This window comes from Saccopteryx leptura, chromosome 3 (genome assembly GCF_036850995.1).
Source record: "Saccopteryx leptura isolate mSacLep1 chromosome 3, mSacLep1_pri_phased_curated, whole genome shotgun sequence".
Classification (NCBI taxonomy): Eukaryota; Metazoa; Chordata; class Mammalia; order Chiroptera; family Emballonuridae; genus Saccopteryx; species Saccopteryx leptura.
Window position 1 is genome coordinate 171,261,913 of NC_089505.1, and position 72,089 is coordinate 171,334,001.

The 72,089-nt window shown below is 37.9% G+C and overlaps 1 protein-coding gene across 1 annotated transcript; it reads left to right on the forward strand.

Moving 5' to 3' along the window:
* The first annotated feature begins 1,685 nt into the window (after positions 1 to 1,685).
* LOC136400346 (guanylate-binding protein 6-like) lies at positions 1,686 to 53,447 on the forward strand. The gene is given in 14 exon segments (XM_066376856.1): positions 1,686 to 1,773; positions 14,644 to 14,740; positions 14,743 to 14,838; positions 28,227 to 28,308; positions 28,310 to 28,352; positions 29,355 to 29,464; positions 29,652 to 29,848; positions 48,149 to 48,211; positions 48,214 to 48,393; positions 49,086 to 49,366; positions 50,108 to 50,320; positions 51,601 to 51,703; positions 52,037 to 52,230; positions 53,226 to 53,447. Coding segments are annotated over 13 exon segments (1,875 nt in total). The 5' UTR covers positions 1,686 to 1,773; positions 14,644 to 14,649.
* Positions 53,448 to 72,089: the final 18,642 nt, after the last annotated feature.

A 72,089-nucleotide genomic window follows, 5' to 3' on the forward strand; every position in this document is an offset into this window, starting at 1 on the left:
TGATTCTTCCTGCTTCTCCCTGCCCATCTCTTCACTAAAATAAATAAGTAAGTAAATAAAAATCTTGCTTTTATTGACACAAGCACTTTATCTGTAACATTTTAACACCCATCTCTTCTGCCTTTATTTTTATTTACCACCTTCAAGGTATAGATCATCCAAAAGTGAGAACTTTGCTTCATTCATCTTTAAATGTACAACAGCAATGGGCCTCACAATTGTATTACCTGTACCAGTGAAATGTACCACCACATGTAGCAAGAAAACAATAGCATTCCCCAAATTAAAAATACCAGATAAAGATAATTTATAAAAATCAGCTAACAATATTACTCAATAAGAATATATTTTAACTCTGAAAATAAGAAGTCTGGTATATAAGTTCATATTGAAAGATAAACATTCTTAGCCCTGGCCTGATAGCTCGGTTGGTTGGAGTTTTGTCCAGGAGCACAGAGGTTGCTGGTTTGATTTGCTGGCTAGGGCTCATACAGAAGCAGTTCCATGTTCTTGCCTCTCATTCTTTAAGAAAGAGAGAGAGAGAGAGAGAAATAAACATTTCAAAGGAAATATGATTGATTAGTAATATAACATTACAAATTTAAAGAAATTAAATTTTTCAATTTTTAATGTATTTTCTGCTATTGTATTCAATGTAACAGCTTTCTTGTAACTAGTTTTTCATTTAAATAATCTGTTTTTGATCATGCCATTAAAGCAAATCTTTGACATATACCTGTTGTTAGTTTTTACTATGTTGTCACAGGGCCAGTTTCAACCAAACAGATTGGATAAAAGTAGAATTAACACTTTAATCCCTTCGAAACCAATTCAGAATAAAAAATAGGCCATGAAACTAACCCAAAATTATTCCAATAACTCAATTCTTACCTATATCCATTCTGAAGGCAACAGATGGAACAAACGACTAACGATTATACAATTTTTGGTCTGTAGTTTAATACAGCGGAATACTTTAAAATTATAAATTTATTTTTTCTGAATTGATTCTTTCACTAAAATTCAAATATGAAGGGAAAACCTTAATGAAAGAGAAAGCCAGAAAACAGCATAAATATTTATGACATTGTCAGCTTTTTAAGGTGTGTTGATAGGCCTGGCCTGTGGCTGACCTGTGGTGGCGCAGTGGATAAAGCCTGGGACCAGGAACCCTGAAACACTGAGGTCCCCGGTTGGAAACCGGGGCTTGTCTGGTCGAGGCACTTATGAGAGTTGATGATTATATCTGGGCTGTAAAATTCATTAATGAAAAATGACTTATGGTGATAATAAGAGTCCTTAAAATGAAAGAAATGACACAGTGGAAATGAAAAATTAAACAAAAAAACACCCAACTTGTCACCAAAAATACCCCAGAGAGGCTGTGGACCTTAGGGGCTGCCACTCAGCCTGCTGCCCTGTGTTCATTGCGGGGGCGGGAGACACTAACCAAGTGGTGGTGGTGGGGGGGGGGGGAGCTGGGATACTGGGTGTGGAGAAACCAAGAATCGCCCACCTCAGATGGCCCCCACACTCGGACCTCTCGGTTAAGAAACATGAAAACCTTTAATAGTTAAAATCCCTAGACGCGCGTGTCCTTTCAATTTCGGCTCTGCACGCCGACCCATACCTCCCTGGCTGTGATATCTGGCTGGATGTTCGGCTTCTAAACAGACCAGTCGGGACCGGAAGGAGCCAGACGCACTAGGAGCGCGCCAGGGAAAAGCGAGGCCAGATGAGAACTTGTCCCCAGTCTGTGTGACCCTGCACCAAGTAAGTTCACTCTTAGACGTGGTCTTCCACGCGCGTGTTCGTAAAACAACGGCGCGTGTCCAACCGGCGGGGCAGCTAGGCACCGGCAGGGGCGCGGCGGAGCGCTTTGCTCTGGGCAGCTCAGCCTTTCTTGCGTTTGTATCCGAGGCAGCTGCGAGGCGACGGCGCAAGCAAAGTGTCCTGGAGGGATGCTTCTTCTTCTCGGGCACTCAGCGTGGCTGCACAAAGAGCCCTGCATTGGAGAAGGAGTGCCTACTCCCTCATCTATGGAAAGAGGCAGAAGTCCTCTCAGGGACTGATGGACTGAACTCTAACCCTAACTTAGAGGTACAGGGTGGAGTGGCTTCCTCCCTCTCCTCACTCCCTGCTTCAGACTGGCCCCTGCTAGACACTGGAGAGAGACTAAAAGGGGTCCTCAACACACACTATAATATTTAAATTATTTTTGTATTAACCATATTTAGTATTTGAAAACTTCAAGAAGCTCTGTTTATATAAAATAATTCATTCTCAGTCTCTTAAATCAACTCTTAAGAATCACTATAAAGGTCTACGCCTGTTTTGTATCCTGCACTGTTTCCAGATGTGTGTGTGGTACCTACCAAAAAAAACAATGACATGAATTACTTTTATTTTCAGTTTCTGATTTTTGCTCCATTTCTTTCCACCTTCTATAACACAGCAACAGAGAAGTGGGGGGAGGAAAGGGAGCAAGGAGGAGTGAGAAACCACTGGGAACTTCTTGAACACACAGACTCCAGGAGCTGTGGGGCAGAAGTGCTCATTCATCAACTTTCTTTCACAGACAACTTGATCTTGAGCTTAAACCTCTCAATTTCTGTTTCAAAACGGCCTCTGAGGACCCAGTTGGAAGGGCGCAGGCAGCCTGATAGTCTGGGCTGCAGGGTTCAGCTGCTGGCTCTGGTTCTGGGAACATCATATATATGTTTGTATCAAGAGTAGACTGCTCAGAAGCACTGGCTGCCTTTATGTTTTGGAAGGAAAAATACTAAAGGAGAGTCAAAAACAAATGGTCTGCATAAGGATTTCAGCCTTGACTCAACCCCCAGTTGCATTTTTTTTTTTAATAAATTTAATGCAGTGACATTGATAAATCAGGGTACATATGTTGAGAGAAAATATCTCTAGATTATTTTGACATTTGATTGTGCTGTATACCCCTCCCCCAAAGGGGAGGTCTTCTGTCACCTTCTATCTGATTTTCTTTGTGCCCCTCCCCTAACCCCTCTCTCCTTCTTCACCCCATCCCCTCTCCCCCCACCCCCCCCCGCCCCGCCCCTGTTAACATCACATTCTTGTCCATGTCTCTGAGTCTCATTTTTATGTCCCTTCTATGTATGGATTCATCTTAGTTTTTTTTCTGATTTACTTATTTCACTCCGTATAATGTTGTCAAGGTCCATCCATGTTATTGTAAATGATCCGATGTCATCATTTCTTATGGCTGAGTAGTATTCCATAGTATATATGTACCAAAGCTTTTTAATCCACTCGTCCTCTGACGGACACTTGGGCTGTTTCCAGATCTTCGCTATTGTGAACAATGCTGCCACAAACATGCGGGTGCATTTCTCTTTTTCGAGCCGTTCTATGGTGTCCTTGGGGTATATTCCTAAAAGTGGGATAGCTGGGTCAAAAAGCAGTTCGATTTTCAGTTTTTTGAGGAATCTCCATACTGTTTTCCACAGTGGCTGCACCAGTCTGCATTCCCACCAGCAGTGCAGGAGGGTTCCCTTTTCTCCACATCCTCACCAGCACTTATTCTGTGTTGTTTTGTTGATAAGCGCCATTCTGACTGGTGTGAGGTGATATCTCATTGTGGTTTTAATTTGCATTTCTCTAATGATTAGTGATGTTGAGCATTTTTTCATATGCCTATTGGCCATCTGTATGTCCTCTTTGGAGAAGTGTCTATTCATCTCTTTTGCCCATTTTTGGATTGGGTTGTTTGTCTTCCTGGTGTTGAGTTTTACAAGTTCTTTATAAATTTTGGTTATTAACCCCTTATCAGACGTATTGTCAAATATGTTCTCCCATTGTGTAGTTTGTCTTTTTATTCTGTTCGTGTTGTCTTTAGCTGTGCAAAAGCTTTTTAGTTTGATATAGTCCCATTTGTTTATCCTGTCTTTTATTTCACTTCCCCGTGGAGATAAATCAGCAAATATATTGCTCCGAGAGATGTCCGAGAGCTTACTGCCTATGTTTTCTTCTAAGATGCTTATGGTTTCACGGCCTACATTTAAGTCTTTTATCCATTTTGAGTTTATTTTTGTGAGTGGTGTAAGCTGGTGATCTAGTTTCATTTTTTTGCAGGTAGCTGTCCAATTTTCCCAACACCATTTGTTAAAGAGACTGTCTTTACTCCATTGTATTTCCTTACCTCCTTTGTCAAATATCAGTTGTCCCTAAAAGTGTGGGTTTATTTCTGGCTTCTCTGTTCTGTTCCATTGATCTATATGCCTGTTCTTATGCCAGTACCAGGCTGTTTTGAGTACAACGGCCTTGTAGTATACCTTGATATCAGGAAGTGTGATACCTCCCACTTTATTCTTCTTTTTTAAGATTGCTGAGGCTATTCGTGTCCTATTTTGGTTCCATATAAATTTTTGGAATATGTGTTCTATATCTTTGAAGTATGTCATTGGTATTTTAATTGGTATTGCATTGAATTTATAGATTGCTTTGGGTAATATAGACATTTTAATGATGTTTATTCTTCCTAACCATGAGCACGGTATATGCTTCCACTTGTTTGTATCTTCCTTGATTTCTTTTATCAATGTTTTGTAATTTTCCGAGTACAAATCTTTAGTCTCCTTGGTTAAGTTTACTCCTAGGTACTTTATTTTTTTGGTTACAATGGTAAAGGGGATTGATTCTTTGATTTCTCTTTCTGACTGTTCATTGTTGGTGTATAAAAATGCTTCTGATTTCTGAGTATTGATTTTATATCCTGCCACTTTGCTGAATTTATTTATCAGGTCCAGTAGTTTTTTGACTGAGACTTTAGGGTTTTCTATATACAATATCATATCATCTGCAAATAATGATAGTTTTACTTCTTCTTTTCCAACTTGAATGCCTTTTATTTCTTCTTCTTGTCTGATTGCTGTGGCTAGGACTTCCAGGACTATGTTAAATAAGAGTGGTGAAAGGGTGCACCCCTGCCTTGTTCCTGATCTTAAGGGTATTGCTTTTAATTTTTGCCCATTGAGTATGATGTTGGCTGTGGGTTTCTCATAGATGGCTTTTATCATGTTGAGGTATGTTCCCTGTATTCCCACTTTGCTGAGAGTTTTGATCATGAATGGGTGCTGGATTTTATCAAATGCTTTTTCTGCATCTATTGAAATTATCATATGGTTTTTCTCCTTCTTTTTGTTTATGTGATGAATCACATTGATTGATTTACGAATATTGTACCAGCCTTGCCTCCCCAGAATAAATCCCACTTGATCATGGTGTATGATTTTTTCCAAATATTGTTGGATCCGGTTTGCTAATATTTTGTTGAGGATTTTAGCGTCTATATTCATCAGAGATATTGGCCTATAATTTTCTTTCTTTGTGTTGTCTTTGCCTGGTTTTGGAATCAGAATTATGCTCGCCTCATAAAAGGAGCTTGGAAGTCTTCCTTCCTCTTGAATTTTCTGAAATAGTTTGAGAAGGATAGGAGATAGTTCTTCTTTGAACATTTGGTAGAATTTCTGGACTTTTCTTTGTTGGGAGTTTTTTGATAACTGTTTTTATCTCATTTGTTGTAATCGGTCTGTTTAGGTTTTCTGATTCTTCCAGATTAATTTTTGGAAGATTGTATGTTTCAAGGAATTTGTCCATTTCATCTAGGTTGTCTAGTTTTTTGGCATACAGTTCTTCATAGTATTTTCTTACTATATTTTGTATTTCTGTTGTGTCAGTTGTTATTTCTCCTCTCTCATTTCTAATTTTATTTATTTGAGTCCTCTCTCTCTTTTTCTTGGTGAGTCTACTTAAAGGTTCATCAATCTTGTTTACCTTTTCAAAGAACCAGCTCATAGCTTCATTGATCCTCTGTATTGTTTCTTTAGCCTCTATGTCATTTATTTCTGCTGTGACCTTTATTATTTCCTTCCTTCTACTACATTTGGGCTTTACTTGCTGTTCTTTTTCTAATTCTTTTAGATGCAGGGTTAAGTTGTTTATTTGAGCTTTTTCTAGCTTCTGAAAGTGTGCCTGTAGTGCTATGAACTTCCCTCTCAGCACTGCGTTCGCTGTGTCCCATAAATTTTGAGTTGTTGTATGCTCATTGTCATTTGTTTATAGGAATTTTTTAATTTTGTCTGTGATCTCATTCTTAATCCATTCATTATTTAACACCCTGCTATTTAGTTTCCATGTGTTTGAGAATTTTTGAGCTTTTCTGCTGTGATTCATTTCTAGTTTCATGCCGTTGTGATCAGAGAAAGTGCTTGATATGATTTCAGTCTTCTTAAATTTGTTGAGAGCACTTTTGTGCCCTAACATGTGGTCTATTCTAGAGAATGTACCATGAGCACTTGAAAAGAATGTATATTCTGCTGCTTTAGGGTGAAAGGTTCTGAAGATATCTATTAAATCGATTTGATCTAGTGTTTCCAATAAGTCTGCTGTTTCTTTGTTAATTTTCTTTCTTGAGGATCTATCTAGTGATGTTAGTGGGGTATTGAAATCCCCTACTATTATAGTATTGCTGTTGATCTCACCCTTTAAATCCATCAAAGTCTGTTTTATATATTTGGGTGCTCCTATATTAGGTGCATAGATATTTATAATAGTTATATCTTCCTGTTGGATTACTCCCTTTATCATTATGTAGTGGCCTTCTTTATCTCTTACTATATCCTTTGTTTTAAAGTCCAATTTGTCTGATATCAGTATTGCTACCCCAGCTTTTTTTTTCATTTCCGTTTGCATGAAACGTTTTTTTCCATCCTTTTACCTTCAATCTATGTGTGTCTTTTGTTCTAAGGTGTGTCTCTTGTAGACAACATATGTATGGGTCCTGTTTTCTTATCCACACAGCTACCCTATTTCTTTTGATTGGATCATTTAATCCATTTACATTTAAGGTTATTATTGATATGTAGTTGTTTATTGCCATTTTCTTCTTTAAAGGTGTATTCCTTTTTTTGCTATATTCTTTTCCCACTTTGATCTGTTTACAACAGGCCCCTTAACATTTCCTGCAGCATTGGTTTGGTTGTAATGAATTCCTTGAGTTGTTTTTGTCTGGGAAGCTTTTTATTTCTCTTTTGATTTTAAACAATAGCCTTGCTAGATAAAGTAGTCTTGGTTGTAGGTTCTTGTTCTGCATTACTTTGAATATTTCTTGCCATTCCCTTCTGGCCTCAAGTGTTTCTGTTGGGAAGTCGGATGTCATCCTTATGGGGGCCCCTTTGTAGGTGATAACTTTTTTTTCTCTTGCAGCTTTTAATATTTTCTCTTTATCACTTATCTTTGGTATTTTAATTATGATGTGTCTTGGTGTAGGTTTCTTTGGGTTTCTCTTTAATGGAGTTCTCTGTGCTTCTTGGACTTGTGAGAGTTTCTCTTGCATTAATTTAGGGAACTTTTCAGCTATGATATGATTGAACAACATCTCTATTCCTTGTTCCTTTTCTTCTTCTTCAGGAACTCCTATGATGCGGATGTTATTTCTCTTCATGTTGTCACAGAGCTCTCTAAGAGTTTCCTCTGACTTTTTGAGTCTCTTTTCTCTTTTCTTCTCTGCTTTCATGCCTTCATTCCAGTTGTCCTCTAACTCGCTGATTTGATCCTCTGCTCTATCTATCCTGTTTTTAATTCCTTCCATTGTGGTCTTTATTTCTGATATTGTATTTGTCATCTCCGACTGATTCATTTTTATACTTGCTATTTCTTTATTTAGGTGTTCATAGTGACCATCTATTGTTGTTCTAAGATCTCTAAACATCCTTACAATCATTATTTTGAACTCTGCATCTGGAAGTTTGATTATTTCCATATCATTCAGTTCATCTCCTGAAGGTGTCACTTGTGGTTTCATTTGGATTGCACTTTTTTGGCTTCTCATTGTGTTTGGGTGTTTTATTTGTAGAGTTGGTTGAGTCTAGGCTTGGTGTTTTCTGCCTCCAGTTTTCAGTAGTGTTATTTCTAGGTCTTCTTGTTTGGTATCAGCTGTTATCTGTAATCCACTTTCGGATTTGGGCAGCTTTGAAGTCTTGATTTTTTTGTTTTCTTAACAGGTGATAGTCTTGTTTACTGATCTCAGCAGGGGGCTTCCTTGAAACTGTATCCAGTAATGTGATGGGACTCTGAAGGCCTCTTTAGCCAGCTAATCTCACTGGGGGCAGGGTGTTTTCTCAGCTTCAGTAGGGGGAGGTGTATCTCAGATCTCCATGGAAACCTGAGTTACTGCCCCTCCTCCTCACTTCTTGTTTTCAGCTGTTTCTTGTTGCACTGATTGGAGCTGGATAGATGTCTGGAGATCTCTGATCCACAAGCAATTCAGGTCTGTTTTGTGAAAGGTTCAGTCCCTCCCCCAGCACGGATGAATCAGCTTTTTTAGTTCGTTTCCTGCATTCCTTAGCCCCTCACAGTCTGTCCCTCTCCCTGTCCTTTCCACTTGGGAGATAAGCTGGTCTTTTCAACACACCTCGCTCCCTGGTCGCCAGGTAAGTGGCTGTGTGCAGTAGTTTCTGCTTTTTTCCCTATGTGAGATCCTCTCTGGGCTCTCAGCCTCATCCCCCCCCCTCCGTTCCTGTAAGCAGAGGAGATTCAGGCTCTCCCTACCAGGATTGTTGTGGCTTCTTCTTTGCTCCTTGGTTTTTGAGAGCTGTTCTTGCAGTTCAGAGTTGGTTTTTCATGCTGATTTTTCTTAAATTGATTTGTATTCCAGTTTGGTGGTGAGAGCTGGGCGTCTGTGCGGCCGCCTACTCCGCTGCCATCTTCCTTCCCTATTTTTCTTTTTTACAAAATTTATTTTTTTTAAAAACCTGAGTTAAAACAATATACTGTTTTAGAGATTTACCCTAAATCCAAAGACACAAAAGGTCTGAAAGTAAAGTGGTGGAAAACGATATTTAAAAAAATAGTAACAGAAAGAGAGCCTCAGTGGCTATATGAATATCAGGCTTGTCTTTAAAATTAAAAAAAATTATCAGACTTTTCTTTAAAATTAAAAAAAAAATGATCCTGGCTTGTGGCTTCGTGGATAGATCATTGTTTTGGAGCATGTACAAGAAGTAATCAGTGAATACATAACTAAATGGAACAATGATTTGATGCTTCTCTCTCTCTCCCCTTTCTCCCTCTCTTCCTCACTCTCCCAAGTTAATGGAAAAATTAAAGTAAAAAAGTTATAAAAGGCATAGAATGACATTATATATTAATTAGAAGTTTAATATACCAAAGTATAATAATTATAAGCATTTAAGCACTTAATAACAGACCTTCAAAACATATAAAGTAAAAATTGAAATTGAAATGAAAATGAACATTTCTACAATAATAGTTGGAGACTTCAATATCCCACTCTAGTATTGGATAGAAAAATCAAGCAGAGAATTAATTAAGAAATAGAGGAGTTGAACAATGCAGTAAACTAACTAGATCTGACAGAACCCTCTACAAACACCAGCAGAATACACATTCTTCTCCAGTGCATGAAATACTTTCCAAAATAGAACATGTTAACCATAAAGCAGGTTTTAATAAATATAAAAATATAGATATCATGCAAAGTACCTTTCCTGACCAAAATGGATGTAATTATATACAAATCAATTACAGAAGTAAAACTAGAGATTTAACAAATTTGTGGAAGTTAAACAACACATTCTTAATCTATAGATCAAAGAAGAAATCACAAGAGAAATTGAAAAATACTTGAGACAAATGATAATGATAACAAAACACAACAAAACTTATGGGATGCATGAAAGCAGCGCTAAGTGGGAAATTCAAAGGGTATAAATGTTTACATTAATAAAAAAGAAAAAGCCTTGGCTGGATTGCTCAGTTGTTTAGAGTATTGTCCCAATTTGTCAAGGTTGGGGTTTCACTTCCTTGTCAGGGCACATACAAGAATCAATCACTGAATGTATAAATAAGTGAACAACAAATTGACATTTCTTTCTCCCTCTTTCTTTGTGTCTCTTTCCTTCCTCTCTCTCTAAAATTAATAAATTTTTAAAAATTAAAAAAAACAAATATTTCAAATAAGAAATATAACTTTTCTCTAATTTAAAGAACTATAAAAAGAGAAAGCTAAACATAAAAGTAACTGAAGAAAGTAAATAAAAATTCAAGTAGAGATAAAATAGAAAATAGAAAAACAGTAGAAAAAAATCAATGAAACAAAAAGTTGGTTATTCAAAATTATTAACCAATTGGAAAACCTTTAGCTAGATTAGTTAAGAAAAAAATATTGAAATCAGAATGGAAGGTCACTCACATAGATACTTTTCTCAGGATAGTTTTAGAAAAGGATTAATTTTGTAGAAAAAAGGAATAATAAGAGGATTCTATGAACAATTGCACATTAACAAATTAAATAACTTAGATGAAATAAACAAATTTCTAGAAAGACAAAATCTACCAAGACTAAATCACAAAGAAAATCATTATTGACCCACAATTGGTAAGGATATTTAATTAGTAGTTAAAAATTTCTTACAGTAAAAATAACCTGATGGCTTTAAGGTGAATTCTACCAAACATTTGATTAATTAACTTCAATTCTTAAACTTTTTAAAACAGCTTAAGAGGAAGAGATTTTTCATGGCTCATTCTATGAGACTAGTATTATGCTGATCCCCAAAACACACAAAAACACTACAAGGAAAACTGCAGCCCAACATCCCTGATGAATATCGATTCAAAAATCCTCAGCAAAACAATAGCAAACTGCATTTAGCAACACATTAAGAGAATCATACTCCATAACCCATGACCAAGTGAGGTTTATTCTTGGAATACAGGGATGTTACAACATACAAAAATGATCAATGTAGTACACTAAATTAATAGAATGAAAGGGGAAAAGCACACAATTATCTTTACTTATGCAGAGAACAGATTTAACAAAACTCAACACTTTTCAAGGTAAAAATACTCAATGAACTAGGAATAAAAGGAAACTATCTCAACCCAATAGAATTTATATATGAGAAACCCAAAACACACATTTAATGGTGAAAGATAGAAAGCTTTTTCTCTAGATTCAGGAACAAGACAAGTATGCCTGTTTTCACCACTTTTAGTATAACATAGTACTGAAAATTCTAGCCAGAGCAATTTGGAAAAAGAAAAAAAGCCACTTAAATTGGAAAGGAAGAGGTAAAATGATCACTATTCACAGATAACATGATTTATGTGTACAAATCTTTAGTCATCAATTATGTGTTATGTAGTATTGATGTAAAGACAAGCATATAGACCAATGGAGTAGAACATCGAATCCAGAAATAAACTCTTGCGTGTTTACCTTCAAATGATTTTCAACAAGTGTACCAAGACCAATCAGTGGAGAGAAGGACAGTCTTTTTTTTTTTTTTTTTTTTTGTATTTTTTGTATTTTTCCAAAGTTAGAAGCAGGGAGGCAGTTAGACAGACTCTCACATGCACCCGACCGGGATCCACCCAGTATGCCCACCAGGGGGCGATGCTCTGCCCATCTTGGGTGTTGTTTTGTTGTGGCCAGAGCCATTCTAGCGCCTGAGGCAGAGGCCATGGAGCCATCCTCAGCTCCTGGGCCAACTTTGCTACAATGGAGCCTTGGCTGCAGGAGGGGAAGAGAAAGAGAGAGAGAGCAAAGAGAATGGGAAGGGTGGAGAAGATGAGCACTTCTCTTGTGTGCCCTACTAGAAATCGAACCAGGGACTTACACAAGCTGGGCTGACATTAGAAGGAAAGTCTTTTTAACAAACAGTGCTAGGAAAACTGTATATCCACATGCAAAAGATTGAAGTTGGACCTTACCTAATGCCATATACCATATACCAAAATTAATTCAAAACTTTTCCAAAGCCTAAATATAAGACCTAAAATTATGAAACTCCCAGAAGAAATCATAGGGTAAAAGTTTCACAGTATTAGATTTAGCAAGAATTTCTTGGATATGACACCAAAGCATAAGATACAAAAGATAGTATAGACAAACTAGACTTTATGAAATTAAATAAAAATTGTGTCAAGGGCACTATCACCAGAGTAAAAATGCAACTCAGATAGTGGGAGAAAGTATTTGAAAGTTATATATCTGAATAGGGATTAATATTCAGTAATACAGAGAACTCTCTATAAATCAACAACAATTCAATTATTGCATATTAAACTTTTATTTTGAAAAATAGTTCTGAAATACAGAGAAAGTTTAAGATTACAAAGAAATATCATATACCTTTCACTTAGATTTACCCTGGTGATATTTTGTGATATTTGCATTTTCTCTTTTTATTTTGTAATTTTATATATTTATATTTAAAGTCTTTATTTTATTGGTCTGCATTTTTAGTATGAAATACCAATCACTGATTGCCCTAAAATATAGGCTGATTTTGAAGAGTCTTCTACTATCAGTCTATAAATGTTAACTACAAAATTCACAGTTCTTAAAATATACTAAGATGATGATAAGGATGATGATTTCTAAGATACTGTAATATCCATGATCTGAGAAAGGTCTAGTGGCTATGAATGGTCACTAAACACATATCTGAACCACCCTGGAATATCTTTGGAGAGAAAAATATTGTTCCCTTTAACGCTGTTCTGAAGAGGATCCTCTCAATACATTTTCTCTTTTTAAATAAATTTATTTATTCTTTTCTTTATTTATACTCTTATTCTGATTTTTTTTGGGGGGGAGGTATATGTAGCAGAGGCCCTGACCCTTCACTACTTCATACCTCAGCGTATATCTCCTGAGACCCGGACACGCTCCTCCAATCTTTCCCTCTTGGAAGGGAACCTGCCTTCTCTGGATCTCCCTCCTTCCCTCATGGACACCTCTTCCTTCAGCTCAGGTTCCACCACTTTAGTAAGTCTGTGCTCAGGAGGGGTGTCCTTGACCTCCCTGCTGAAATCTGCAGTGAACGATCTGGCTCTTTATCATTGCCGATCTCTCACCTCTCTGGATGCTCATCCTGTCGACCTGGCCTCTGAAACCCCAACTCTCCTAGGATGATCATGCCTTAGACTTCCTCAGATTTTTTTTTTTTTTACTATTTTTAAGGCTGAATTGCCATCTCAACACATGATTCAATTACTGTCTATACACAGCTTTCTCTCAAACACATGTCACTCACATAGACCCTTTGCTTCAGAATAATTTCATCTTAACAGACATTGACTGAGTCCATTCTGTGTGCCCAGCATGGAGAGTAAGCGGAGAGCAAGCTTAGACTTTAGTGGAGATTATTAAAGGTGGAGAGGGAGCTGTGATCGGTGTTGTATTAACTGTCTGCATCTAGTTTGAGATAGTTGCCAGCAAACAATGGTAGCTGTTCTCCACATCTATTTTTTCCATCTTTTATACTATTAGAACACTTGCTTATTTGTTGTGTATATATTTTTTCCAGACTACTCATGATTATTTCAGCTTCTCCTGTGGATATGGTAATGTGATAACTAAAGTTTATTATTTTTTGTTTTAAGTAAAAGGGATAAACTCTTATTTAAGTGAAAGCCTATGCTAGTTTCCCTTCTCCTGTCTGCTCTTACTATAAGTATGATGGCATGCCTTCTTAGACCATGGGTTGCCTCACACTTGGCTGAGCATATGATATAAGGAAGGTTTCTGGACACCAATCCTTTATGAAATAAATTTACCCTGCCAGTTTTGGACTACTAATCCTGGAATGTATGTAAGAGAGTAGTATAATTAAATTCTTTGTGAACCCATTTTTGTTTGTTTCTCATAGTTAAACTTAATACTACCTGATACAGTTACTGTAGTATAATTTTGTGGGCAGAGGCCATAGTTTATAAATAATTTTATCCCAGGGAACAAGCACAGGTTCAGGTGCATAATAGGTGCTCATTCAGTGTATTTAAATAAAGACAAGGAGTGAAAACATGAGGTCATACTATTCAAAACATACTAGGTGACCTGGAGCTCTTGATGAAAAACGGATCATGCAAGGTAAGAGCCTGGTCCAGAAACTGCTGGGTGGTATGTGGAATGAGGGCCTAACTCTGCAGAAATACAAGGAAACCCATCTCAGCACACTAATAAATTAGAGAACGTATTGTTGGTATAGGATAGTTGATAGAAGCTCCTATACATTACTAATCTAGGAGTATGTGGAATAATCAGTGTTGCTGAGGAATATTATTCTGCCAGATAAATGATTGCAAAGCATGGTGTGGTGACACAGATTTCCCTGGTTTCAACTCTAAGATCTACCACTTATTCACATATAAATTTGAGCATATCCCTCAGTCGTTCTGGGGCTCATCAACTCCATATGCAAAGTGGGTATAATAAGCCTGAACTTGAAAGGTTCTTATAAATACCAGTGAGGTTAGCTTTGTAAAGCATGTGTTACAGAGCTCAGCACAATGAAGACTCTCACTGGATGAAAAACATTGCTTGGATTTTATTTTTATTATAAAAGTAAAACTTTGGAGGCTGGAAATATCTGCTGTTTGATCTCTATCATCACAGGAGATTATGGTGGAGGAAACCCTTTCCCCTGTGGTCTGCTAATGCTAACTTACATTCTGTGCCATAGGGAAGAACAGAAGTCCCACAGGCCCTCTGCTGATGTACACATACTTTGATTAACCTTGAGGAAAAGAATGAGTTTGTTATCTTATTGCTACAGACAGATTCTTTTGGGGTTACAGGTTGCCATGGCATCTGGACCCATCATGTTGGTTCCCATGTGTTTAGTGAAAAACAAGAATGAGAAGATGTTGGTGAACAAGAAAGCATTAAAGATTTTTTAAAGATTTCTCAACAAGTGGTGGTTGTGGCCATCGTTGGGCTGTACCGAACAGGAAAATCCTATTTGATGAACTGTCTTGCAAGAGAAAAGAAGGGTGAGTGAAGTCCTGTGATAGAGGCGATTTGTTAACTCCAGCTGAATCTCAACTTCTCACCACTTGTCTATGGTCACATGAAAGGAGATTCTAAATTTCTTATTAAACACATTAGTAAATCTAATTCTCACCAATAAACTTGAAACTTGATTTTTGTTCTTGCTTCTAATTCTCATTTCTATTGTTTTCACTTTTCATAAAAGGAAAATCTCCCATACTAGTGTTCTCAGAGCCATCTTTTCTAACCCACCAGGTATTACACTTTTGAAATCATGTCTCCCTCATGAAATGTTGCTTTCTGTACTGTAATATTCTTATTAACTAACCAACATACTTGAATATCTATCATGTTAAATATTCTCCCTGGACCCCATATCTCATTATGACTATCACCCCATTTATTTTATTCTTCTTCAAGCTAAAATATTTTGTTTTAATTTCCTTTTTTCACTTCTTCTCTTTGCAACTCTTTCTGACTGCTCTCTGGTTCTAACCCTAACAGTCCACTGAATGCTCTTTTATATTTACCATTAACTTCCATTTTGTATGATTTAATAGCTGTATCTTTGGACCCATGTTACTTCCCTGTTTGACATCGTATTTTATAGTTGAGTTCTTTCTTCTCCTTGAAATTCTTTTCTTCCTTGGCTTCAAAAGGACCACACTCTCTGAGGGGGTTCCTTCCACCTCTGCATTCAGTTCTCTTCAGCGTTTTTACCAGCAACTTTTCATCCAATCATCTTGGTACTTGGATCTTTTCTCTCTTTTCTTCATACCTTCCCAATGTGGTCTCCTTCAATCTTTGGAATTAAATGTCACGTTTATTCCCATACCTCTGTACTGTAATTGATATTCCTTGCCTTAATATGTCTTTTGACATTCAGAGTCATTAATCAAATAACCTCTTAATTTTTTCTTTTTGAAAGTTGTCGACATTAAAATCATCATGTTCACAATAAAAGTCTAGATCAATCTTTACTTTGAGAAAAAAAATCCAATGAACTAAATAAACTAAACAAACAGAAACATACTCATAAATGTAGAACAGACTGACAGCTGTCAGAAATGAGATGTGTTGCAGGGCTGGGTGAGAAAGGTGAAGGGATTAAGAAAATAAACAATTCATAAACATAGACAATAGTATGGTGGTTAACAGAGGGAAAGGGGGTGGGGCCGGTAGAAGAAGGTATAGGAGGATAAATTGGTAATAAAAGGAAACTTGACTTGGGATGTTGAATACACAATACAATATATAGATGATGTATTATAGAACTATACACCTGAAATCTATATAATTTTATTAACCAGTGTCACCCCAATAAATTCAATAAAAATGAAAAACAAGATACAATACTGAAAAAAATGGAAACAAATTAAAACAAAGCAAAATAACAACATACTTACTACTTTTTCAGTCATTTTTTTCCTAGTTGGGTACCAATCTTCCAGTCTCAAACTGCAAACCTTATATTCCTCACTTTTATCACGCACATCCAACTCATACATATGTCCTCTTGTTAGTCTTACTAAACATATCTCCAATTGTTGTAAAGTACCCAATCCACAATTCCATGGGTTTTCATAGAGACACCAAGTCCAGATGAATTTTGAAGAGTTTTATTAAAGGAGGAAATTTATTAAATATGCCGGCTGCATATAGCTTACATGAGGCAGCAGTCCCAAATTGTGTGTGATTAGTATTCTAAGGACTGGTTATATACCCTTAATTATACATAGGAGGGGGAAAAAGCCTGACATCACAGCATAAGCTTATAACCTTTGTTTTCACCTATACAGGTTTGGGAAAAGGATGAAGGGGGGATGGGACACAATTCATTAGCAAGTTTATAACATTTGTCTGTAGGATTCATAAAAAATGTTTCGACACATTAAAACTTACAAGGTAACACAATAGTAAAAATGTCACTCTACATATTAAAAGATATTCCTATATTTTCTAGTGTTCACCTACCATTTCTTTGTTCAGAGATATTTACATTAACTACACGCTTTCAGGAGGGGAGAGGTAGTTTCCATGGGGACAAATGCCTGTAAATGGCCCATCAATATCGCACCTGGCTAGCTATTCACTCACTTTCTCACAGGTGTGGGGGAAGGTCAGAGAATCCAAATCTCCTTCCCCTCTGCATTTACAATACAATGCTATCTGCCATCCTGGTTTTGATGCTAATCACACAAGTACAAAGATCATTTTCAAAATTTCTCTACACGCTTAGCCCAAATTAATAAAATGTTCTTTAAGCTTCCTAAAATATTAATATTAATTCTGTAGCTTTTGGTACCTTACAACAAAATCAATCTCTTTTTCTTCTTTCTTTACAATTTTATTTTATTATTTTTATTTATGAGGCTAAGTCAGTGTCATCTTTGCCTGAAATACTTTTTTTCTTAAATATCTTCCTTACTTCCATTTCTACCCTAATAAATTCTCTTTAAAACAAACAAGCAAAGTTTAATCTAGTTGTTTTTAATACTTTCTTTAACCTGGCATTATTCTTACACAAAATCCATACTCCTCATTGGCCCGCTATAACTTAGTTTTCCCTATTTCTACAAACACATCTTTAATATTTTTTTCTACCACTGGTTATGCTATAGCCATACTAGTCACCTTTTTGCCCTTGCAAATTGAAAGCCCTTCTGTATGAAAGGCTTTTTGTATGTCATTGCACTTGTGTTTCACTCTGCCTGCAATGCTTGCTGTTCCTCCACCCAGATAGATCCTTTCAGTCAAGGCTTTGCACAAAAGTTAATTCTGAAAGAAGTCTTCCCTGATCATCCAGTCTCAAGCTTCCACTCCACTTAAATTTACCACAATATCAACATAGTTTATATATTTATATATTTACTTGTTTATTTTTCTCCTATATTAAAATTAAAATCAGTAGAGTAAAAACCCTTACCTGGAGTCTTTGCTGACAAATTTGAAGCAATAAGGATAGTGTGTAGAACATAGTAAGCACACAATAAATGCTTCTTTCATGGAATAAGAAAAAAATAAATTAGAATGTGCCATGAACCAGCATGGTTAGTAATTTCAGGTCCTGAGTGGGAATGGCACGGAATTAAGAAAATATACTTAAAGAATAAAAGGATGGACTCAGGAGCTTCTGCAATGCTGATGGCAAGAACAGAGCGCCCTCCAAACCTGCTTCATGCTTTATTTATAGGGCAAAGTGGGCCATTAGCAAATCAAAGAGATTGCTGATCACATTTCCAAGGCAACCCAAGAATTTTACCAAGTGCAGAAAACCCCAACCATACATAACATCTTAACTTCATAAAACAAAGGATAAAAGAAACTTGTTTCCAGTCTTTCCAGGGGACATGGAGGGGGGGTTAAGATGAGTATAAACAATCCAGCACCACAGCTTAATAGCCTTTAGTAACTTCATAGAACAAGTGAGGTGGGGCATTGTGCAGACTGTCAGTTTACTGGGAGTTCCCCACACCTTTGTCCCCCAAAAATCTAAACTGCAAAGACCATGTTAGCTTTCGGTCCCCAACAAGAATATTTATCTTCTAGCTCAATGTTATTTTTATGTGGATTTGGCTAACCTTCATGAAAATTCTGATTGAAACATAGTACCTTGGTGTTGCAGAATATCTTTTAGGTAAATATATCCAAATTATACAAAGCCCATGAGTATAGTTTGATGTAAAGAGAATCTGACACAGAATATAAAATAAGTCATGAGAAAAATAAAAGACAACATACTGAATTTCATAGGCAGGAAATGAGAATATAGGGCAACATCAACTACACACATCAACACTTTTTCTATTTTGATTCTCTGCAGGGCTCTGAGAAGTTCTGTTTTCTCCCAACATAGAAAAAAATCAGAATGAATGTGATGTAATAATATTTCTCTTAGAGAATGATTTTATTGTTGTTGGGATCCCTTAAATTAGTTGTGATTCACAACTTCTTTAAAATAAGTAAGAGGTGAGTGTTGCACTTGCCAGGTAAAACAAACACTGGAGACGTTTGGAGAGTTTTAGACAAAGTTTTATGGCCAAGAGAAAAGAAAAAAAGCAAACCTGCGCAGGGGTGAGCTCAGGTGGCAGTCACCAGAGTCACACAGAGCGCCTACAGTCTAGGGGTTTTTATAGCGTAGCAAGCAAGCGGTTCATACAGAAGCGAATTTTGCGTTTAGCAATTGGCTCCCCCAAATTAAATTTTAGTCACGTGCCTTAGTAACCAGTCATACAGTTGAAAGCCCCCAGCTGGAAATGTCCCTATCTATCCTCTAGGATGTGGTTACACTAATCATCTTAGGAGTTTTTACGACTTCCTTATCTCAAGGACTCATCAGTTCCTAGTCATCCTGGGAGTCTAACGACTTCCTTATCTCAAGGACTCATCTGTTCCGGGGATGAGTTGTACTTACTGGACTAGTTCCTTTGAAGTTATTTCCAAAGCCCATTAATGTATTTTATGGCCTTTATTCGAATGTCACATTTCCTCCTCTTCTTTGTACTAGTTAAATCATTAACTATAATGGAGATTCTTCGACTACACTAAGGCGTTGGTAGGGCTGAGATAAAACCATTATTTTGACTGTTTCTATTCTTTCTTTAATAAAAGCAAATAACTTGTTAAGGATTATGGGTCCAATAGTGAGGGCCAACAACAGTATTAACAATGGTCCCGCTAGTGTAGTTATCAATGTAGTTAGCCAAGGTGACAGTTTGAATATAGAGGTGAACCAATCTAAATTGTCATTATTTTGCTGAATGTGCTCTGCTAACTGTTTTATCTTATCTATTTTATCCTGGATTTCATTGCTGTTATCAGTTAAATTAAAACAACACATTCCTTTTACTTTTTCACAACCCTGGTGGTGAAATAATAGTAGATAATCAATAGCTGCACGATTATCTAAAATAGCTTGACGTAATTGCTGCTGTTCATTATTTAAAAGAGCTAATGCTTGAGACGTTTCGTTGATACTTTTAGCTAAGTTGCAAGCTAAATGCTGGATTTGTCTATGATTATAAGCACCCCATACTAGATTCCCTACAACACTTAAAATTATGGCATATCCTTCAGCTTCTGACAATAATCGTACTTCATTATGACATTCAGGTCCTACAGGGAGGGAGGCAGCACGCCTACTGTGAAGAGTGGTATTGTGCTCAAGAAGTAGCAAATCATTCTTATTAGGTAAGAAAGTAGCAATCCTAGATAAACAACAAGTGGTGTCAGTAAGATTAGGGGGAATATAATTATACGTCATAGAGTTACAGGTAAAGAACCATCCAGTAGGCAAGGTAATATAGCCATAAATGGAAGGGTATTTGATAGTATTATTACAGGGTAAAAAACTAGGGATCGTCTTACAATTTTTGCTACAATTAACAAAAAGAACACAAGTATCATTGGGTACAATAATGCTATGGGGAGTATAAATCTGTAATGCATGGCTTGGCAACTGATAAGAAGCTTTTCCCCAATTTGCTAAATCTAGATAAGTTACAGTCTTATTAGGGATACTGGAGAAGAAAGTTAAATTCCTTATGTCAGCTGCCGATTTACATACCGGACGTAAACATTTTCCTAGCATGAAATGAGTATGACTATCCTGTTCAAGGCAAAACGATGAGACATTTAGGGTGCATGCTAAAGCTACCCATAAATTCTCTGGATGATTCAGGGTTTCCTGGAAAGCAGGTACTGGTTTAATGCTGTACAACATGTAAAAGAAAACTATTGCTACGATTAGGGTAAGAACCGCACTTTTAAGGGATTGTGGGGATCCGCTTTGACTCTCCATTTTGTTTTCTTTAAGCCCGGTTCTTGAGCTAATTTTACATGTGACAGATGAATCCAGTAAGGTTTTTCAGCTATCCTCACAGCCGTGGGCGTGCTGAACAGTACCTGAAACGGTCCTTGCCACCGAGCGTCAAGGTTCCCGCGATGGTGGTTAAGAATCCATACCCATTGTCCTGGCTCCGGTGGAGTTGTCAGTGGAAGTCCTTTGAGTGTGGTCCTTCTGCTGGTCTCTAAGCGCCCGTACTTCTGCACGTATCAGTTGTAATGCCTGTAAGGACTTTAGAAAACTCTGATTAGAAACCTCAATTTCTTCCCTTGTTATTTGTGGAACCAAAGGAGTTGGTTGCCCATACACTAACTCATAAGGAGTCCATTTTCCTGTATAAGGTGTATTTCGAACCCTATATAGTGCAAAAGGGAGTAGCTCTACCCAATTTTCGCCAGTCTCCTCTCTTAATTTTAGTCTCTTTAAGGGTTCTATTCATCCTCTCAACTTGCCCTGAACTTTGAGGCCCATAAATGCAATGTAATTTCCAATTGATCCCTAATCTTTTTGCCAATTCCTGTGATATTTTGGACACAAAAGCAGGTCCATTATCTGACCCCACAGCAATGGGGATGCCATATCGTGGAATGATTTCTCTCAAAAGTATTTTACAAACTGTTGAAGCAGTTTCTCCTTTTGTTGGAAAAGCCTCAGTCCATCCAGTAAAGGTGTCTATTAGAACCAACAAATATTTATAGCCTAATTTCCCTAGAGCCATTTCGGTAAAATCTACTTCCCATAGTTCTCCAGGAGCTTTTCCTTGGTGCCTAATGAGAGGAGGTAATTTCTTGTTGACAGCATTTACTTTGGCGCAGGCCTGACATCTAGACACAACAAAGTGTATAATATCTCTGATTTCTGCTCCCTCATAATATTTTCTTACTAAATGTTCTAGTTTTTGTTGCCCTAAGTGGGAGCTGCTATGTATTTCTTGAATTATTTGTCTTAAAACTCCTTGTGGTAGGTATATTCTGCTGTCTGGTAATTCTATCCATCCCTGTTTACTTTTCTTACCCCCTAGTTGCTTACCTTTCTCTTCTTCCTTTGGCTCATACCTCGGTTCTATTTGTAAAGTAGGGGGTGGGATGAGCAGCAGTTGGTTAGTGTGTTCCTCCTCTTCTGCTGCATTCCGTGCCGCTTGATCAGCAAAATGGTTTCCTTTTACTATAGGGGAATCCCCCTTTTGATGTCCTTTGCAATGTATTATTGCCACCTTTTTGGGCAACCAAATGGCTTCTAATAGAGCTAAAATCTCATTCTTGTTTTTAATTTCCTTTCCTGCAGCAGTCAACAACCCACGCTCCCGGTAGATGGTGCCATGTACATGGGCAGTGGCAAAGGCATATCTACTGTCTGTATAAATGTTGGAACTTTTCCCTTCAGCAATTCTAAGGGCCTGTGTGAGTCCGATAAGCTCAGCCCGTTGTGCAGATGTGCCTTTAGGCAGTGCCTTTTTCCATAACACAGTATCTTGAGTGGTCACCGCAGTTCCAGCATACCTCTGCCCATCCCGAACATAGCTACTTCCATCTGTGAACAAAGTTAAATCTGCCTTCTCGTAGGCCTGATCCCATAGATCTGGTCTGGCTCCTGTAATGGTGTCTAATATTTGTCCACAGTTATGGATCACCGATGGGTCTGGCAACGGGAGCAATGTAGCAGGATTCAAGGCTGTTGTTTTCAAAAATTGTATCGTGGGGGGGGGGGTTCAACAACTGTGCCTGGTACTCTGTTAGTCGGGCATTTGAGATCCACCTATCCGGTGGGGCCCGCAGCACTTGTTCTAAATAGTGTTCTCCAATGACCTGAATATCTTGACCCCAAAGTCAGTTTACTGGCCTCCTTAACAAGGATGGAGGTAGCAGCAAGTGCTCTCAAACAATTTGGCCAACCTGATGACACAGGATCTAGTCTTCTGGACAGATAGGCTATTGGTCTTTTCCAAGGTCCCAGTTCTTGACAGAGGACCCCTAGAGCAATGCCCTTCTTCTCAGTCACAAATAATTGAAAAGGCTTAGACAAATCTGGCAGGGTTAATGCCGGGGCTGCAACTAGGGCCTTCTTGAGTTTTTGAAAAGATTCTCGAGCCTCCTCTGTCCATACAAATTGTTCCTCTTTTCCCCGTGTTAACTCATGCAAAGGTTTGGCCAGCTCTGCAAATCCTAGTATCCAAAGTCTGCAATATCCCACGGCACCCAAAAATTCTCGTACTTGCCTCTTACTTACAGGTTCAGGAATCTGTAATATAGTCTGAATTCTTTGGCTAGACAAGCCACGTGGTCCCCCCCTCAAGTCATACCCCAAGTAACTCACGGTTTGGGTGACAATTTGGGCTTTCTTAGCAGATATTCGATAGCCCATCCGTTGCAGTTCTTGGAGTAGTTCCAATGTAGCTTCTCGGCAACTCTCCTGGTTTGGGGCTGCGATAAGGAGATCGTCCACATACTGCAGCAGCACAATTGAAGAGTGGCCGGCTCAAAACTCCTGTAAGTCTTTGCACAAAGCCTCATTAAATATGGTTGGTGAATTCTTAAAACCCTGAGGGAACCTAGTCCAAGTGTATTGGCCTGAAAGTCCATTCTCAGGATCATTCCACTCAAAGGCAAACATTTCCTGGCTTTGCTTTGCTAATGGAATGCAAAAGAAGGCATCTTTCAAATCTAATACTGAATAAAAAACATGAGTCGGCGGCAATGAACTCAATAGGGTATAGGGGTTTGGCACAGTAGGATGTATGGTCTCTACCCGAGCATTCACTTCACGCAGGTCCTGCACTGGGCGATAGTCCTGAGTTCCAGGCTTTTGTACTGGCAGCAGAGGAGTGTTCCAGGCAGATTGGCACTCCCGGAGAATCCCGGCTCCCAATAAGCGCCTCAAGTACTGTGCTATGCCCTGTTTAGCCCGAGCAGGTACAGGATACTCTCTGATGCATACTGGGCTGGCATCGCTCTGTCACAGCACTACGACAGGCGGCTGATGTACTGCCAATCCCAGAGGATTGTTTTCTGCCCAAACTCCAGGAACCTGCTGCTTTACTTCCTCAGGGATGCCTGTAAACCCGCTCTTACCTTCCTGGAGGGAGGCAATCAGGTATTCTTCTGATATTGGCACAGTCACTATTACCTTGCCTTCTGTATTCTTCTCCTGGTTGAAGGTTATTGTTGCTTGAAATTTTTGCAACAAATCTCATCCCAGCAGCGGGTAAGGGCAGTCTGGAATAATCAGGAATGAATGAGTAATAGTCCCTCGCGCCAGGTCTGTAATCCGAGCAGTGGCTCGAGGATATGAGACAGCCTTGCCAGTGACCCCTATTACCTTTGTGGATTCCTTTTGTAATGTCCCAAGTGGTCTCTTTAGGACAGAATAAGTAGCCCCGTGTCAACTAGAAAGGTAGTTGGTTTCCCCTCTATTGACAGTGTGACCATAGGCTCCTGGGGGCCAACAGAAATGGAGCCTTGGCCCCATCAGTCTAATTGGAGCAAAACTTGTGAGCTTTGTTCTTGATTTACGGCCTGTAGCTTAGGGCAATCCTTCTTCCAATGACCTTTTTCCTTGCAATAAGCACACTGATCTTTATCTAGTTGCTTCTGTGGGAAAGTTCCCTTCTTTCCCTTAAAGGGCTGTTGTTTCCCTTTTGGTCCTTTTGATTGCTGTGCCAAGAGTAGTTTTACAGCTGCTCTTCCTAACTCAGGGTCATCACGATTGACATAGACTCTCTGTGCTATTTCTAATAGTTCACTCCTATTCTTTCCCTCAAATCCTTCTATTTTCTGAAGCTTCTTTCTAATGTCTGGGGTTGCCTGAGTGACGAAGGCTATGTTTATTAGCCTCCGATTTTCCTCTGCCTCAGGATCAATAGGGGTATAAACCCGGTAGGCCTCCATTAGCCGTCTAAATATGCAGCAGGGGACTCATCCCTTCCCTGAATTACCTCACCTACCTTACTAAAGTTGGTTGGTTTCTTAGCAGCTGCTTTTATTCCCCTTAATAGAGCCCGGCGATATTGGGTAAGTGATTCCCTATCCCTGATATTGTTTGGATTCCAATTGGGGGGGCTCCTGGGGAGCGTCCTCTCTAGTTCCCTTTCAGTGCCCCCATCTTCCCTAAATGCTTTTTCAGCTTCTCGGCCAATGCGGGTTCTTTCTTCCATTGTGAACAGAGTGTGCAAAAGCTGCTGACAATCATCCCAAGTTGGTTGATGGGTCCTGAAAACAGTCTCAAGCAAAGAAATTAACCCCTGGGGTTTCTCTGCAAACGACGGGTTCTGCTGTTTCCAATTATAAAGGTCACTAGTAGAGAAAGGAATATAAATCATTCGGGACGGTGCATGTGGTCCTTCATCTAGTAGGGGCAGCACCTCCCTAAGAGGTAACATTGGGGCACTTCCAGCAAAGGGAGGTTGAGCATAAGGGGTTCCCCCCCGAGTGTGGGGAGGACTCTGGACATTCTCAGGCACAGTTGAATCTGGCTCCTTGGGCTTCTGATAAGGAGGAGGATAATTTACAGGGTCTACTATATCCTCAGTAACGTCAGGAAGGACCGGATACGATTTGGGAGGCTCTTTTTCAGGTGCAGGTGGAGCGGAGGGAAGGCGAGGCTTAATGTCCGCTGCACTCACACAAATAGCTCTCTTAACCTTTTGATTAGCTTTTATGCACCTCTTAATGTACCCAGGTTTGTCTGTAGCTATATCTATCCAAATATCTATATACACATATTGATCTGGATGAGGCACCTGATATATAATGGCTCTTACTGCAAAAACTATGGGCAGATCAAAGGTTCCTTCAGATGGCCATCCAACCTTAAGAGATGGCCACTCCACTTGGCTTAAGGTCCGGAGAGTTTCTCGATCAGGTGGAGGTCCCCCATAACCCTGGGCTCTCTTCTGAAAATCAGAGAAGTTACTTAAAATGCAATCAAGAGGGGATTTAAGTGTAAATTCTTGCTGTCCCATCTCGCGGTACTTGTTCTTCTTAGCCTGGTATGCTTCTAGTCCTACAAAGACAACACACAGGATTCCCCACCCTATAAGCAGGGTGATCCAGATAGATGAACATTGATCACACTGTACTGGCAAACAAATTAACACCAAACACAACAGTGCAGCAAATCCCAGGAGGGCAATACACAAAATTTCCCACTCAGTCATTCAGGCCAAACAAACAACAAGACAGCAGCACGGAACGGCGCGAGTGAGCTCACTACTTTAAAACGATCGATCAATTTCAGACAGAAACAGAAACCTCGGCCAGCAGCGTCCTGCCTTTGGCCCGAGTGTCTGGGCGGGTCACTGACAGCGTCCTGTCTGCCACCACAGACTGTAAGTGCTCCGGAGCCAGATTACAAAAACAAGAAATTCTACAACAAAATACTCACCAGCTCAAGCTGTTCCGCCTGTCCCCAGTCAAAATTCCCGTAATGGGCATCCCGGGCGAGCCCCCATAAATGTTGCACTCACCAGGTAAAACAAACACTGGAGACGTTTGGAGAGTTTTAGACAAAGTTTTATGGCCAAGAGAAAAGAAAAAAAGCAAACCTGCGCAGGGGTGAGCTCAGGTGGCAGTCACCAGAGTCACACCGAGCGCCTACAGTCTAGGGGTTTTTATAGCATAGCAAGCAAGCGGTTCATTCAGAAGCGAATTTTGCATTTAGCAATTGGCTCCCCCAAATTAAATTTTAGTCACATGCCTTAGTAACCAGTCATACAGTTGAAAGCCCCCAGCTGGAAATGTCCCTATCTATCCTCTAGGATGTGGTTACACTAATCATCTTAGGAGTTTTTACGACTTCCTTATCTCAAGGACTCATCAGTTCCTAGTCATCCTGGGAGTCTAACGACTTCCTTATCTCAAGGACTCATCTGTTCCGGGGATGAGTTGTACTTACTGGACTAGTTCCTTTGAAGTTATTTCCAAAGCCCATTAATGTATTTTATGGCCTTTATTCGAATGTCACAGTGAGATGTAGCCACAATCTTTAGAAGGCTTATAAAAGTTTACTTATTTATTTATTATTATTTACCCATTCCTGTCTCTCCATAGTCCCATCCATTAAGACCAGATTTTACCTGGATAGACCATAAACTGGTTGTAAATTAGCAAGGTCTTAGCACTCATTGGTTATAAGACTACAAAGGGAAGGTATTTCTGTCTATTTTAGCTAATATAATAGCGAATTATAATATAATTTACTAACATAATTAGTAAATTTATTAATTTATCTCCAGGACCTTGAACATATACCCATTGCCTAGAATATAAAAGGTACTTAAATAATTACTGAATAAATTGTCTTGTTCATTCTTCAGACTAATGAAAAGTCTTGATCTAATTATAATACACTCAACTAGCTTAACTTCTTTAGGGAGTAATGTTCATCAAACAGTTAAAAATAAATCAAATTGGTGTGTGTGTGTGTGTGTGTGCATGCACGCATGCATGAGCACAATATGCCCTTTCTCTCATCTAATAATTGGTAGGATACATAGACATGAGCAGAAATATTTTTACACTGGAAAATGAAACTAGCAGTCTGAATAAACCAAACTTACGTGAAAGAATATGACCACTAAATGTATGAGGAGTTAGTTGACAAAAATTTTGACATCCTTGAAATAGAGAAAGCACTATGTTGTATCCTAGGGGATTTTTAAGCCTTTAAGTCTAATTGCATAGCCCATGGGCTTCTTGGACTGTCTGTTGTCGCTTTGTGGTAAGGTACCATAGAATTAAAAAATTAATATTGATATTTTGGGAGAGTCAGGTTTCTTGTCTTCTCCTTTCTGTAGGGAATGAGAGAAAAGGAATGTGGACATTTCCTGGCTTGCAGAGACATACTGTGTAGAAAACCCCCTTTTACTAGGAAGCTTAAAGGACATTTTATAATTTAGGATAAGAATACAGAGAAATTTTATAAATATGATTTTTATACTTGTGTGTGATTAACACCAGGTCAGGATGGCTGATGGCATTGTATTGTAGATGAAAAGGGGAAAGGGAGGATTAGGCAGACCTTTCTTTTTCCTCTCCTTTCTTTAATGGGTCATTCACAGATGCTTATCCCCTGGGCACCATGTAGGCTTCCCGTCCCATCCTGAAGGCATATAGTTAATGTATAATTATATATACCTCTAAACAAAGGAATAGCAGATAAATACTGAAAGATTTAGAGATGTCTTTAATATGAAAAGCAACATTTTTCACTATTGTAATACCTTATAAGTTTTAACATGTAAATTTGTGTTTTATAAATCCTATAGAGGAATGTTATAAGCTTGCTAATGAATTATGTCATCTTGTCCTCCTCCTCCTTTTCCCCGCCAACCTGTGTGATCAAAGGTATATAGCCTGCCTCAGGGTTATAGTCTGGACAAGACAATTTGGGTCAGCTATGCCCCATGTTTTTCATATGTGGCCAGCATATTAATAAATCTCCTCCTTTAATAAAACTTCTTAAAAATTCATTTGGACTTTGTGTCTCTACGTAAACCCGGCGGAACATTACTTTACAACAACTTTATGTTGCTTTTCCCGTCTCTTTTAGGTTTCCCTCTGGGCTCTAAAGTGCAGTCTGAAACCAAGGGCATCTGGATGTGGTGTGCACCCCACCCGTCCAAACCAAACCACTCTGGTTCTTCTGGACACTGAGGGCCTGGGTGATGTGGAAAAGGTAAGACAAAAGGTCACAAACAGATCATTTTGATTCTAGATTTTCTCCTTATCTCTTCATGATCCTTTGTAATTTAACTATTGTGATCTATTCTTGAAATGTTGAAATCCAACTATATTGAATGAGACAGCAGACTTTGGCCCTTTTGAAACTCATATTTAAGTTAGATTTTTTTTTAATGTGGTATATTAGGTAAGATATTTTTGAGCACTGAAGTGAATAATTTTATGCATCTTCTCTACCTGCCTTCTGCTCTGTGTCAGTCAGACCAAATAACTATTTATTGCAGTCTACTCTCATTTTGTTTCTGCAGGTTTTTCTACTTGCGTGCTTCTCTCATTTCTTCATGTCCACATTCTACAAATCCTTTAACATTCAGAACAAAATGTTTTTCTAACTCCAGTATGTGCTGCTCCCCTTTGACAGATTCATTATTTTTATTTGACATAATGACTGTTGTTTTCAGTAAGATTCACTATTAATATATAACCTTTTAATTATATTGTCATCTTTATTGTATTTATTTTTCAAATGTTTGTAAATACCATGAGATAGTCATCTCAAGTATAACAATTATATTCATTTTTGTTTCCCTATAAGAAAAATATGTAACATTTAGTAATAGTTTATGAATTCTTAATTGGTTTTATTTTGAGAGTTCATTTGTGATTAACATAATAGATATTGTAGTTTAATTTTTCTTAAATGTGCAGTGTCACTTATGAATAACTAATTGTTCAAAATATTTTATTTAATCCCATTCAAACAAAAAGGATACTTTGAGGAAAGTATTAGACTTCTTTTATACTTAAGGAAACTAAGGTCATAAGAAATGTCAATGTAATTGCTAAAGCTGAGATTTGCCTTTAATTCTGATTTTAAAGATTTTTTTTGTACCAAATACACAATAATCTGAAATAAAAAATGAAAAAATAATTAAACAAATAACTGAATGAGTTTCTGAGGAGAAGACTTCTAAGTGTTTTTCAACATGTTTTCTAGGGCGATCCTAAGAATGACTCATGGATCTTCGCCCTGGCTGTACTTCTGAGTAGCTGCTTTGTCTACAACAGCATGAGCACCATCAACCATGATGCCTTGGAGAAACTACAGTATCCTCCCAGTTTTACTGAGAAATTGATGGGAATGGAGATCAAGTTAAGTTCCCCTTCCCTGTGATTGAGTGGCCTTTGGTGGCACAGAGGGAACCCAGGGCAAATAATAATGTTTATAATAATTTTTTTGAGGGAAATGTAGGAAGGGTGGGTAGGAAATTATTTTTCCTTAGCCAGGTCCTAGTAATGTGACAGAGCTCACAGAACTCATCAGGGCAAAGTCCTCCCCCACCCAGCGTGAAGTAAAAGATTCCACAGATTTTGTGAGTTTCTTCCCAGACTTTATCTGGACTGTACGGGATTTCACCCTGGAGCTGAAGTTAAATGGTCAACCTATCACAGAAGATCAGTACCTGGAGAATGCCTTGAAGCTGATTCCAGGTAACAGAGCATGGCTCAGCAGTGGATGGTCCAATAGAGGGTGGGAAGGAATAAACACTGTTTATTATCTCTAGGAGTTGCATATCTTAAGACTAGATCAAGCCCTAGGTTACTGGGACCTAGGTTGTTATTCATTGGTAAATTCTAATGACTATAGTTAAGCTCACCCAAGAATCCTGGGGCTTAATTTGTAGTAAAATTATTCACAATTAAAATTTACTTAAATAAAATGGATGCTAAAACTTTCCAAAGACAAGAAACCTGTGTTTTTCATTTTGTTTCTCCCTTTTTGTGTTGATGAAAACAATGAACTATACAGTTGTTAGACACAAAATTACAAGTACATATTTCCCTCAGTTCTTACCCTTCTCAAGTAGGAATATGGATTTCTAGTGCATGGATAGTTGTATCTTCTACAGAATGAATTTATATTCAATCAGTATATGTTTCCTTTCTTCCTTCTTTCCTTCTCTTCCTCTTTCCCTCTTACCTTCCCTCCTTTTCTTATTTTTTTCTTTGTCTTTCTTTTCTTTCTTTCTCTTTCTTTCTTTCTTTCTTTCTTTCTTTCTTTCTTTCTTTCTTTCTTTCTTTCTTTCTTTCTTTCTTTCTTTCTTTCTCTTTCTCTCTCTCTTTTTCTTTCTTTACTTTGTAAGTTGGGTATAATTGACATACAACTTGGATAGAACTTTCGCTGGCATGACCTCAGGGTGGTCACTGGCTCCTTCATTGCTGATAGGTTCCCTCAGATATTGGGCAGGAATTCCCTCATACAATTCTCCTATCTTCTCTGCATGGTCACTCTCTCTTCTTTGTTGTGAAGAAGCTGTTCGGTTGTCTCTCAGTTATTTCTCAGGAAGAATTGCTCTAAATATAAGTGCACATTTAGTGTGTTCATAGACCTACATCTTTTTTTAGTTTCTTGAGGTATAAAGTTAGGTTGTTTATTTGAGATTTTTCTTGTTTATTGCGGGAAACATTTACCACTATAAATTTTCCTGTCAGAACAGCTTTTGATATATCCCATATTTTGGTATGTTGTATTTCCATTTTCATTTGTCTCAAGAAACTTTTTAATTTCCTTTGATTTTTTCACTGACCCAGTCATTGGTGGTGCAGTAGCGTATTGATTAATCTCCCTCTGCTTGTGAAATTTTCAGTTCTCTTTTTGTAATTGATATTTTGTTGTTGTTGCTTTCTACCATTGTGGTAAAAAAGATGCTTGATATGAACTCAATCTTTCTAAATTCATTAGGATTTGTATTGTGACCTAACCTATGATAGATCCTAGAGAATTCATGTGTGCTTGAAAAGAACATGTGTTCTGACACTTTTATGTAAAATGTTTTGTATAGATCTTTTAAGTTCATCTGATCTAATGTGTCATTTAAGGTGCTTGTTTCTCTATCAATTTTCTGTCTACATGATATAAATGGAATATTCACATCATCACTATTATTGTATTGCTGCCTTCTGGGCTGAAAAATTTCTTCCCTTTAGGTCTGTTCACAATTGTTTTATATAATTAAAAGCATGAATAACTACAAATTTATATTTCTTTGTTGGGTTGACCTTATTATAATGCCTGTCTTTTTTGGTCTCTTATTATAGTCTTTGTCTGAAGTCTATTTTATCTAAGTATTGCTACCTCAGATTGTTTTTGGTTTTGGTTTTCAGTTGCGTGAAATAACTTTTAATCAACCTTCCACTTTCAGTCTGTGGTGCCCTTATATCTGAATTACATCTGAAGTAAGTCTCTTGTAGGCAGCATATAAATAGGTCTTGCTTTTTTATTCACTTAGCAACTCTATTTCTTTTCACTGAAGAATTAGTCCATTTACATTTAAAGTAATTATTGACAGATATTTACTTATTGCCATTTTGTTTATTTCCTTCCTTTCTTCTTTTCTTTCTTCCTTCCTTTGTGGTTTGATGACTTTCTTTAGAGGTATGATTAGATTCATTTCTCATTATCTTTTCTGTATCTATTATAAGTTTTTGTTGTGTGATTGCCATAAGGTTGACCTATAAGAATATATTTATAACTACTTATTTTAAGCTGATAACAATTTCCATTTGAACACATTCTAAACTCTACATTATTAGTTCACCTTACTCCCACTATGTTTTATGTTTTTGATATCACATTTTAAATCTTTTTATCTTGGGTATTACTTATTAATTATTATTGTTAAAATAATTATTACACTGGGGAACAATTTTTATTTTATTTTCTGTTGCATGAGGTTTTAGAACTTTTTCTATATATTTCTGCATCACTGATTCCAAATCTGAAATCTGTTTTTTTGGTGCATGCTCTAGTTTTTATGCAATTTTAATTTCTTTTTGTTACAGTTAATGGCATGCATTGGTTCTTAAATTGGAGTTAAAGGGCAGTGACTCTTGGATTGAACATAACCACAAGGCAGTTAATGTTTTACAAACATCACTTTTACATAATTGTAGTTGTTTTTAAATATAAAAAATTATTATCTGATAAAAACACCCTCTTATTTTGTTTTAAAATTGAATCATGGCTTCTTCGAATAGGCTTAAATGTAAGAATAGTCCTCACACCTTCTGCTATATATGTGACTGTTACACACTTCAATATAAAGGTGCAATATTTCATCATTTGTGACACGCGCATATATTGCCTATTTTCAAGTTCCCCTTGGCGATCAAGACAAGAATTGGCCTCCTCATATTGTGTGTCATAATTGTGAGAAAATGCTTCATGACTGGACAAAAGGAAAACGGAGAGGAATGCCTTTTGGTATTCCCATGGTTTGGCGTAAACCTAAGGACCACAGCAGTGACTGTTATTTCTGTCTGATCCATACAAAGGGCATCAGCAAGAAAAAATGGCATAATATCACATATCCTAATATTCCTTAAGAAGACAACCTATCCCACACTCTGAGACACTCCCGGTTCCAGTTTTCAATGGTTTTATTTCTTCTAAGGACAAAGAAAGTGAACATGGTGATCAAGTGTATTTTGATAAGATGCATGAGGAAATGGTTGCGGAATCTGAAGGGTCTTCTTCTGATGCCAAGCAGTCATTAACCCCTCAGCAGTTTAGCTAACCTGAAGTGAATGACTTAGTAAGAGCTTTGGGCCTATCAAAGAAAGCAGCTGAGTTATTAGCCTCCAGACTCCAAGAAAGGAATGTATTTCACTGGTCAGCTAAAGTATCCCATTTCAGGAAGCATGAACAAATTTTTGTGGACTTTTTTTCAGAAGACAAACACTTTGTTTAATGTCATGATATCAATAGTCTTTTCAGCCAGCTAGGTGTTACCACACACAGTCCAACAGAATGGTGGCTATTTCTTGACAGCTCTAAATGATGGCAGACTACTGCTGAAGCATCAATGAGATTGTCCTCAACAAGTACACAAACGCAAGAGCTACAAATGCAAATTTTTGCCTGAATAGAATTTAAATAAGCTTTGTACAAATTTTATGATAAAAGTAAGTGTTTTAATATGTTCTATTTTGAAATTGTAGACAAATTCTGATGCAATCATATCTTTTAGTGTATTAGTGTATTTACTGCATTATATAAATTATTATATTTTCACAAAGATGATGCCCAAGAAGACATTCTACTTCATTATATTAAACTAACTGTTGAAAATTTTACAATAAGATGAAAACCTAAATTCTTGAATTGCAAAAAAACTGTAGGTTACAGAGAAAAACTAATGTCAGATTTGAAATCAGCACACTCAAATTAGGTAAGAACAAGTGTTTCTGTGGATGCAACAAAAATTTTGTTCCCCAGTGTTAATTGTTTCTTTAACTTTCATACCTGCTTTGTAAATAATTAAGTAACTACTTCTACTATATAGTTACGTTTACCAGTAATATTTATACTTTCATGTTTTCTTGTTACTTATTAATGCATTTTCTTCTCAGCTTAAAGAATTTTATTTAACATTTCTTTTAAGGATAGTTTAATGGTGATGAACTCCTTTAGCTTTTGCTTACCTGCAAAACTCTATTTCTCCATTATTTCTGAATTTGCTGGCTAGAGTATTCTTGGTTGTACGTTGTTGTCTTTCAGCTCTTTGAATATATCTTGATCCTGCCTTCTGAGTTACAAAACTTCTGCTAAATAAATCTGCTTACAGTTTTACAGGGGTTTGCCTGTACATAACAAGTTGCTTTTTTCCAGCTGCTTTAAAAATTCTCTTCTTGTCATTATCTTTAGACACTTTAATTATAACATATCTTAGTTTAGGTCTCTTTGGGTTCACTTTAATTGAAACGTGCTTTTTCGATCTGGAAATTTGTTTTCTTCCTCAGGTTAGGGAAGTTTCCAACCATTTTTCTTCAAATTAATTTTCTGTTCTTTTTTCTCCATCTGAGATTCTTATATTGCAAATTTCAGTCAACTTAATGTTGTCCCATAAATCTCTTAAATTAACTTCATATATTTTTATTCAAAATATTATTTATATTTGTTTCTTAAGTGTAGTTGACACACAATATTATAGTACTTTCAGGTATGCAACATGATGATATTATATTTATATATGCCTATGTGATCACTAAGATACATCTGTCTCTGTACAAAGTTATTACAATATTATTGACTATGTTTCCTGTGCTGTCCATTATACTCCATGACTTATTAATTTATATATGGAAATTTGTTCCTTTTATTTCTCTTTACCTCTTTCACCTATCATCTATTGCCATCCTCTCTGTCAACATTCGTTTTTTCTTTATATCAATTAATCTGTTTCTGTTATGTTTGTTGCTTTTTTTTTTTTTTTAGAATCTACATATAAGTGAAATAATATGGTATATGACTTCCACTGTCTGACTTATTTCACTTGGCATAATATCCTCTAGGTCCCTCTATAATTTTAGAAATGGCAAGATTTTATTCTTATTTTTTCTCTTTTTTAAAATTTTTATTTACAGAGACAGAGAGAGTCAGAGAGAGGGATAGATAAGGACAGACAGGAACGGAGAGATGAGAAGCATCAATCATTAGTTTTTTGTTGCGACACCTTAGTTGTTCATTGATGCAAGATTTTATTCTTAAATAATATTCCATTATATATATTATATGGAGAATTATACTACATTACATATATCATACAATATATATAATGGAATGTATATCTCTTTTCCCAAGTGCCATGCAATTTTTATATAAATTTGCCAAGATGTTGTGTCTTGTGTTTGTCTTGTTTTTGTTGGAGTCACTTTCTGTTTCCAGCTCAGTCTGATTATGGTATTTTGTTGTGTTCTCTTCTGTTTTTATAGCAAGGTGGGGTGGGTTTAGGGGGTAATTGATGTTGAGGGAGGTTTTTAACAGTACTGTGGTCATGGTCTCTAACTTTTATGTGAAATAATAAACTGCATTGCCTGATATATATCTTCTTTATCCATTTATCTATTAATGGACACCTAAATTATTTCAACATCTTGGCTTTTGTTAATAATGCTACAACAAACATATATATTTTTGTTTTCTTTGTATAAATTCCCAGAAGTGAAGTCATGTGTCCTATTTTATTTTTAATTTTTGAGGAACAACCGTAATGTTTTTTATAATGACTGCAACATTTTACACTCCCACTAACAGTGCACAAGAGTTCTCATTTCCACATTCTCTCTAACACTTGTTGTTTATTGCCTTTTAATAACCACTCTGATAGATACGAGGTAATATCTCATTGTGTTTTTGATTTGCATTTTCCTGCTAATTAGTGATGTTGAGCATCTTTTCATGTATCTCTTGACTTTCATCTATGTCTTTCTTAGAAAAATGTCTATTTTGGTCCTCTGCCCATTTTTTATCAGACTGTTAATTTTTTTTATGTTAAGTTTTATCGATTATTTCTATATTTTGGACATTAATCTGTTGTTGGATATGTCATTTGAAATATCTTCTCCCATTCAGAAGGCTGTTTTTTCATTTTGTTGATGATTTCTTTTGCTATACAAAGGATTTTAGTTTGATGTAGGCCCATTTTTATTTATTTTTGCCTTTGTTTTCTTTGTTTTTGGTCCAATCTGAAAAATCATTGCACCATGAACAACAGGCCAATGTCATGGAGTTTACTAACTCTAGTTACATCCAGGAGATTTACGGTTTCAGATCTCTCATTTGAGTCAGTGCATTTTGAGTTTATTGTTGTATATGTTGTAAGAAATTGTCAAGATTTTTTTTATCATGTATCTAGCCAGTTTCCCCAACACCAATTAATGAAGAGACTGTTATTTCCCCATTGAATATTCCTGCTTCCCTGTTATAGATTAATTGAACAGTAGGCTTTTAGCATTTAAATTTTAGGGAGTCAAAAGTTATACATGGATTTTTGAGAACACAATGTTCAGCACCACTAACCTCCACCTTGTTTAAGGGTCAACTGTAATTCTTTTGTAATGTTTTTATCTGGTACTGGTATCTGGTAATGAGAACTCCATAATTAATTTTATTAATTAAATTTAACAGGGTGACATTGATTAGAAAGAGTATAAAGATTTCAGGTAAACATTTCTGTAGCATTTGAACTCTTGATTATGTTGTGTTCCCGCCATCCAAAGTCAAATCACTCTTTGTCACCACATACTTGTTCCTCCTTACTCCCCTCCTCCTACTCCTTTTCCCACAACCTCCCCCACCTTGGTAACCACTTCACTTTTATCTATGTCCATGAACCTCAGTTTTTATATCCCACCTGTGTGTGAAATCATATGGTTCTTAGCTTTTTCTGATTTACTTATTTCACTCAATATAATGTTCTCAAGGTCCATCCATGTTGTTGTTGTAAATAGCAATATGTCATCATTTCTTATGGCTGAGTAGTATTCCATTGTATATATGTACCAAAGCTTCTTTATCTGATCCTCAATTGAAGAATACTTTGGTTGTTTCCATGTCTTGGCCACTGTGAATAATGTGGCAATAAATGGGGTGCATGTGTCTTTATGCACCAATGTTTTCAAGTTTTTTTGGGGTAGCTACCCAATAGAGGGATTACCAGGTCATATGGTAGTTCTATTCTTAATTTTTTGAGGAACCACCACACATTCTTCTACAACATCTGTACCAGTTTGTATTCCCACCAGCAGTGAATGAGGGTTCTTTTTTCACTACAGCCTCTCTGCCACTTCTAAGTTCCTATCTTCTTAATAGCAAATTTAATAGGTGTGAGGTGGTATCTTATTATACTTTTGATTTGCATTTCTTTAATAGCTAATGAAGATGAGTATTTTTTCATATATCTGTTGGTCATTTGTATATCTTCTTGGAAGAAGTGTCTATTCATGTCCTCTTCCCATTTTTTAATTTGGTTGTTTGCTTGTTTGTTGCTGATCTTTGTGAGTTCCTTGTATAATTTAAATGTTAATCCCTTATTGGAGCTGTTGTTTGCAAATACCCTCTCTCATTTGGTTGGCTGCCTTTTTGTTTTGTTGTTGATTTCTTTTGCTATGCAGAAGCTTTTTAGTTTGATATAGTTCTATTTATTTATTGTTGCCTTTACTTCCCTTGCCTTTGGGGTCAAATTCATAAGTTATTCTCTGTGGGCAAGGTCCATAAGTTTAGCACCTGTTTTCTTCTGTGTAATTTCTTGTTTCATATCTTATGTTTAGGTCTTTATTCCATTTTGAATTAATTTTTGTGCATGGTAACTAAGTGTAGTTAAGTTTCATTCTTTTGCATGTGCCTTTCTCCCATTATTGAGAGGCTTTATTTTCTCTATTATTTGCTTTTGGCTCCTTTGTCAAAAATTATTTGCTCATGTACATGTGGTTTTATTTTTGGGTTCTTGATTCTGTTCCATTGGTCTGTATGTCTGTTTTTCTGTCAAACAATATATAAAAAAAATACATGAATTTGAACTAAATTGAACTTGAACAATAAGGGTCACAAAGAATGGTTACAGGAATGACTGAATCATGTACTCAGGGTAGGATAAGATGTCCTTCTGCAGTTTCCCTAGAAACCAGGGTAGATATTCTTATTACTTAATTGCTGGCTTAGTTAATTATTCCAGAATGTGGTGACCTTTCTTTATTCCTAGACAACATGCTGCGAAGAGCCCTTGTGCAATAGCCTCCAGCCAAGATTTTCCCATAAAAAAGGTTAGGGTCTCAGAGCACCACTGAAGCTCTAGAGAACTCTTCCTTGTTGATGTGCAAGGTGGGTGGCCGACTTTGGCGTCGTCCAGGCTGACACTTCCCAGTCTGGTGGTGTGTTTCTCCATGATTTGGTGAGATTTGTACCTACTCATAATTCTCTTTTTTAAGTCTATTTTTTTAACTAGCTATTATTCTAGAACCCAGGCTGATGTTTTTTGGTCTGGTGATGTATAGCTCATTGTTGCATTGATTCTTTTTTTTTATTCTACTTTAGGTTACATAAGTTTAAACCCCTTTTTATTTTGCTTTATTTTTTATTGTTATTAATTATAATACATTTTCCCCTAACATCCGTCTGTAATTGCAACACTATACTGTCCCTCTTGCACATCACAATACCATGCTGTTTTGATTATTATGCCCCAATAGTATAATTGAGTCAGGTAGTATGATACCTCCAGCTTCTTTCTTTCTCCTCAGAATAACTTTGGCTATTTGGGTATTTTCCATACAAACCAGGTGATTTTTTGTTCTATTTCTTTAAAAAATGACATTAGTATTTTAATGGGGATTGCATTGTATTTGTACATTGCTTTGGGTAATGTGGCCATTTTAACTGTGTTGGTTTTCCAATCATGAACATAGAATATTTTTTCCATTTTATTGTGTCTTTTTCAATTTTTTTAGCTAATACTTTGTAGTTTTCAGTATATTAGTCTTTCATATCTTTTGTTAATTTTTTTTCTTAGGTATTATTATTATTTTTTTTTTTTTGCAATTGTAAAGTGTAAAACCAGTAGCTGCGGCCACCATCACAGCCTTCTGGCCAACACAGGTTCAGGTTTGATTCAGACAGATGGTAATGAAACAAGAGAGCCAAGAATTGGTGGGCCATTACCTTTAATCCTAGCTTGCACCAGGTGGGCGAGAAAATGCACACAGTAGGGAAAACACTTCTCTTTCCATTCAGGGCTCCCAAAGCCACTGACTCATCCGAGTATTCCTAGAGTCAAAGGTTTCTACCTCACCAGCCTTATTCACCTCTGTTTCCCATCTCCTTCTCTCTGCACAAACTCTGCACAAATTGGCTTCTCCTTTAGCACTCTGTCATCTTGGCTGCCTCTCCTCTGCAATGCTAATTTCAGGAACTGAGAGAGAGAGCCCCCCTGGTCTCTCTTACTTTATAGTGTAGAAATTAAAGCCTTTAAGCCAATAAGAAAGTCTCTGATATAAAGCCACTTATCTGAGGCTTAAATGGGATTCCTAATAAGAGTGCACCACCCCACATCATGCAACAGTCAAGGGTGTGGGGAAAAGCTTAGTGTTGAGAAGATCTTAGTATCAGAAGGGTGAGAAAGGCTTAGTCATAAAACTAAGCCTTAGGCTATAAGGACCCTGCCAGCTTACAGCCTGTCCCTGACACCCAATGCAAACTATAAGCAAGAAAACATATACATTATATTTGCAAACATATTTGACCCATATAAAGTAATTGTTTTGGGGTTGTTTTTTTTTTAGTTCATATTCTGAAGTTTCATTGTTGGCATATAGGAAAACAATAGACTTTTGTATATTGAGTTTGTATCCTACAACTTTACTGTATTGGTTTACTGTGTCTAATGGTTTTTTTGTGAAGTGTTTGGGTTTTCTATGTACAGGCTCATGTCATCTTCAAAAAGTGAGACCTTTACTTCTTCCTAATATGAATACCTTTTATTTCTTTTTCTTGTGTAATTGCTCTGGCTAAAACTTCCAGAACTATGTTGAATAAGAGTGAGTGGAAAGAGTGGGCAGCCTTGTCTTATTTCTAGTTTTAAAAGAAAAGCCTTCAGTTTTTCACTATTTAGTATGATATTAGCTGGTTGGCTACCTTTCTTCTATACCCATTCTAATGAGTGTTTTAAATCTAAATGGGTGTTGTTCATGGGATTCTTATATAATTATTTTCATTTCTTTGGTGTCAGTTGTAATTTCTTCTGTTTCATCTCTACTTTGATTTATTTGGGCCATCTTTCCTTATTCTTTTTTTTTTTTTTTTTTTTTTTTTTTTTTTGATGAGTCTGGCTTATGGTTTATCAATTTTGTTTATCTCTTCAAAGAACCAGTTTTTATTTCATTGATCTTTTATATTCTTTTTTCTTTGTTTGTTACTACTCTGATCTTTATTATTTCTTTCCTTTTACCAACCTTGGGTTTTGTTTGTTCTTCTTTTTCTAATTTCTTTAAGTATGGAGTTAGATAAGTTATTGTGAATTTTTCTTGTTTCTTGAGGTAGGCTTGCATAGCCATGAACTTCTCTCATAGAACTGCTTTTATCACATCTTATAGATTTTGGAGAGTTGTATTTTTATTTTTTATTTATTTACTTTTTTTTTTTTCTGAAGTTGGAAACAGGGAGACAGTCAGACTCCCGCATGCGCCTTACCGGGATCCACTCGGCATGCCCACCAGGGGGTGATGCTCTGCCCATCTGAGGCGTTGCTCTGTCGCGGCATGCCCACCAGGGGGTGATGCTCTGCCCATCTGGGGAATTGCTCTGTCACAGCCAGAGCCATTCTAGCGCCTGAGGCAGAGGCCATGGAGCTATCCTCAGCACCTGGGCCAACTTTGCTCCAATGGAGCCTTGGTTGCAGGAGGGAAAGAGAGAGACAGAGAAGGAGAGGGGGAGGGGTGGAGAAGCAGATGGGTGCTTCTCCTGTGTGCCCTGGCCGGGAATCAAACCCGAGACTCCTGCACCCCAGGCCAATGCTTTACCACTGAGCCAACTGGTCAGGGCCGTATTTTTATTTTTATTTGTCTCAAGATAGTTTTTATTTTCTGCTTAAATTTTTTGTTAATTTAGTGGCCTAACATGAAATCTATCTTGAAGAATGTTCCATATGCACCTGAAAGAATGTTAATTATGCATGCTTTAGATAAAATCTTATGCAAATAACTATTACATCCATCTGGTTAATTTTTTTGTTTGTTTGTTTAAGAACAATGTTTCCTTATTGATTTTCTGTATGGATTATCTATTCATTGATTTAAGTGAGTTATTAAGATCTTCTTTTATTATTGTTATGCTGACAATTGCTTCTTTTGTGTCTGTTAATATTTTCTGACTATATTAATGTGCTTCTATGTTGGATGTGTAAATATTAGTGAATATTTTATATTCTTGGATTGACCCCTTTATCATTTTGTACCGCCCTTTTTGTATCCTTTTATAGTCTTTGTTTTAAAGTTTATTTTGTTTTTATGAATTTTGCTACACCAGCATTCTTCATTTTTACTTGCATGGAATACCATTTTTCATCCTTCCCTTATAGTCTTATGTGTCTTTCCATCCTAAGTGAGTCTCTTGTGGGCAGCATTACATGGGTCTTAGTTTTTTATTCATTCAGCCATCCTATGCCCCTTTATTGGAGCATTTAGTCCACTTACATTTAAAGTCATTATTGATAGGTATGTATTTATTACAATTTTTTTCATTTTTTTGGTGGTTTTTGTAGTTTTTTCCTGTTCCTTTCATCATTTTTTGGTTTCTTTTCCTGTGATTTTTTGCTTTCCTTTACTGTTATGTTGGGTTCCTTTCTCTTTATTTTGCATATGTTTTGTAGGTTCTTTTACTTGTTATCAATGACATTCATATATATACATTTATATATATATACACATACTCATCAACATATATACATACATATATTTTATTTATGTATGTATATAGGTAGCAGCCTATTGTAAGCTGATAGGCATTTAAGTTGGAACATATTCTAAAAATAATACATTTTTACTCACTCTCCACACTTTGTTTTCAACATGGTGTTTCAAATCTTTTTGTTCTGTATATTTCCTAACTACTTATATTTACATTTCATTTTGCTTTGACTTTTAACCTTCATACTAGCTTTTTAAGTGTCTGATCTACAGCCTTTACTATATATTTGCCTGTATTTATGTATCTTTTTATTTCCTGTAATTTTAAATTTTCTGATTATGGCCTTAAATTTTCCACATAAAGCAATTTAGGGATGATGAACTGTTTCAGTTTTTGCTTTTTTGGGAAACTCGTTCTCTTCCAATTCTGAATGTTAACCTTGCCAGTATTCTGTGTTGTAAGCTCTTTCCATTCAGTAATTTAAATATATACTGTCTTTGACAGACCATATGGTAGCACAGTAGATAGAGTAGTGGCCTGTGATGCTGAGGACACAGGATTGAAATCTTGAGGTCTCCGGCTTGAGTGAGGGCTCATCTGGCTTGAGTATAGGCTCAGCAACTTGAGCACAGGGTAGCTGACTTGAGTGTGGTATAATGGAAATGACCCCATGGTCACTGGCTTGAGCCCAAAGGTTGCTGGTTTTAAGCCCCAAATCCTTAGCTTGAGCAAGGCATCATTGTCTCAACTGGAGCTGCCCAGTCAAAGCACATATGAGAAAGCAATCAATGAACAACTGAGGTGCCGCAACAAAGAATTGATGCTTCTCATCTTTCTCCTTTCCTATTTGTCTGTACCTGTCTGTCTGTCTGTCTATCTCTCTCACACACATAAATAAATAGATAAATAAATAAATAAACAAACAAATAAATAAATCCTGTCTCTGACTTTATGGCCTATAAAGTTTCTGTTGAAAAATTGCCAGATAACCTTATGGATTTCCCTTGTATGTTACTAGTTGTTTCCTCCTGCTGTTTTCAAGCGTTTCTCCTAACTTTTGCAATGTATGCAATATGTCTTGGTGTAAATATTTCTTGATTTATCTTATTTGGAACTCTTTGTGTTTCCTGGACCTAGTTCTCTATTTTCTTTCCCAGATTATTGGAAAGTTTTCAGCCATGTTTTTTTTTTAAAAAAAGAATTTCCTGTTCTTTTCTATTCTTCTGGAAATCCTATAAAGTGAATATTAATGCATCTGACATTTTCCTAGAGGTTCCATTAACTATCCTTATTTTACAGAACATTTGTTTTGTTTTGTTTTATTGGGTGACATCCACTATTCCTTCTTCTGAATCACTAATCAGTTATTTTTTATTAAAATTTATTGGGTGACATTAGTTAATAAGATCTTATAAGGTTTTGTTGTTTTTTGTGACAGATAAAAAGAGAGTGAGAGACAGAGAGAGGGACAGATAAGGACAGACAGACAGGAAGGGAGAGAGATGAGAAGCATTAATTCTTCATTGCGGCACCTTAGTGGTTCATTGATTGATTTCTCATATGTGCCTTGACTAGGGGTTGCGGCAGACCAAGGGACCCCTTGCTCAAGCCAGTGACCTTGGGCTCAAGCTGGTGAACCTTGCTCAAACCCGATGAGCCTGCACTCAAGCTGGCAACTTTGGGGTTTTGAATCTGGGTCCTCTGCATCCCAATCCGATGCTCTATCCACTGTGCCACTGCCTGGTCAGGTGGATCTTATAGGTTTAAGTGTACATTTCTATGATGCTTGACCTATGTATTGAATTCTGTGCTCACCATTCAAAGTCAAATCATATTCAGTCACCATATATTTGGCCCCATTTACCCCTTACTACTTCTTCCCTTCCCTCTGGTATCCACCATATTGTCATCTGTGTCTATGCGTTTTAGTTTTATATATAACATATGAGTGAAGTGATACGGTTCCTATCATTTTCTGATTGACTCATTTAGCTTAGTATAATATTTTCAAGGCCCATCCATGTTGTCACAAATAGCATTATTTCATTTTTTCTTATGGTTGAATATCATTTCAATTTATATACTGTATATCACATCTCTTTTTATCAAATCATCTAGTGAAGGACACTTTAGTTGTCTCTTTGTCTTGGTTATCATGAATAATGCTGCAATGAACAAAGGGGTACATACATCTTTATGAATAAATATCTTTGAAGTTTTCGGGTAAATAGAAGAGAAATTGCTCTGTCATATGGTAACTCTATTTTTAATTTTTTAGTGAACCTCCATGCTGTTTTCCATACTCACTGCACCAGTTTACATTTCCACTGGCAGTGATTGAGGGTTTCTTTTTGTTCATAACCTCTCCAACACTTATTACCTGTCCTTTTGATAATAGCCTTTCTAACAGATATGAGGTGGTATCTCATTGTAGTTTAGATTTGCATTTCTTTAATAGCTAGTGAAGTTGAGAATCTTTTCATATATCTGTTGTTCATTTGTATATCTTTTTGGAAAAAGGTATCTGTCTGATCTCTTGCCATTTTTTTAATTGGATCTGTTTGTTTGGTATTAAGTCATATGAGTTCTTTATATATTTTTTATATTAACCCCTTACAGTGCTGTTGTTTGCAAATATCTTCATCCATTCAGTGGGTTGCCTTTCTGTTTTGTTAGAGGCTTTTTATTTTGTTTTGTTTTGTTTGGCTATGCAGAAGCTTTTAAGTTTGTTGTAGGCCCATTTATTTATTTTTGCCTTTACTTCCCTTACCTTTGAGGTCAAATTCATAAAATATTCCCTGCAACCAAAATCAATAAGTTTTCTTCTATGTACTAATTTATTATTTCAGATCATATATGTAAGCTCTTTGATTTTCATTTTGAGTTAATTCTTGGCGTGGGACAAATAGTAGTTTTATTTATTATCTTTTTGCATGTCATTTTCCAGTTTTCCCAACATCATGTATTAAAAATGCTTTTTTTTCTATTGTATGTTTTTGGTTCATTTGTCACATATTATTTGCTTATATATGTGTAGTTTTATTTTGGGGTTCTCAATTCTGTTCCATTGGTCTGTGTATTTGTTTTTCTGTCAATATCATGCTGTTTTGATTATTGTAGCTCTGTAGTATAATTTGAAGTCAGGGAGTGTGATACCCTTACTTTGGTCTTTTATCTTAGAATTGCTTTGGTTATTCAGGTTCTTTTGTGGTTCCATACAAAAATGATGATATTTTGTTCTATTTCTTTAAAGAATTTGAGTGCTTTATCAGGCAAAATACTTATCTCTATTTTATTAGGGTGTTTTTTTTTTCGGTTTTTCTTTTTTTTGGGAACATATTTCCTTAGTCTTCTCCTTTTGCTTTTCTCTCTGTGTTTGCTTCTATGAGTTTGATAAAACATCTATCTCTCCTGATTTCGAAGGAGTGACTTTGTGTAGGAGTGACTACACTGTAGATTGCATGAGTTGGGTGGTTTTGGCTGGTCAACTGAGGTACATCTGTGCAGTAACTGGGTGTCTGGCTGACTGGTGCTCCAGCAGGCACTGGCTGAGCTTGTTCAAGGTACAGGGCTTGAGGGGTTCCCTGAGGTTACAGCAGATTCTGGCTGAGGCAGCCTGGGACATGATGCTCTTGAGTGCTTTGGGGAGCTAGTTAGCTGGGACTATAGTGGGTGTTGGCTGAGGTCACCAGAAAGTGGAATTGTTGGAAACTTTGAGGAGCCAACTGTCTGGGGCTGCAGAGGGCATTTCTTGAGATGACCCTGGCAACATGAGTCTGGTTTTTCTTAGGGTGGTCACTGGTCAGGGCTACTCAGAGCTTGCATGGTGGCCCCAGGACTTACTGTATAGCCTTACAGGCTCACTAGAACCCATGTACTAAGTGAGCTTTTCTCCCATTATTTTAAGGAGGGGAAACATAAACAATGGTGTTTGCTGGCACCACTGATCTCAGAGAGTGCCCACAGATCCTGGAGAGTTCCTGCAGTTCCCCAAACATTTGACAGGCACCTAGTCATTAATAAATGTTTTATTTTCTTTAAACGTACAGTCTAAGTGGTTTTTAAACTGCTGGGGTTTTTTTTGCTGTGCCCTGGAGTAAACAGGTCTGCCTGTTGGCCTCTCAGACATATTCGTCCTTATTGCAGGTCTCCTTCTCTGGATAGTGTTCATATGATTACCATGTTTCCATCTCTTCTACACTTCTCTGTATAGCCCCTTTTATTTTGTTGTGTAAAAGCTGTTCAATCAGCCCTCAGTTCTTCAGGAGAATTACTCTACAGGTAGGTGTATATTTGATGTGTCCACTGTAGGATGTGAGTCTGAAGTCTTCCTATGATGCCATCTTTTTTTATTAATTTTTTATTCATTTTAATTTATTGTGTTAACATGGATTCAAGTGTCTCACTCAATAAAACTTGTCACCCTCACCCCCTTGCCCCTGATTATCCTGCCTTTGCCCTCCTCTATCTAACTCCCTCCCCCCTTCCCTTGGGATTTGCTGTCCTGTTATCTGTATCTATGTTATATATATATAATTTCACAAATCCCTTCACCTTCTCTGATCGCATCCCTTCATCCCCCTTCCCTCTGACAGCTGTCCCTCTGCTCCCTGTGACCCCGCTTCTGCCTCTATTCCGTTCCTCAGTTCACTTTGTTTATTAGATTCCACATATAAGTGAGATCATATGATATTTGTCTTTCTCTGCCTGGCTTATTTCACTTAGTATAATAATCTCCAGGTCCATCCATGCCATCACAAAAGATGAGATTTCCTTATTTTTCATGGTTGTGTTGTATTCCTTTCCAAGTGATACTGGTGCTCTGGAATGGGGCAAAGGAACAGCATGAATATAGTGCCTGTCCTAGGAGGGCTCTGGAAAAGATTACAGCAGACCCTTATATACTTAATTAGAAACCTGCCCCTCAGGCTGCAGATGTGAAGGTAAACCAATAGGTATCTTTCACAGAAAGACTGAGCTCCTGTGTCTGCTTCCTTTGGCTCTGTCCGGTTGTAGTTGTTTAAGAACCCTTTCTCCCTTGGTTACAGTCCTTTGGAACTTGCAAGTATAAACCACACTGGGAAACAGAGCCAGGAGATGTAGAGGTGTCTCCTGACAGCAACCACAGAAATCAAGACACATGACAAGGTATAGAGTTTTTTTTCTGGAAGATACCAGTGAACTGGAATAAAATGAAGAAAGAGTATAAAAATTGTGCCCATTTCTCGAGACCACCTCAATAGTCCCCTGTAAGTGTGCCAAATCAGAAGCCTGCCCCTCAGGCTAAAGGTGTTAGAGAACAGGAAGATGGCACCCACAATCCTCCATCTCCAGAGTATCCCAGCAGCCCCCTGCCATTTAGACTAATACTTTAAAATTAGCAAATAATTCTTTTTCAAAGTGTTTTCTAAGATTTGTTTCTGCACTGAGTCCTGGAATGGATGAGTCTGCACGTGAGCCTTTTAAGAGCTCACCTTAGCCCCATGGGTCTAGTAGGGATAATGCCTATTGATTTTCAAAGCCAGATGTTTTGGAGGCTCATCTCAGGTGCTGGTCTTAAAACCTGGGACACAAACACTTTATTCTTCACAGAGAATCTCCAGGATTTGGGTTCTTCCCAGACTGTGAGTGGCTGTGCCTGGGGTGGGTTTTCAGGTGATATTGTGTCTCAGCTTCTCCTACCTACTTCCATGTGGTTTCCCTCTCATTTGCCAGATGTGAGGGGACTGCTCCACCAGTTTTTAGGTTTTGTTTTTCACCTCAGAAGAAGTTGTTACCATACGTAGCTATAGATTCGGTGTGTCTTTGGGAAGTGAGTTGAGTATCTTCTTACATCGCCATCTTGAACTAGAACAACATTTTTATAATTTCTTTCAATAGCCAGTTTTTTTATGTAACTTTCCTCATCATGTTCTCCTTTTAGATTAACATATTTATTCACTTTGTAATTATTTTACGTTAGTAAATTATTTCAAATAATTGCATTTAGGTAAGTTAGTGATTGGCAAAACCAATGTATTTCTGGATCAGTGAGGACTTTTTCAAATTACATTTAGGTAATGTGTAGTTTTCAGAGTTTCTACAAAAAACAAATAGCAAGTCTTATTTGTACTATGCAAATTCAATCAATGAAGTTTTTCTTAATTGAACAAGGTGTCCTATGTCCTATGTTAATCATTCCTCCATTATCTTTGTAGCTTCTCTTCATTTTGTTCCTACAGTTTACTACTTCCAACATGGGTTGAAGTATACCAGAAATTGATATTTGACCATCACTCATTAAATCATTCATTTGATTAACATCTAATAGATCAGTTACCATGTTTGGTTTTGTGGATATGAGCCATAATTTTACCCTCAGGCAGATGTGTCCTAAAATTTCTCTCCAATACTTTGTCATCCATATGATTTTTTTTATAATTTGTAAGATTATGTTAAAGAAATTCAATGAGTATAAAAGTCCCCAAAGATCAACAATTCTCATTCATAAAAATCTTTAGCTGCCTTGTACTAGGAGCATGCTGACTTTAACTGTTTTTCATTTTCCTCAGGTCTAAATCTCAAAGCTAAAAGTTTCAACATACTTAGGGAGTGTATCAGGCATTTTTTTCCAAAATGAAGTGTTTTGTTTTTAACCGGCCAACAAAAGAAACAGAGCTCTTAGCCCATATTGATAATATTTTTGAAAGTCAACTGGATCCTAAGTTCCGGAATCAATCGGAAAACTTTTGTAAGTACATCTTCACCCATGCAAGGACTAAGACCCTCAGGGAAGGAGTCCAAGTTACTGGGAACCGTGAGTGTCCTTTTACAAAACCATATTTCTGAGTGGTTATGGTTAACTATTTAAATTATTTTTAGTGGTTTTATTTTACATAAAAATGTGTATTTATAATATTCAAACTCCAAAGAGAAATATGTATGTGTCTCTTGCTATGGGATTAACAAATCCCTTTCCAAAACCCCAAATATTATCACTGATATACCCTGGAGTCCCACATTTAAGAAGAATGCCACCACTGATAATAAAACCACTAACTAGGAATAAAAACAAAGTACATTGTATTTTCAGGGGAATTTCTATACATTAAGTGTTTTTCTCAAAGTGACTTCTTAGGACATTAAATTAGTCCAAAATACATATCTGAATATTTGCAAATCTATTGAAAGCTTAAGAATTAGGAATGATTATTATCTAAACTATCCTTTTTCTTTATCTATGTAGTTTATTTTTCCTTTATCTGTGTAATGTGTAATAATTATTCACAGACACTTCTGATTATGTTAGATGAGGGTAGAAATTTAACATTTGTTTAATGTGATGGCCTGGAGAACACAGGAATAATGAGTAAATGTGCAAATTAAAGTGATGATAGAAATAAGTAGGTGTGTGTGGATGTGTGTGTGTAGTTTCAGAATTGAAATCTCAGAATCTTGGATCTCACTCAGTGTAAATTGGCATTGAACCCTATTCTCTGTTTCATACAGGATTGGGGACTCTGGTGGTGACTTACATGGATACCATCAACAAAGGATCAGTACCTTGTTTGGAGAACGCTGTGACAGCTCTGGCCCAGATTGAGAACTCAGCGGCCGTGCAGAAGGCAGCCGAGCACTACAGCCAGCAGGTGGCGCAGCGAGTGAGCTTCCCTACAGACACGCTCCAGGAGCTGCTGGATGTGCACATGGCCTGTGAGAGGGAAGCCATTGCAATCTTCATGGAGAACTCCTTCAAGGATGACCAGAGGGAGTTCCAGAAGAAGCTTATGGTACTTTGTCTTAGCATTTGTCCTCCTTATTCTCGTCCTTCTCGAATGATGCCTGCCGGTCTACATATTTATTTCATAGCTCATCTCCTATTCAGACTAAAGTAGCCTGAATTCTCCTGAGAGGGAGAAATCTGGAGAACTATATTTACTTCTTTTTCCTCAAACTTGGGAAAGTTATTCAAGATCTCTCAAGCAAAATCAGCATCAGTGTCTTCTTTAGTGAAGTGTGGCATGATTTCATAATCCCCGAAAGTCATTCCCGAGCTGGCTGCTCTCTGGTTATATGCACTCCTACTCCTAGACACTGTTTCCTTAGACAGACTTTCTTACCATGTAATTATTTATAGTATTTCTGGTTGTATGATTGTTATTGAAGATAAAAATCACAGAATGGTACCGTTGCTGGGAACCACAAAGTATATATATGCAATCTCAACATTTCACAGAAGAAGCTGAGGCCCAGGAAGGTTAAGAAGCTTTAGCAGGGTCTTGCAGAGAGTTTTCAGAGTTAGAAATAAATCTCTTGATTATTGCTACATTGGTTGTGCTGCTCTACTTAAGATACTTTTTCTTTGTTTCTTTTTTTTACTTTTATTTAGAAAATTAAATTTAACAGGGTGACATTGATCAATAAGAGTACATTCTTAAGAGAACCACAGAGTATCTAACAAATAGAATCTTCAGAATTTTATCTCCTCTGTTCCATTTGACTAATGATTCTTGTTTACATTTCTCTTGCAGGAAATCATAAAGAATAAAAAAGAGAGTTTCTTGCAGAAGAATGAAGAGGCTTCTGTTAAATACTGCCAGAATACACTGGATCAGCTTTCAGTGGAACTAGTGAATGATATTTTGGAGGGAAATTTCTCTGTTCCCGGAGGGCACAAGAACTACAGGAGAGCAAAGGAAAGGATTGAATGGCGCTATTGGGAAGTACCCAGGAAAGGAGTGAAGGTGAGGAAGGAGGGGAGCATGGGGATCCCACAGATGAAGGTCAAGAGGCACGCCTGAAAATCTGAGAGCACAGTAGCCTTGTGGGTAATATGAGATCATGGGGATAGCATGCCTGTTTGGCTTTAAAGATGACTGTTTGCTCTTTCTCACTGAAGAGAGAAGAAATGTCCATTCTAAAAGCTGTGTATGGATTTCTGAGATCCACAAGATACAGAAGAGAAATAATCATTTCTCCATCTAACAACATGACATTTAGTGTACTGTGTTGAAGATTTGTGATGGAATGTCAGAATTTTGTACTCAAAGCTGATCAACGTGAGAAAGATTCAAATTAATAGACAATTACATAGATTCTATGAGTGATAACACTTACAAACCTGTGACCCTGGTGTGCACTGGTAATGGTAATAAATGTAATAGTAAAAATACAATTAACATATTGAACTGCAACTCCCTGTAGGCAGAGTGTTAATCTCTTTTTCTTAAAATTTTATTTTAGTCTTCCAAAAAATGTTGTGTAACATTTACTTTTATTACCCACATTTTAAGATGTGAATTAGTACGCATAAGCAGGTTATATAACTTCCTTCAAGTCACACATCAAGCAAGTGGCTAGAGAGAACAGCAGTATAGATTAGAGTCTGCATTTCACATTAGACATATAGTCTATAAAACCTACCAGAAGAGGACAGGGATGTAAATTTTGAAGTATTTGTACATGTTGTCCAGGTTGAGAAGTTATCCAAAGGGAAGTACCCCAAGTAAACATGCAAATACATAGAAGCACCAAGAGATTATGGGTTTGTTTGTTTGTTTTTTAATTTTTTTTTATTTATTCATTTTTTTAGAGAGGAGAGGGAGAGACAGAGGGAGAGAGAGAGAGAGAGGAGAGACAGAGAGAGAGAAGGGGGGAGGAGCTGGAAGCATCAACTCCCATATGTGCCTTGACCAGGCAAGTCCAGGGTTTCGAACCCGCAACCTCAGCATTTCCAGGTCGACGCTTTATCCACTGTGCCACCACAGGTCAGGTGAGATTATGGGTTTGTACAGTTGCACATAATTCTGACTGGCTGAAAGGTAGGGCATGTGGAGACAACTACTGTTGGAAGAGGGGCTGGAAGAAGATATGCAAAGTCTCTGTCCACAGTAAGGGGCTTGGACACTTTGTAGGGATTCCTGGAGCATTTTAAATAAAAAGTAAAAATGACATGAATAGACTTGTTTGCACAAAACAAATCTCAGTGGAATTCCAAGTTCTTCATTTCTTCTTGGTTCCTCAGGCAAAAGAAGTCTTCCAAGACTTCCTGCAGTAACAGATGCCAATAGAGAAATCCATCCTGCAGGCAGATAGAACCCTGACCCAAGGGCAGAAGGCCATAGAAGGTATGGGGCACAACCCAACTCTCAGTAGGGTGGGGGGGGGATAGGTCCCTGCAGTGCCCTCTGACAGATCACATGAAGATTTTTCCAAAACACCCAAGTTGCCCTTCTTCTGCCAAATTTGAAAATAACAAGCAGAGCTGTGGTATACATCAGGCAGATCCGAAGACCTTTCCCATCACATTCTCAAAGCAGCTCTTGATGGTGTAGCTGTAATCAGGTGAAATCTGAGATTCCCCATCCTCTCTTTCAAATCTGATTTGCTCTCTGATCTCAAGATGGTAGAGTTCAGGTATGATCTTTTACTTTCTTCTTTCTAACACCTCCCTGGGGCAGAGGAGCAGGCCAGGAAGGAGGCAGCTGAGATGGAGAAGGAGTGGCTGAGACAGAAACACTGGGAGCAGCAGCAGCAGATCGAGACACAAAATGGAAGCCTTCAGGAAAACATGGTTCAACTGAGAGAGAAGCTGGAGTGGGAAAGAGACGAGGCTCTGAGAGAACAGACGAAGACACTGGAACACAAGCTGAAGGTAAGTCCGGCCCTGGCCTCAGAAGTTGCTGATGGTCATCGCCCTGGTTAATGAGAAAGGAATGGGTGAAAATTAAAGAAAAATTTAAAAGAGAACCACTGCTGCTATTTAGTGCATTTGATTCACCAGAAGTACTGAATCCTGGCTTTCCTAAAGGCCTCTGAGTTTTGCTCCACACTGAGACTCTCAGGAATCCAAGGTGACTTTGGCTCCTCCAAGTCCCTGACAAATATAAATCGCCTCTGCAATGTTTGAGTTGCTACAGTAGTGCGTTTCTAGGATAATCTCGTGGAGCCCTAATTAAACAAGATTTTTTAGATTATCAAGTAGATACTCCAACCTGGTGTTTTTAATATAAGCACCAGCAGAGTACTTCACCAAGATCACTGTCAATTATCAAGAAGCTACTACCAGCAAAAACCCTGATTTGGATTCATGCTTGCCTAAAACTATCAGATATATCCAGACTTAGAAATATGGGGAACCCACACCTTCTAAACCAGCTTCAGTTGGCTCCAGCTATGGATAGTTTGCCTAAGTCATCACATAGCATTGGGGGAATTTTCTTTTTTCTCATCTAGAGGTGTTTACATCAGATTTCTTGATCAGCTATATGTTCCTATTGTTGCCACAAAATGAGGGACTAGGCCATTCAAAGCAGACTGAAAATTTGTGCAAGTGGACTGACGTCTCCCTCCTAATCAATACTTTTGTGGAACATATTATTGCATTTGTCCTCAAGCCTGGCTTGGTATCCGAGCAAGACTCTAACGGTGCGTGATTATTAATAAGGTTGAAAACTATCCTTCCTCTCACTATTCAGGTCTAACCCAGAAGATAGTGTCTGCTTCTAATACTATCCTCTGATGATCTAATAAGAGAGAATACTTTTATGTATAAAATAAAGAAAATTTAATAACATAGAAAATCTTACTCTTGAGAAATAACAATTTTCAAAAGTTTCCTTTTCTGTCTCTTCACACCCTTTGTTTTAGACCCAAGAGGAATTTCTTAATAATGGATTTAAGAAGAAAGCTGATGAAATGAAGGCAGAAATAAATCATCTGAGAAGTATGATTGAAAATACTAAAAAGAGTAAAACTCCTTTTAAATCACAGACCCTGGACACATTTGCCGATCAAGCCACTGCAGTCCTATCTATTCCTGCTAATCTAATTGGGATGGGTCTGAAGGCTCTGAGTTCACTGTTTAAGTAGGATTTGCTTTTCTTTAAATGAAATTGTAGAATGTACATACATGCTCTGTCCTATTTTTGGTGTGTATGTTTTTAAGTTTCATTCACAAAAGTTTTAAACATAAAAAGTGCCTACTAAGATATCAGTGTCTGAGACACTTTAGATACATTGAGTCGATTTTATTCATTTAAATAGAAAAACAAGAAACTATTTATAATAGAAGTTGGCAAACTTTGGCTAAATCCGTCCAGCTGCCTGTTATTGTAAATAAAGTTTTATGGGAACACCACTACGCCCATTTCCTTACATATCGTCTGTAACTGCTTTCATGCCACAACAGCAGAGTGAAGTAGTTGCAACAATCACTGTATGACTCACCAAACCTAAAATATTTCCTTTTGAGCACTTTCTGGAAAAGATTGCCACCCACTGGTTTAGGGGATAGAAAGATACCAAATTTACAGTAGAGGCAAAAATTAACTGTGAAAAAAACTTATTAAGAATGCTACTGAAAGTTACAAAAGAGAAATATATATTCAAATCTGTTCTTCCCTAATCAATTTGTATATTTAATGTATTCTGAGGTTTAAAAAATGTTTTTTATAAAGACAGGGTAGGTGAAATGAGTGAAGGGAGTCAATAGGAACAAACTTTCAGTTGTAAAATAAGTGTTACAAGTATGTAATATACATGTTTGAAAGTTGCTAAGATACAGCTTAAAAAAATTCTCATTGCAAAAAAAAAAATTCTGTAATTTTGTAGGGTGACCAATGTTACCTAGACTCATTTTGGTGATAATTTTACAATATAAACAGATACTGAATTACTGTGTTGTAGATATAAAATTAACATAAGGTTGTATGGCAATTGTACCTCAATTAAAAAAGGTAGGTTTCTACCTTAAGACAAGTTTATATAAAAATATTTCAAATGCTTTAATAATTGTCAGGATGATACAGTAAGGAATAGAGAAGAGGAATCACATCTCTCCACATGAAAACCTGTTTTAGAGCTGCATTAATCAGACCAGCGCAGCCCTAACCCTAACAATACAGATGAAGCTATAGAACATTTTACATGCTCTAGAGATAGAAGCAGATAATTTGAAGAAGCATTTATCTGAAAGGTTTTATTACAATTCAATAAAAAATAATGAACTGTTGAATAAATTGTCAAAAATAACTTAACAGACACCTAGAGAAAACAGATTAGAGCTCATACACATAGTATGGCAAAGTAGATTTCAGATTTACTATACATTTAAACATGAAGATTAAAATCTTAAAATCAAAAATTTGGAAATCTCATATACTTATTTAAAATCTTGTAAGTCTTTTCTAAATATAACATGAAACCCAGAAAACATAAAATACATACAAAAGTGCATAAGACTGAAATAAACTTTATTTTTTTACCAAAAAGAGGTCAGAGACAAATTGCGCTCTTAAAATCTGTTTTCAACCTCTATCACAGAACAAGAGCTAACTTATTTAAGCAATATAAAAGAAATAAAACTCAATATAAGTAAAGATTTATAGTTTACAAGAAAGAAATAAAATATATGCAGCCTTATTCATAATTTAAAAAGTGAAGCTAAAAGCTACCAGATATAATCTTTCACTCCTCAGATTGCCAAGAATCAATAAATTTCATAGAAAATTGTGTTAGAAACATTTGGAAAAAGAGTCTTATATGAGAATGTTAATTGTACAATTGCTGTTCCAAAATTGTCCTAATATTTCTTGCATTTTAATACACTTAGATATTTATTTATTTATTTATTTATCTATTTTTAGTGAAAGAGACAGAAACAGAGAGACAGAGAGAGGGACAGATAGGCAGGAAGAGATGAGAAGCATCAGTTCTTCACTGAGGGACCTTAGTTGTTCATTGACTGTTTTCTTATATGTGCCTTGACCAGAGGGCTCCAGCAAAGTAACTGACCCCTTGCTCAAGCCAGAAACCTTGGGCTCAAGCCAGCAACCTTAGGCTTCAAACCAGCGACCTTTGGACTCAAACCAGTGATCATGGGGTCATGCTTATGATCCCACACTCAGGCCAGAGACATTGCTCAAGCTGGTGAGCCCATGCTCAAGCCAGATGAGCCCATACTCAAGCTGGTGACCTTGGGGTTTTGAACCTGGAGCCTCTGTGTCCCAGTCTGATACTCTATCTACTGCACCACCACCTGGTCAGGCTATACTTCTGTCTTGATACAGCATTTGCACTTTTAGTAAGTACATATGCATAATTATACAGTCATATACATGTACACACACACACAAGTGAGACCCATTGCAATGATGGTTGTTTTTAATTTCACTTAGAAATTTAATTTAACAGGGTGACATTGATCAATTAGAATATATAAGTTTCAGGTAAATGTTTCTATAGCATTTGAACTGTTGATTATGTTTTGTACCCATCACAATATAATAAGCAGCATTATTTTTAATGGAGAGATGGTAATATAAAGTTTAGTACAGACATGTAGTGGAATTCTAGGTAGTCATTAATAATTTGATATGGGTATGTCTATACTAATACCAGAAAGAAAACTTTAAAATATATTTTAACATGAAAAATATAAGTGTGTATAATGTGCTTTCTGTGGAAATAAAATAACTAGCATGAGTGGAATCTAGAGTGGAAGGACCCATAGTTTTCATTATAAATTCTGTCTTTTGAGTTTTGTAAAGACAGCTTGCATTACCTATTCTGAACCAATTTCAGACCTCAAACCCATCACCTGGAAGAAGATGTTCCTTAGGAAGGAGAAGCTGGGTCCTCAGGAAGAAAGACTCTGGAACTTAGAACAAGAATAATGAAAATTATTCCTCCTGCCCTCCCTTCAGGGGACCACTGGCTATTTACTCAAATTCATATGTATTGAAGAAACAGTAATATCTAACACTTAAGAAATCCTGATTTGGGATCTAACTTGGCATTGATACCCAGATACTGGTAGACTCACAGACTCTTTATTAAAGTAGAGACACATGAATTCAGGTAATAAGTGAGTCTTTGCCCACTTACAACTAACTTGGGTCTAGTATTTGTTTTCAGTTAGATAGTAAAGTTAATCTGAGGATAGTTTGTCATGTTTTTTGTGTATCCCTCGGAATATGTTTAGGCTTGAAATATGTTACATAAGCTTCTATAGTAAAGACAAAAAGATGATGTGTACATGATTGTTTTCAATTGCAAGAATTACATAAATGTGTCAAATGTTGGAAGAGGTGATAGGTAGTTTGCATTTTAGTATCTTGGTGACAATGAACTACTCAGAGACCAGATGCTCCAAGGGACCGAGGGGAGGCAACAGCCCCAGTCTGCAGACCAAAGGACTGAACCCCCCTTAGTTATTATTTCTTTTTAAAGAAAAGTCAAATTAAGATTATCTTAGTTATAGTATTAAGTCTAATTTTAACTTGACCTGGTAATTTGTATAAACACAACAAGAATCTTAATGAAGAAATTGCCCTAGTGGGAAGTTAGTGAGAGGAATTTGAGTTTAAAGGAGCCTTGAGTTTTAAAAGAACCCTGGACCCAAACCTAACACTTCAGCCTTTTTTTGTTCTTTAAGGAAAAGGGTTAAAGATCTCCTCTTCTGTGGCTACTTCCTGCTAGTTAGGGGTGGTGAAATATCTAGGGGAAAGGGCTAGTCTGAGGTTCCAACAAGGTAGTGAGGACAGTTTTTTTTGTTTACAAGATTTTCCTAATCCCAAAGGGTCATTTCATATGCCATCCTGATTGCTTTAACCATCCTCTTGGTAAAACTACTTTCCCAGTCTTCTAAGTATAAACTTCCCTCCTTTGGATATGAAGGCCATTGTTGTCATATGGAGAGCAAAAGGGCAGTTAAATTCTGATCCGACACCGTACTGCTTGAAGGAATCCTTGTAGCTGCGATTTGTGACTCTGCTGCTCAGGGGAAAGGGAATTTCTCATTATGAAGGAGAAAAAGGGGAGGGATGAAGGGAAAGAGAAATCCCTGGCTTGATCCCTAAAAGTGACCTCAGCACGAGCATTCAAGGGCTATTCTCCTGCTGCTTATGTTCCTTACCAAACAGGATGAGATGAGCAGATGTCCTTTTCCTTTGCCAGGCTTTGGGAGATCATTTTGTCTGGTTGCTCACATGGGGAATCACTTGTGGCGATGACAATGAACTATTCAGAGACCAGATGCTCTGAGGGGCCGAGGGGAGGCAACAGCCCTGGTCTGCAGACCAAAGAACTGAAACCTGTCCCACGCCTTACTCAGACATTTATTAGCCAGTATAAATAACTCAAGGAAACAGACAGAAGAAGTTTTCAAGCAGGTGAAATAAAGGACAAGTAACATGCTAACTTCTAAACTCTAAGGTCTATACATTTTTATTATTGAATCTTATCCTGCTGTTATGCTATTTCTAGGTCAGGGTCAGAGAGGACCCTGGACTCTCGTCAGCTCAGGGCTTTTGCTGTCTCTGAATATTTACTCTACCTTTGCAAGTCTTCATAACATATTCCTGCATTTTATTTGTTTGTTTGTTTATTTTTGAAAGAGACAGAGTCAGAGAGGGGAACAGGTGGAGACAGACAGGAAGGAAAGAGATGAAAAGCACCAATTCCTTGTTGCAGCTACTTAGTCTCCTTAGTTGTTCATTGATTGCTTTCTCATATGTCCCTTGACTGGGGGGCTATAGCAGAGCGAGTGACCCCCTTGCTCAAGCTGGTGACCTTGGGCTCAAGCCAGCAGCCATAGGGTCACATCTATGATACCACAATCAAGCCAGCGACTTTGTGCTCAAGCTGATTAGCCAGCACTCAGTCAAATAGCTCGCACTCAAGCCTAGTGCCTTCAGGGTTTTAAACCTGGGTCCTCCGTGTCCCAGTCCAATACTCTATTCCCTGTGCAACCACCTGGTCAGGTATATCCCTACATTTTAGAAACAAGATTAAGTTTTCTAAGATCATTTAAAAGCTAGCAGTGGAAAAGAAACTTTTCTGTTGCCATCTCCTCTGTGACTTGGGTATTTTGGAATCTGCCTCTATAATATTGTTAATACACCTGCACTAGAAATTTTAAACTGTTTTATCCACCTGTGATTTAGTTCAGAAGAAAGAAAGAAAGAAACCACACAGTAATGAATATGTGACCAGTAAATGATAAGTTCAATGGAAAAGCAAGCTATTCTACAGAAATATTTGTTCCCATTAAGAGTGCAAATTAAACAGATGTTCTAATCCCTCAGAATAGAGATATCCTATGTGGAAGTAGAGTAATGGCTCCCCAAAGATTTCAGTAAATAACTGCCAAACCTGTGAATATATTTCTTTCTGTGGTAAAAGGGCTTTGTAGATGTGATTTAGTTAAGGCTCTTGAGATGGGTACATGATTCAGGTGAACCCTTTTAACCACAGGGGTCCTTGTAAGAAGGTGGCAGTAGGTTAAAAGTCAGCTGGACACAGAAGAAAGAGAGATGGAAAGATACTGCATTGTTGTCTTTAGAAATGCTGAAGGCCAAGGAAAAGAATGTATCTTCCAAAGCTGGAAAAGGTAAGGAAAGATACTCGCTAAGAACCTCTAGAAGCAAAGCATCCCTGCTAACCCATTTTTGACCTTTGACTTCCAGAACTTTAAAAGAGTAAATTTGTGTTGCTTTTAGACACTAAGTGTGTGGCAATTTGTTGTAGTAACAATAAGAAACTAATGCATCATAAATTTTAAATATATATATTTTTATTTAATTAATGATTTATACATCTACTTTTTATAAGTATTAACTGAGTGAAGAGAAACCAGAAGAATGCAGGAGAGAGGGGATCTGCAATGTCTGTGATCTTACGCTCAAGCCATTGACCTCAGCGTTTTGGACTGAGGGAGGAAGGGCTGACTGAGAAAGTTTGAGAAGTAATAAACCCCAGCTGTGAAGTCCTTTTTTAGCTCCATGAAATGAACTTGCAGCACCAGCAAGGAAAATGAGATATGTGAATAGTCAAGGACAGACAGTCCAAACCTCTCATACCCCCTCCCCTCCCAGAGACACAAAAGTCACTAGGTCTGCAAACAAATATAAAAAAGAAGTCAGGCACTTGTCATGTGAAAGCTAAAGCCGTAAAGGTATGTAAGATATAAGAAATCTAACTTCGGAGAGCCCATTCTTTGGTGCTGCTAGTTTCATGTGCACCACCAGCTACTAATAAATCCTTCTTCCTTTATCAAGTTGTCTGGGAGTCTATTATCCTCTGTGGAAAACTCCTGCTACAGGTTTTTGGTGCATTGGCCTGGAAGCATGGGGGAAGGATGCCCATGTTTGGCGAACTTCAGGTACCCCATTGGGAGGCCCCCCCGAGATGCCCTGTAGATGTGCCCACGAGTGCATACCAGGGATTTCCCCATGTGGACACCTCACAGGATGGAAGGGGAAACACCATTGGCCAGTCCCAGCAAGGGTCAGACAACAGAAATAAGAAAATGGGAGCGAGTCAGAGCCACAGTCAGGAAAACCAGGCAAGAGTAGCTAGCTGAGGTCCTGCCCTACTGGGCAGAAGGGAGGTCTGATCACCATCTGGAAAGTGACCAATAACCATCTATAGGTTAGGAGTGGTGACTGTGCACTCTCCAAAGGTGTGACAGTGGTCAGTCCCTACGGGAGCGGTGACTTGTCACCCTCCACAGGTGTGGGGAGTGGTCCCCATGGGATTAGTGACTTGTCACCTTTCACAGGTTATGGGGTGTGGTCTCCACAGGATTGGTGACTTCTTACCCTACACAGGTGTGGAAGGCTGTGTGAAAAAACGTGAGCGCAGAATGAACAAGACAAACACCTGGAAGGAGTTTCAACCCCATCCCACAGGACCAAAGCGAGTTCTGGGTCCCAAACCATTGTTTTGTAGGGCACTTCATAAGGCTGAGGCAAAATTGCATGCTGATGGTTTATATCAGCCTGCCATAAGCCCAAAGGGTCTGCTATCTCCAGGAGGGGAGTGGCCAGTGATGGACTGAAGCGAGTGGCAATCCCTCCAAGTTTCCCCTACCCTTCTCCAATTCCTTCTTGTGGCATGACTGGTATTTGTCATGGGAGGCATAAAAAGTTCACAGGGAAAACCTATTCCCCTGGCCACGATGATCAAGAACTTTTAGAAAAGGTTCTTCGGGACTACAGAGTTACTATATCCCCAGGGAAATTGAGGACCTTGTGTGAACTAGAATGGTCTGCTTTTGGGGTAGGGTGGCCAGCAGAAAGAAGTCTGGACAGGTCTGTTGTGTGGAAGGTGTGGCAGGTAGTCACTAGAGATCCAGGCCACCCTAATCAGTTTTCTTACATAGACACTTGGCTCACGTTGGTATTGCACCCTCCTCCTTGGCTTAGAGGTCAGGTTTCCACTGTGTTAGTAGCAAAGGCAGGGAAGCATTTCACCAATCCTGGAGAACTGCGGCCACTATTGCTGCCAGAATTTTTTTTTAATTTAATTTTTTTTTTCTGAAGTTGGAAACAGGAAGGCAGTCAGACTCCCGCATGCGCCCGACTGGGATCCACCCAGTATGCCCACAGGGGGCGATGCTCTGCTCATCTGGGGCATTGCTCTGTTGCATCCATAGTCATTCTAGCACCTGAGGCAAAGGCCATAGAGCCATCCTCAGTGCCCAGGTCATCATTGCTCCAATGGAGCCTTGGCTGCAGGAGGGGAAGAGAGAGACAGAGAGGAAGGAGAGGGGGAGGGGTGGAGAAGCGCTTCTCCTGTGTGCCTTGGCCAGGAATCAAACCCGGGTCTCCTGTACACCAGGCTGACACTCTACCACTGAGCCAACCAGCCAGGGCCTCGCTGCCAGAAATTTTAATTCCTAGTGAGCCAGAAGAAGCAGAAACCTTGGTTTCCCCACCATGCGACCTGGCAAGGCTTTACTCTTCCACACCTGGCTCGCTATCCACCTCAGTCCCTTCATCAGGTCTAACAAGCCCCAGCATAAGCTCACCTGAGTAGGAGGAACCTCTCACTACCCCACTGGAACCAGGTCCAGGTTCTCCTCCCTTAGCTAAGAGGTTGAGAGCAAAGACAGTGCCCAGAATACAGATGCCTTTGAGAGAAATAAGGAACACAGTGATGAATGAAGAAGGGCACATAGTAGGATGGCAGGTGCTAGTGTACCAACCTTTCAACACCAACAACATCCTTAATTGGAAACACCAAACTCCCTCTTATACAGAAAAGCCTCAGGCCTTAATAGATCTCATGCAATTCATATTCCAGACCCACAATCTCACGTGGGCAGACTGCCATCAATTGCTCCTCTCTCTGTTCAACATGAACGAAAGATGCTGAATAATACAGGCAATGACTAAATGGCTAGAGAAGAATGTCCTTGAGGAATACCAGAACCCTCAGGAATATGTTAGGATCCAGATGCCAAGAGAGAATCCTAGGTGGGACCGAAATGTAGAGAAAGGCCTGAGATGGTTCAAGAGATAGAGCGAGGCTCTCCTTCAAGGCCTCTGGAAGGGAAGCAAAAAGGCCACTAATATCAACAAAGTGGCAGGGGTGTTGCAAAGGAAGGACAAGAGTCCAGGTGATTTTCATGAGGGTTTATGTGAGACCTACAGGATCTATACTCTTTTTGTTCCAGAAAGTTCAGAAAACCAGAGATTGGTTGATATAGCCTCTGTCAGCCAGAGTGCAGGAGATATAAAAAGAAAGCTCTGGAAATTAGAAGGCTTCACAGAATGAACAGTTTTTTAACTCCTGGAAATAGTCAACAAAGCCTATGTCAACAGAGAGGTTGCAAGCAGGCAGGAGGATGAGTGCCAAATGAAAAAGAAGGTTGAGCTCATAGCTGCTGCCCTTCAATACAAGAGCAAAGGATAGGTTCCTCCATTTGAAAATGGAAAAGAGACAGGCAACGAAAAGAAAGGACAGTTAGCCAGAGCCCCCTTGCAACGTGATCAGTATGCCACCTGCCAGGAAACTGGTCATTGGAAGAATAACTATCCTAGGTTGGACAAGGGGGAGGCATGCCTGCCAATCACCTCCAAAAATGAAGACACACTGTTCAGCATAGCTGGGCAATCCCTTTTGGACTGATGACGATCAGACTCAGGGGCCCCTGATGAGTCTATAGTCCATATAATGGTAAGCGGCCAACAGATGAACTTTCTGATTGATAGAGGGGCTGAACACTTGGTGGTGACTCGGCCAGTAGCACCACTCTCCACTCGTAAGGTGGACATTGTAGGACACACAGGAAATCAGGCAGGACAGGCACTCTGTCTGCTCTGTAAATGTACAATAGGAGGTCATGAGGTGATGCTTCAGTTTTTGTACATGCCTGACTGCCTTATGCCCCTGCTGAAGTGTGATCTGCTAAGCAAACTGAGGGCTACTATCTCTTTGATAACAATGGCTGGCCAGATTGCAGGTGCCAAAGTTTAAGCTTGTTTTAACTCTAACCATCCCCAGAGAGGAGGAATGGAGAATTTTTGCTACTGAGCCTAGAAAGCCACCCAGTGAGAGGTTAACCTAGAAATGCCTGGAGTAGTGGGCAGAAGATGATCCTCCCCAGCTGGCAATAAATCAAGTGCCAGTATGGATAGAGTTCAAGCCTGGGGCACTGCCTATTAGCCAAAGACAATACCTGATTCTTAGAAAAGCCTTGGAAAGAATTCATGTGCATTTACAGAGGCTCAAGGAACATGACATTATCCGATGCCATTCACCCTGGACTACTCCTTTATTCCCATTAAAAAACTGGGAGCCAATGATTATCAGCCAGTACAGGACTTGAGAGTAGTTAATGAGGCAGTAGTGACTCTGCACCCGACAGTACCAAACCCTTACCCTCTCTTAAGCCTTCTCCCTGCCCATCTCCTGGTTTACTTGCATGGACTTGAAAGATGCCTTTTTTAAAATTAATTTTAATACAGTGACATTGATAAATCAGGGTACATATGTTCAGAGGAAGCATTTCCAAATTATTTTGACATTTGATTATGTTTCATACCCCTCACCCAAAGTCAAATTGTTTTCTGTCACCTTCTATCTGGTTTTCTTTGTGCCCCTCTCCTTCCCCCATGCCCTCTCTCTCTCTCCTTCCTCGCCCCCTCCTCCCCATTCCCCCCCCCCATGTTACCATCACATTCTTGTCCATGTCTCTGAGTCTCATTTTTATGTCCCATCTATGTATGGATTCATCCATGTTGTTGTAAATAATCTGATGTCATCATTTCTTAAGGCTGAGTAGTATTCCATAGTATATATATACCAAAGCTTTTTAATCCACTCATCCACTGACGGACTCTTGGGCTCTTTCCAGATCTTCGCTATTGTGAACAATGGCTTCCAGGAGCCAGTCTTATATTTAAAAAAAAAGGCATCTTTTATAAACAAGGAGAAATGCACCCCCATGTTTATGAAAGATTCCTTTTTTAATATAAGACTGGCTCCTGGAAGCCAGGAGCTGTCTGCCTTCCAATGGAAGGACATGGCTACAGGGGCAAAAGGGCAGTACAACTGGCCTAGGCTCCCACAAGGGTTCAAAAACTCCTTTACCATCTTTGGAGAGGCCCTTGCTCAAAACGTCCAGGAGTTTCTTGTATAGGACATTGGATGTATTCTCCTCCCATACGTAGATTACCTGTTGTTGGGTCACAAGACTCTCCAAGGATGTGCTCGAGGAATGGATGAGCTTCTATGCCATCTAGAGCAGATTGCATACTAAGTCTTGAAGAAGAAGGCCCAGATCTGCCAAAGGCAAGTAAAATACTTGGGATTTATTCTCCAGCAGGGGGAGAGGAGACTAGGTATAGAATGGCAACAGGTTATTCAGAATATCCCGGTCCCAACGACATGGAGACAAGTTAGAGAATTCCTGGGTACAGTAGGATCCCCAACTCTACAATATTGGCCAAACCCCTCTATGAAGTCATAAAAGGAGGACAAAAAGAGCCCATGGAATGGAGGGTGGAATAAGCTTGTGCTTTTTAGACCCAGCACGAAATCTTCTTAACCTAGCAAAACCTTTTGTGCTGTATGACTCAGAGAGGAGCAAGACAGCTATGAGTGTATTAACCCAAGACTTGGGTTCATGTCCTAGACTGGTAGCCTACCTCTCCAAATGATTAGATGAAGTTGATAAGGGCTAGCCACCTTGCTTGAGAGCTCTAGCAGCCACAGCAATGTTAGTACAAGAGGCAGACAAATTGACTTTGGGACAAAACTTGAAGATGTGGGTACATCTGATGAATGCAAAAGAGCATCATTGGTTCATGAATGCCCGTCTCACCAAATACCAGAGCTTACTCTGTAAAAACCCAAGGCTGGCAATAAAGGTGTGTACCACTTTAAACCCAGCAACACTTCTCCTAGTGGAAGAGGGAAAGCAGCAGCACAACTGCTTAGAAATATTTGACCCTGTGTACTCCATCCAGCCCAACCTGTTAAGTCAATCCATAAGAAACCCAGATTGGGGGCTTTATGTAGATGGAAGCAGCTCTGTCAACTGATGAAGGGAAAGGCCAGCAGGATATGCAGTAGTGACTCTAATGAAGACTATAGAGGTATTGCCTCTACCCCAAGGCACCTCTGCTCAGTGGGCAGAACTGATTGCTCTGACTCGGGGCCTAGAGCTCAGTGAAGAAAAAAGAGCGACTGTTTTTACCAGTTCTCACTTTGCCTTTTTTACTCTGCAAGTCCATGGGGCCATATATAAGGAAAAGGGGTTCCTGACAGCTGGGGGCAAGGACCGCAAATATCCAGTAGAAATTCTCCAGCTGCTGGAAGCAGTCTGGAAGCCAAAACAAATAGCAGTGATCCATTGCTGAGGATGCCAGAAGGGAGGGATGGTAGAGACCCAGGAGAATGCCAGAGTAGATATAGAGGCAAAGAAAGCTTCTACCCTGGCCTACCAGCAGGGTGCTATAGCCCCTCTCATCCCATGGGCCCTGGATCTTGCACCCAGATATTCTGAGTGAAAGAAAAAGTGAATAACACAAAAGAGGCAAGAAAAATTAAAAGATAGCTGAACGCAACAACCAGAAGATAAAGTTGTCATCCCCCAACAATACTCCAGGCTTTACACACTGCCACCCATATGGCACAAGAAAAAAACAGAAAAACTTATAGAAAGAAATTTTTACATTACTCTTCTAACAACTTTAGCCAAAGGAGTCAGCTCGCACCGCTCAACCTGCCACCAGAACAATGCCAAGCAAGGCCCTTTGATGCTTACAAGTGTACAGTCTTATGGGACAGCCCCCTTTGAGGATGTACAAGTAGACTTCACCAAAATGCCCTAAAGCCAAGGCTGCTGGTACTTGTTAGTACGACTGTGCACTTACTCATGATGAGTAATCCCACATGAGAGGCCTATCCCACATGGACTGAAAGAGTCAGAAAGGTAACAAAGGCACTACTCAGAGAAGTCATTCCAAAGTTTGAAATTCCACTTTGGATAGGCTCTGACAATAGCCCTGCTTTTATGACTAACATGGTACAAAAACAGCACAAGCCTTAGGCATCACCTGGAAGATTCATGCAGCATTCAGACCACAGATTTTGGGTGAGGTGGAATGAATAAATAAGACTCTAAAGTTAGGGTTTAGCAAGTTATATCAGGAGACAAATCTTAAATAGGTGCAAGTTTTACCTTTAATTCTGTTTAAAATTTGGTATACCCCAGAGTGACGTCAGACAAATGGTGCCATAAGGAGTACTACCAATACCTCTCCCCAAAACTTCAACAAATTCTTCAGTTAGTGACAGAAAAATCTATCCGTGGAACATCTGGAAGTCCCACACAATGAACACGAAGTGCTATCAACAAAACCACCCTCAGATGCCATTAAGGAAAAGGAAATTGAATATCATGGATACAAAAGACAGAGATGTAGCACAGATAGATGAGAAAAAAATCTATGGAGAAAAAATTTAATATATTGGAAACCTTGAAGCTAAATGACAGAGAATATAAAATAGAAATCCTAAAAATACTCAGAGATACACAAGAAAAAACAGAAAAGCAATTTAGGGAGCTCAAAAAAACAACTCAACAAACACAAAGAATATATTACCGAGGAAATTGAAACTATAAAACAAATCAAACAGAAATGAAAAACTCAATTCATGAACTGAAAAATGAGGTAACAAGTTTAGCTTATAGAACAGGCCATATAGAAACTAGGATTAGTAATATAGAAGACAAGCAACTTGAGGCACAACAGAGAGGAGAGAAGAGAAACTCAAAAATTTTTAAAAAATGAGAAAGCTCTACAGGAATTGTCTGACTCCATCAAAAAGATTACCATAAGAATAATAGGTATATCAGAAGGAGAGGAGAGAGAAAATGGAATGGAGAACATATTCAAACAAGTAATAGATGAAAACTTCCCAAGCCTATGGAAAGAACTGAAGCCTCAAATACAAGAAGCAGACAGAACACCAAATTTTCTTAACCCCAACAAACCTACTCCAAGGCACATCATAATGAAACTGGCACAAACCAACGACAAAGAAAAAATTCTCAAGGCAGCCAGGGAAAATAAGAATACAACATATAAAGAAAAGCCTATTAGATTATCATTGGATTTCTCAGCAGAAACTCTACAAGCTAGAAGAGAGTGGAATCCAACATTTAAAGTTCTGAAAGAGAGGAACTTTCAGCCAAGAATATTATTCCCATCAAAGCTATCCTTCAAATACAAAGGAGAAATAAAAATATTCACAGATACAGAAAAGATGAAGAAATTTATCATCAGAAAACCCCCACTCTAGGAAATACTAAAGGGGTTTTCCAACTAGATGCAAAGAACAAAACAAAACAAAACCACAAGTAAAGGCTCCACCAAGAACACAATAAAACCAAATTTAAACTGTGAAAACAAATACAAAAAAGGGGGGGGGGTAGGAGAGGATGGAGATTAACAGTAGCAAAGGACGATGGAGTGCAGAAGCACTCATAATATAGTGTACTACAATGAACATGGTAGGTACCCTTTTCATTACTTAATGGTAACCACCCCTGAAAGAACCACCACAGAAGCACATGACTTAAAAAAGGTGGCAACAGAGGAAAGAAGTATGGAATACAACCAAACTAAAACAAATGATAGAAAAACAAAAAAGAATCAAACAAGATACAAAACTAACAGAAAGCAATTTATAAAATGGCAATAGGGAACCCACTAGTGTTAATAATTACACTAAATGTAAATGGATTAAACTCACAAATAAAAAAACACAGAGTAGCAGAATGGATTAAAAAAGAAAATCCAACTGTATGCTGCCTACAAGAAACACATCTAAGCAACAAGGATAAAAACAAATTCAAAGTGAAAGGCTGGAAAACAATACTCCAAACAAATAACATCCAAAAAAAAAGCAGGTATAGCAATACTCATATCTAGTAATGTTGACTATAAAATAGCAAAAGTACTCAGAGACAAAAATGGTCATTTCATAATGATTAAGGGGACACTGAATCAAGAAGATAAAACAGCCTGACCTGTGGTGGCGCAGTGGATAGTGTTGACCTGGAATGCTGAGGTTGCCAGTTCAAAACCCCAGGCTTGCCTGGTCAAGACACATATAAGAGTTGATGCTTCCTGCTCCTTCCCCCTTCTCTCTCTCCTCTTTCTCTACAAATGAATAAATAAAAAAAAATTTTTTTTAAAGACATAACAATTCTTAATATATATGCACCAATCCAAGGAGCACTGAAATATATAAGACAGCTGCTTATTGACCTAAAAACAAAATCTGACAAAAATACAATCATACTTGGAGACCTCAATACACTGCTGATGGCTCTAGATCGTTCATCCAAACAGAAAATCAATAAAGATATATTGGCCTTAAATGAAACATTAAAGCAATTGGATATGATAGACATCTACAGGACATTCCATTCCAAAGAGACAGAGTATACATTTTTCTCTAGTGTACATGAAACATTCTCAAGAATTGACCATATGTTGGGCCACAAAAACAACATCAGCAAATTCAGAAAAATTGAAATTGTACCAAGCATATTTTCTGATCATAAAGCCTTGAAATTAGAATTCAACTGCAAAAAAGAGGTAAACAAACCACAAAAATGTGAAAACTAAACAACATACATTTTAAAAATGAATGGGTCAAAGAAAAAATAAGCGCAGAGATCAAAAGATACATACAGACAAATGAAAATGACAATTCGATATATCAGAATCTCTGGGATGCAGCAAAAGTAGTGATAAGAGGGAAGTTCATATCACTTCAGGCCTATATGAACAAAGAAGAGAGAGCCCAAGCAAACCACTTAACTTCACACCTTAAGGAACTAAAAAAAGAAGAACAAAGACAAATCAAAACCAGCCGAGGAAAGAAAATAATAAAAATCAGAGCAGAAATACATGAAATAGAGAACAGAAAAACTATAGAAAAAATTAATAAAACAAGAAGCTGGTTCTTTGAAAAGATCAACAAAATTGACAAACCCTTGGCAAGACTCACCAAGGAAAAAAGAGAAAGGATTCATAAACAAAATCCAAAATGAAAGAGGAGAAATTACCACAGACATCATAGATATACAAAGAATTATTGTAGAATACTACAAAAAATTATATGCCACCAAATTTAACAATCTAGAAGAAATGGATAAATTCCTAGAACAATACAACCTTCCTAAACTGAGTCATGAAGAAGCAGAAGCCTAAACAGACCAATTAGCAGGGAGGAAATAGAAACAACTATTAAAAACCTCCGCAAAAATAAAAGTCCAGGCCCAGATGGTTATACTAGTGACTTCTATCAAACATTCAAGGAAGACTTGGTTTCTATTCTACTCAAAGTCTTCCAAAAAACTAAAGAAGAAGCAATACTTCCAAACACATTTTATGAGGCCAACATAACCCTCTTACTGAAACCTGGCAAGGACGGCGCAAAAAAAGAAAACTACAGACCAATATCTCTAATGAATACAGATGCTAAAATACTAAACAAAATACTAGCAAGTTGAATACAACAACATATTAAAAAAATAATACTTCATGATCAAGTGGGATTCATCCCAGGATCTCAAGGATGGTTCAACATACATAAAACGGTTAACGTAATACACCATATCAACAAAACAAAGAACAAAACCCACATGATCTTATCAATAGATGCAGAAAAGGCATTCAATAATATAGAACACAACTTTATGTTTAAGACACTCAACAAAATGGGTATAGAAGGAAAATATCTCAACATGATAAAGGCCATATATGATAAATCATCAGCTAACATCATACTAAATGGAATAAAACTGAGTACTTTTCCCTTAAATCAAGAACAAAACAGGGTTGTCCACTCTCTCCACTCTTATTAAACATGGTACTAGAAGTTCTAGTCAGAGGAATCAGACAAGATAAAGAAATAAAAGGCATCCCTGGCTGGTTGGCTCAGCGGTAGAGCGTCGGCCTGGTGTGCGGAGGACCCTGGTTCAAATCCCGGCCAGGGCACATAGGAGAAGCGCCCATTTGCTTCTCCGCCCCCCTCCCCTCCTTCTTCTCTGTCTCTCTCTTCCTCTCCCACAGCCAAGGCTCCATTGGAGCAAAGATGGCCCAGGCGCTGGGGATAGCTCCTTGGCCTCTACCCCAGGTGCTGGAGTGGCTCTGGTTGCGGCAGAGCAATGCCCCGGAGGGGCAGAGCATCGGCACCTGGTGGGCGTGCCGGGTAGATCCCGGTCGGGCGCATGCGGGAGTCTGTCTGGCTGTCTCTCCCCGTTTCCAGCTTCCGAAAAATACAAAAAAAAAAAAAAAAAAGAAAAAAGAAAAAAGAAATAAAGGGCATCCATATTGGAAAAGAAGATATAAAGATATCACTTGTTGCAGATGATATGATCCTATACATCAAAAACCCCAAAGACTCCACAAATAGATTACCAGAAACAATAAACCAAGACACTACCATAGCCTTTCTATATACCAACAATAAAACATTAGAAAAAGAACTAAAAAATAATAATAATCCCCTTCATGATTGCAACAAAAATAATAAAATACCTAGGAATAAACATAACAAAGAATGTAAAGGACCTATATAACAAAAACTACAAAGCATTGTTAAGGGAAATCAAAAAAGATATAATGAAATGGCAAAATATTCCTTGTTCTTGGATAGGAAGAATAAATATAATAAAAATGGCCACATTACCCAAAGCAATATACAAATTTAATGCAATTCCCATCAAAATTCCAATGACATATTTTAAAGAAATGGAACAAAAAATTATCAGATTTATATGGAACTATAAAAGCCCCCAAATAGCCTGACCTGTGGTGGTGCAGCGGATAAAGCATCGACCTGGAAATGCTGAGGTCGCCGGTTCAAGACCCTGGGCTTGCCTGGTCAAGGCACATATGGGAGTTGATGCTTCCAGCTCCTCCCCACCTTCTCTCTCTGTCTCTCTCTCCCTTTCTCTCTCCTCTCTAAAAAAAAATAAAAAATTAAAAAAATTAAAAAAACAAACAAACCCCAAATAGCAAGAGCAATCCTAAGGAAAAAGAATGAAGCTGGGGACATTACAATACCTGACTTCAAACTATATTATAGAGCCAAGACAATCAAAACAGCATGGTATTGGCAGAAAAATAGACACTCAGACCAATGGAACAGAATAGAAAGCCCAGAAATAAAACCACATATATATGGTCAAATAATTTTTTGAAAAAGGGGCCAACAACACACAATGGAGAAAAGAAAGTCTCTTCAAGAAATGATGCTGAAAAAACTGGAAGGCCACATGCAAAGAATAAAACTCGACTACAGTTTGTCCCCTTGTACTAAAATTAATTCAAAATGGATCAAAGACCTAAATATAAGACCTGAAACAATAAAGTACATAGAAGAAAACATAGGTACTAAAGTCATGGACCTTAATTTTAAAGAGCATTTTATGAATTTGACTCCAAAGGCAAGAGAAGTGAAGGCAAAAATTAATGAATGGGACTACATCAGACTAAGAAGTTTTTGCTCAGCAAGAGAAACTGACAACAAAATAAACAGACAGCCAACTAAATGGGAAATTATATTTTCAAACAACAGCTCTGATAAAAACCTAATATCCAAAATATACAAAGAACTCAAAAAACTCAACAACAAAAAAACAAACAATACAATAAAAAAATGGGAAGAGGACATGAATAGACACTTTTCCCAGGAAGAAATACAAATGGCCAACAGATATATGAAAAGATGCTCATCTTTATTAGTTATTAGAGAAATGCAAATTAAAACTACAATGAGATACCACCTCACACCTGTTAGATTAGCTATTATCAACAAGACAGGTAATAGCAAGTGTTGGAGAGGCTGTGGAGAAAAAGGTACCCGTATTCACTGTTGGTGGGAATGTAAAGTAGTACAACCATTATGGAAGAAAATATGGTTGTTCCTCAAAAAACTGAAAATAGAACTACCTTATGACCTAGCAATCTCTCTACTGGGTATATACCCCCAAAACTCAGAGACATTGATCCGTAAAGACACATGTAGCCCCATGTTCATTGCAGCATTGTTCACAATGGCCAAGACATGGAAACAACCAAAAAGCCCTTCAATAGATGACTGTATAAAGAAGATGGGGCACATATACACTATGGAATACTACTCAGCCATAAGAAATGATGACATTGGATCATTTACAACAAAATGGTTGGATCC